The sequence below is a fragment of the Vipera ursinii genome (assembly GCF_947247035.1).
Source record: "Vipera ursinii genome assembly, chromosome: W".
NCBI lineage: Eukaryota > Metazoa > Chordata > Lepidosauria > Squamata > Viperidae > Vipera > Vipera ursinii.
Genome location: NC_139522.1, coordinates 7,057,793 through 7,129,881, shown reverse-complemented (window position 1 = coordinate 7,129,881; position 72,089 = coordinate 7,057,793). Strand labels below are relative to the sequence as shown.

General features: G+C 42.7%; 1 protein-coding gene across 1 annotated transcript; it reads left to right on the top strand.

Annotated features, from left to right (window-relative positions):
• Positions 1–36,611: 36,611 nt before the first annotated feature.
• On the top strand, positions 36,612–64,737 carry LOC310648203 (protein LSM12). The gene is made up of 5 exons (XM_083375953.1): positions 36,612–36,904; positions 39,035–39,168; positions 54,521–54,630; positions 55,744–55,870; positions 64,097–64,737. The coding sequence occupies exons 1-5, from the start codon at positions 36,784–36,786 to the stop codon at positions 64,187–64,189; spliced, it is 585 nt and encodes a 194-aa protein (XP_083232079.1). The 5' UTR covers positions 36,612–36,783; the 3' UTR covers positions 64,190–64,737.
• Positions 64,738–72,089: the final 7,352 nt, after the last annotated feature.

Sequence of the window (72,089 nt, the reverse complement as noted above, 5' to 3'; positions counted from 1 at the left end):
TGTTGCCTAGTGCCTCCATGGCTTACCATGACCACAAGCTCCAACACTGTAGATGCTCCTCTAGTCACCAAATCATTGATTAGCCCACCAGCATTCCTTTGCAGACTACAAAGATTTTTAATTTATCAGTGTGGGCCTTTCCTTTCTACAAGATAATAATAATAATAATAATAATAATAATAATAATAATAATAATAAGAAGAAGAAGAAGAAGAAGAAGAAGAAGAAGAAGAAGAAGAAGAAAAGAAGAAAAAGAAGAAAAAGAAGAAGAAAAAGAAAAAGAAAAAGAAAAAGAAAAAGAAAAAGAAGTTGTTGTTGTTGAAGTTGGAAGGGACCTTGCAGGTCATCTAGTCCAACCCCCTGCTCGGGCAGGAAACCCTATACCATTTCAGGCAAATGGCTGGCCAGTCTCTTCTTAAAAACTTCCAGTGTTGGAGCATTCACCACTTCTGGAGGCAGGTAGTTCCACTGGTTAATTGTTCTAACTGTCAGGAAGTTTCTCCTTAGTTCTAGGTTGCTTCTCTCCTTGACTAGTTTCCATCCATTGCTTCTTGTCCTGCTTTCAGGTGCTTTGGAGAATAGCTTGACTCCCTCTTCTTTGTGGCAGCCCCTGAGATATTGGAACACTGCTATCATGTCACCCCTCACCCTTCTCTTCATTAAACTACACATACCCAATTCCAGCAACCGTTCCCTATATGTTTTAGCCTCCAGTCCCCCAATCATCTTTGTTGCTCTTTTCTGTACTCTTTCTAGAGTTTCGACATCTTTTTTACATTGTGGTGACCAAAACTGGATGCAGTATTCCAGGTGTGGCCTTACCAAGGCATTGTAAAGTGGTATTAGTACTTCATGTGATCTTGATTCTATCCCTCTGTTAATGCAGCTTAGCACTGTGTTGGCTTTTTTGGCAGCTGCAGCACACTGCTGGCTCATATTGAAGTGATTGTCTACTAGGACTCTGAGATCTCTCTCACAGTTACTACTATTGAGCAAGGTACCACCTATACTATACCTGTGCATTTGATTTTCCCTGCCTAAATATAGAACCTTACTTTTTCACAATTGAATTTCATTTTGTTAGATAGTGCCCAGTGTTCGAGTCTGTCCAGATCCTCCTGTATCTTAAGCCTATCTTCTGGAGTATTGGCTATTCCTGCCAGCTTGGTGTTGTCTGCAAATTTGATGAGTTCCCCATCTATCCCCTCATCCAAATCGTTGATGAAGATGTTGTAGAGCTGCACAGACCTCTTCTAGATTGTCCTCTTGCCTTTCTGAGTTAACTCCTTGGTCTGTCATTGAGCAAGAATTGACTTTGTAGGGCAGCATATTATCATTTGATGTACATTTAACATATGTTCTACCTTTATTTACCAATTATATAATATTTGTATGCAATCTACATGGCAAGGTTTGGGGAAACTTACAATAGTAAATATATATTTTTAAAATCATAAGATTAAAACATCGCCTGGCCCGCACCACCTCTGCTGCCCGCATTGCGCAGCCCCGCCATATAGAGTGGGCTCTGCTGCTCCCACAGCACCAGCTGCACCAGCTCCGGCCCCAGGGAGGGGAGCCCACCGCCAACATCCTTCGCACCTGTGACTGCAGCAGCGCCGCCCCGCCACCCCCCCGCCCGCCAAGATGACAGTTCCGGCACCTTTTTTTTTTTTTTAGAAAAAAAAGCACTGCATGTAATATTCTAATTTTCTGAGATTGTGGATTTGGGGTTTTCATGAGCTGTACGCCATAATCATCACAATTATGACAAATCACGACTTGAACTATCTTGCTTTGCATGTAATGAGTCTATCTCATATATTAGTTTCCCCTTTTAAGTTGCATTACTGAAATAAATGAACTTTTGCAGGATATTCTAATTTTTCGAGTTTCACCTGTAGGAATTATTTTTCTGTACCTTTTGGTTCCTAGTACCAAGACCAGATCTCTTTGTTCTGGAAAGGTATAAAAGGTGGAAGACATCTTTCCTGGTTGTTGCCTTCATCTCTCTACCAGCCATGAAGAGAGATATGGCCACCCAACTCTATTTTGATCAAAATACAAGTTGTTTGCTTGCTGAAACCTCGGCTCAGGAGTTTATTTTGGCTCTTTTAAATTCCTGAGTAATGCAGGGACAATTGTGAGGCTAAGTGTAAAACCTTACAATTTAATATATTCTCCCAAATGTTATTTGTCCAAAATAGCGATTCAGTTTTCAGAGAAAATGTCAATTATCCATATTTTTACAAATTCTATATATGCTTTGTATACAATGATTTTTCTAACTTGTTTAGGACTGCAGTTAAAGTAGCACCCTATTTTATCCATATGTATTCAGGATGAAATCTATTGAATTACAGTTGATCCTTTAAAATAAATGCCTGTCACAATTTAAAAAGAAATATTTTTGAAACTAAGCAGTGTAGGAGGAAAATGCCCATACACCACCCCTGTCACCCACCTCATCTCTTGACATCCACTCCACTGCCAGGCCTGGATCTCTCCTGACCCTTCAGTGAACCCACAAACAATAAAACAAAAGACCACTTAAGCCTTTCTTTCACTGATATTGACACATAGGCGGAAATGAACTAAGTGTGTCTCCTATTAGGAAATTGGCAAATACCAACAACATAATCCTAACTAAAGAAAATCCCCTCAAGATATGGGAATCCTTTACCCAGACAATGCTGCTCCCCCAACACCAGACACACCACTCAAGAATCCCATACCTAGGCACACAAAAGGGATAAAGATGCATTTCCTCCCCTCTGAAGCCCACACCTTTCCCGGGGCAAACACATCAGCAGGCATGTCTGCAGAGCTCATGAACAAGGAATGAATTTCTGTATAAATATCTCTGCCTCTGTCTTTAATTTGTAGCCACCTTCGACCTGCTGTCCGTTTCACTGTCTGGCTGCCAAATAAACAGTACCTCTACTTTGAGCAATTGTCCTGTGTCTTTCATTGGGTGACTCAGCTTGGAAACAGACAGCAAATTCTTCTAACAGGAAGACTACCTGAAAGTTTGATCAGACTCACGGTTGAGTTTTGCAAAAATAAATACGTTCTATTGAAGTAGGCCATGGAAAAATACAAAGAATACATATGAATGTTGCATGTCATAACTGTGAGGTCGGACATAGAAGCGAGAATACCCCTGTATAAGGTAGAAGAACAACAAGGAAATGGAAAATGTCAAGCCACAAGGTAAACCGGGGGTCATACTCAGTCAGGCAGCATAAACTTTGTTATAGCTAACCACATAGGTCTCGCTTGTAGCTAACCACAAGCATAGCACAGGAAACATAGATGCTCGCAAGACACCTGCAGCCTTCCTGGAAACAAGGATGCACGATATTTAGCTAAAAGGGCATAAAGCAAAGGGGGGCTTAAAAGTTCATGTAACCAATCAGAGTTTATAAACTGCATCTACGTGTTTGGCTGTTTGTGAAGACTATATATGTGCATGCTTTCCCTTGAAACAGGGTTCAGATTGTTCAGTACAAACTGGGTCTGAACCTGCGCAATAAATCTTTTCTACTTGTCCTGGAATGCTGACTCAGTCTGCCTTATTTCCTACCACATTTTTATGGCGACCGCGGCAGGACTGAAACAGTAGGGGCCATTGTCCCGCCTGACGGCTGTCCCATTACAGAACAGTGCCTCTCCAGAGAAGACTCCACACGCCGGCAGCCAAGGACCCATTGAGTCCCTAGGAGAATTCGGTGAGGAGGTGCCGCCTACCCTTTGGCGAAAACAGACCAGTCAAGGATCTGCAAGGATGACTAGAAAGGTGACCTTTGGTACCAGAGAAAGAAGAAGGAGCCTGCAGGCAAGTATTAATGCATTAGTGGGGGTTAGAGTCCCTCACAGGAATAACTGGGGGTTAGAGTCCCTCACAGGAATAACCGGGGGTTAGAGTCCCTCAGAGGACGGGGGTGAGAGTCCCCTAGAGGAGCCTGATCACCTCCTAGGAAACAGGGCGGTGTCCCAAAGTTTCCAAGAGTTAGGTTTGTTGTGTGGGTGGTTAAGCCATTGCAGTTCCTTTTGGTGACCGTTGGAACGTCCGGCACCGGAGGTCAGTGGCAGTGTTTTAGACAATGGGTGGTGACAGTAGTGTCCAGCGGACACCTCTGCAATGCATGTTAGACAACTTCAAGAGTGCATTTAATAGAGATTATGGAGATCCCCCGTGTAGAAAAGATACCTTGAGAAAATTTTGTAAAAATGAATGGCCTACCTTCGGCGTAGGGTGGCCAGAAGAAGGATCATTGAATCCTATAGTGATTTCCAAGGTACATCAGATTGTGATGGGAGATGGCCATTGGGATCAGTATCCCTACATTGATCAATGGCAGGCAGTACAAAAGAAAAATCCTTCCTGGTTGAGGAAGTGTCAGGCAGAATGTGGTAGGATCTGTCTAACCAAAGAAAAGAATACACATAATAAAAAGAAAATTTTAAGTCAGGAAGTAGAAGAGATTAGGAGACCTCCACCTTATGTACCGAGACAAGCCCAGAATATTTCACCAGCGATGCCTGTCGTACCATTTGATGTGGGCATACATCAAATGCAACCAGATTTAGGGACTCGGAGAAAAGAGAGACTAAGCCCAAAGGTGGAAGAAAATGAAGAAATTTCAGACAAAGAGACTGAACCAATTAGTGCCAGAACTCGGAGCAAGTCTTCATTGTCTAAAGAAGAAATTATTGCACCACTAAGACAAGTAGTTGAAATGGCACCAGATGCAAATGGCCAAGATGTAATCAGATCCATGTTTCAGTATGTGCCTTTCACTACGACGGACTTGTTAAATTGGAAACAACATTATAGTCCGTTTAGTAAAAAACCAGCAGAAATCATAGACTTGTTTAATACTATTTTTCAAACTCATAATCCAACTTGGAGAGATATTCAGCAACTTTTTAATACTCTCCTGAATATGGAAGACAAAGAAAAAATTAAAATGGCCAAAAATAAGATTTTGAGACAAAGATTTCCCAATGACAACCAGAATCAAGATAGAGAGGGAGCGGCAGTAGAACAGGAGCCTAACTGGGACCCAAATAATGCTGCTCATATGACTTTGTTAAACCAATATAGACAACTGTGTCTAGAAGTATTGAGAGAAGCAGCAAAAGGTCCAGTAAACTTTACCAAACCTTCAACTGTCTTGCAAGAAAAAGAAGAAACCCCAGAAAGCTTCCTAGCCCGTTTAATTGAATCATACAAAGTTAACACTGGAATAGATATGGAGGAAGCAATAAATAGACCAATTTTGAATGAAAGATTTATAACACAAAGTGCTCCTGATATTAGAAGAAAACTACAAAAGGCTCGACTTGTTAGAACCCAAGTGAATTATTTGGCCTATGTCATTAGCAAAGGTCAAAGAAATCTGGGAAATGAAAGGAAAATGACAATCCAACAGTTAACCCCACCGACGAATTGGAGAGACTTGAGGGGCATTTTAGGCATTATGGGATTTTGTAGACTTTGGATTCCCAATTTTGCCTTGATGGCCAAACCCCTTTATGCTTCAACCCGAGGAGGAGAACAAGAGCCTTTTGAGTGGGGAAAGGAGCAACAAAATGCTTTTGTTTTTTTTAAATAAATGAATCTTTATTTACATTTCGTGTTAAAAACACACCATACACCAACACAGACAAAAAAAAACATTTACAATATACAAAAAACGAAGAAATCAAAAAATTGAAAACCATTTCAAAAATTTCACATTATATCTACTTCTAAACTAACAATTATATTCCACTCATTAAGTCTCTTATAACTATTCAACTCCCAAGCTTATTCATTAACAAAGACTATATCACTTCATTTTTGACCAACCTCCAAGCCACCCTCATTTCTTTAATCTTTTATCCATCCAAATATACAATTTATTCCAGGATAGAAATGCTGGTGTCTCTTCTTTACCCTTCAACTTCTTGGTCAATGTGTCTGCTTCTGCACAATCAAGTATTCTCCTAATTATAACTTCATCCGGCGGGGTATGATTTGCCTTCCAAAATTGAGCATACCCCATCCTTGCCGCCGTTAAGATATGTAAAACCAAATACCATATTTCCTTCTTAATATTTCCAGGCCTGGAGCCAAGCAGATACGTCTCTGGTTTAAGATCAACTAAACACCCTGTGATTTCCTCTATCCATTTTTGGATCCTCATCCAATATCTAACCACTTCCGGACATGTCCACCATAAGTGATAGTATGTGCCAATCCCTTTACCACACTTCCAACAATCGGCCGACAATCCGGGGAACATTTTGGAAAGTCTAGCCGGAGGGAGATGCCATCTATAAAGCATTTTGCATATGTTATCCTTATATGACATGGAAACCACCAGCCTCATATTAGTCCACCAAATCTCTTCCCATTTCTCAAGTGGAAGTGCATAACCAAAATTCTTCCCCCAGGCAATCATCGCATCTTTTACCACCTCCTCCCCTACTACCCTAGTTAGCAACAATTTATAGCACTTAGATATCATCCCTTTCTCCGGACCCAGCAGAATCTTATCTAATTCCTGCAGATTCAGATAAATACCCCTTCCTTCCTTATCCTTCTTATACCTTGACTGGATCTGCAGGTAGGCCCACCACTCCAATTGAAACCCTTGCTGAGCCAGATCTTGTCGTGTTTTGAGTTCTCCCCTGCTATCTAAAAGTTCTTTATAAGTTGGTCTTCTTCCCTTCTTGAGTAGGGTCGGATGGGTCAAGGCTTCTAAAGTTGATAACCAACACGGAATTTGCGCATAGTACGTAGCCCTTATCTTATCCCAATTCCGAATCAGTATATCCCTTATGTAGTGGCGAGTAAACTGTTTGCTTGGAGGAGTACCTTCCCACCAAAGAGATGCGTGCCATCCCTGCAGCAAATCAAATCCTTCCAAACTCAACAATCGATTATTCCTTAGACTTATCCATTCCTTGCCCCAAAGTAAGAGGGCAGCCTGATAGTAAAGTTCCCAGTTCGGTAGGCCAAGGCCCCCTCTTTCCTTAATTTCTTGCATCATTTTTTTCCCAATCCTGGGCCGTTTCCCCTGCCAAACAAATCTAGAAACTACCCCCTCTAACTCTTTTAAAAATTTCAGCGAAAGTTTAACTGGTGCTGTCTGAAAAAGAAAATTTCATTTTGGCAAAACATAAGATTTCACCGTGGCTACCCTTCCTAATAATGACAACTGTATCCTACCCCATTTTCCCAGGTCCATTTTTGTTTGTATCAGTAATTTAGAATAATTATCCTCCCTAATACTTGAACATCTTCCGGTCAACCAGATTCCTAAATATTTCACCTTCTTCACGATTTTAAACCCTGTAGTGTCCTCTAACATCTGTTTACTTCTATTTGAAAGATTTTTCGTCAATATATTTGTCTTATCTTTATTTACTTTCAGACCAGCCATGTTTCCAAATTCCTCAATCCTTTTTAGTAATGCCGTGCTAGATTCCAGAGGGTTTTCCAAAACGAAGACCATATCATCTGCAAACGCCTGCAGTTTATAAATTTGGTCTCTTATCTGAAGCCCAGTAATCTCCTCATCTTTCCTTATTATTCTCAGTAGGGGTTCTAAGGTTAAGATAAATAAAAGTGGGGAGAGTGGACAACCCTGCCTAGTGCCCTTACAGATATCAAATTTGTCAGTTAAATTCCCATTTATCAACAATCTTGCTTCTTGCTTAGTATAGATTGCTTTAATCATATTACAGAATTTAGCCCCAAACTCCATATGTTCCAACTGGTCGGCTTTCATAATACTCCAGAACATTTAATATAATTCTGAGATTAACTTTTATTTGTCTAGTGGGAAGGAACCCATTCTGGTCTGTATGTATGAATTGGTTTAAGTAAATTTTTAATCTATCTGCAATTATTGTTGCAAATATTTTATAATCTGAATTAAGAAGGGATATTGGCCTATAATTTTTAATATGCTTCGAAGGGAAGTCATCCTTAGGAATCAAACTAATATTTGCCTCCAACCAAGTTTGCGGGACTATAGCCTCATCCAAAATTTCATTAAATAGATCTTTCATATGTTTTCCCAACGATTCCACTAATACCTTATACTATTCTGCAGGAATTCCGTCAGTGCCTGGGGTTTTCTGACATTTCTGTTGTCTGACTGCTTTTTCAATTTCTGCTATTGTTATCTCCTGATCTAAGGCCTCTTTCTCATTAGGAAATAACTTAGGAAGGTCTGACTCCGTCAGGTATTGTTTAATCCTCTCCTCAGGAACCTTTTCTTCCTGATATAATTCTGTAAAAAACTCAGTCGCTATCTTTTCTATCCCTTCTTTATCCCCTATCAGTGTCCCCCTCTTATCCTCTAACTGCTCAATTCTTCTACTTTCCTTCTCTTTCCTTATTCTATAGCTAAGTCATCTCCCTGGTTTATTGGCATATTCAAAATAGTTCTGCCTCGCCACCCTAATTTGACGTGCTATTTTCTCTTGGTCCACAAGGTTGAGTTTATGCCTCCAAAAATCCACCTGCTCCTTCCCGTAAACTTTCTGTGGGTTTACCTGGAGAGCCTTCTCTGCCTTAGTAAGTTGCTCAACAATTTCCCTCCTCCTTTCCTCCTCCTTCCTACGTTTAACTGCCATCTGTTTTATTATCAAGCCTCTCAAATAAGCTTTAGCCGTATCCCAAACTATTCGTAGGGGCAACCCTTCCGTCCTATTTTCTAAAAAAAACAGACTCATCTCTTGTTTAATTTTTTGTACAAAAACCGTATCCTTCAGGATCTCCAGGCTCATCATCCATCTACTCCTCACTCTACTCCCCCTTATCTTTTGCATAAGGTATCAGCCCATCCGACAACCATACCATATCCAACCTAGACCATGAGTTATGCCTGGGGGAGTAGTAGGTATAACGTTGAGAGGCTGGGTTAATCACACGCCATATATGCCTAAGGCCAAATTCTTCACACATATCCCTAAATACTTTGGGTAAGACCCTCCTATCTTTCCCTTTTTTCTTCTTCAAATCAACCCTCCCTGTTTTGTAATCCTTAGCCCTATCTACCACCGCATTAAAGTCCCCCAAGAGACACATCTGCTCATACTCCAGATCTAATATTTTCCAATATATTTTCTGGAAAAAGTCTCCCTGATTATTATTAGGTGCATATATGCCTACCAGTAACACTTTGCTTCCCACCATTTCTATCTCCAGCATCAGGCTTCTCCCCTCCGGGTCCGCCCATAATTCTTTAGGACACAAGTACTCCTTAACATACATTGCTACACCTTTCTTTTTCTCCTCAGCAGATGCTACAAATAATTTCCCTAGTTTAGAGTAACAACAAATTAATTTAGCTTTTCTTAATATGAGTTTCCTGAAGGCATAATACATCAGCTCCACATTTCCTTAATCTAGTTAAGATATTTTTTCTCTTAACAGGAGCACTGAGACCATTAACATTGAGTGTCAAAAAATTCACCCCTTGACACATCCTTACTTACGTGGGGCCTTAGATTTGGTAGTCTGTCTAGTTACCCTCTTATATTCTTCTCCCTTTCCCTCTCCATCCCCCTCCCCCCCTCCCCCCTCCGCTCCCCCCAGATTCCTCTCCTCCCTCTGACTTCTACTCTCCACTTCTCCATCACTCTCCTGATCACTAGTCCCACAAAATTTTTTATAGAAATCTTGTGCGTCGTGTAGACTCTCAATCTTTATCTTTTGGTCTTCCCACATCACCAGGAGCCCCTCTGGAAGCAGCCATTTATATGTCACACCTTTTTTCCTCAATTGCGAAGTAACAAATTGATAGCGTTGACGTTGCTCTCGGACCCTTCTTGGCAGTTGCTTAAGAATTGTAACCGGACGGCCTTTATACTGTATTGGTTGATCTCTAGCTCTATGAAGCACTTCATCTCTAAGCGCCTTTTTGGTAAACCTAACATGCACTTCCCTAGGGAGGCTGTATCGCCTGGCATAATTGGTATAAACTCAAAAAGCCTCATCAATATCGCACCGAACCTCTTTTTTCTCTTTCCCCACCAGGTCTGCAATCATTTCTCCTACCACTTCTTCCAGCTGTTCTTCTCTGTCTTCCATAACATTTTGGAAGCGCATAAAAAAGGCCGCTTTCTCCATCTCCAGGTACACCATATCATCTTCCAGCTTCTTGAAAGCTGGAGTCCGAGATGGCGCTGCCTTGGGAGGAGAGGCGATAGACGGCCGAGCCTCTTGTTGTTTTTCAGGCCTCCTGTGGCGATATTCTGCCGTTTCCAGCCCTGGAGAGGCTGGGAGAAGCGGAGGGGGCATCTTTGGAGGCGAGGTGTGATGCAATCACCTCGCTGGAAAAAGGAAAACACCCTGAGGATCCGGAGGCTTGAAAGAGGGCCGCAGTTTGGCAGCCCCGAAGCCAATGACTCGGCAGTTTGAGAAAAAGCAGGGAAGTGAGAAAGAGTGGAAGTGAGTTTAAAGACTTTCTGAGCGAGCGCGCCGGCGAGGTGCTAAGCAGAAGTGAAAGGAGCGGCAGCCAGTTATCGGGGGTGGTTTTGGCAACAATTTTTTTTTCCTTTCCTTTCCTTTTCTTTTTGCTTTTTTTTTTTTACCCCTTTTGTCTTTTGCTGCTGTGAATGCTGATTAGAGGCTTAAATGGACTTGTCTACAAATATGACATGATTGGTGGAAGCTTTCTCTTCCCTGAAAAAGTTAGTGTATTGCTTTGCGGACTTATAGAAACTGACGGATATGGATGTGACTCCTTCTTTCTTTTTTTTTTCTTCTACCTAAAGAGCGGAAGTGAAATTATTAGAAGGAAGTACGGGGTTTGTGATAAAGTTTCTGGGAAGGAGTCAACCTGTGGTGTACAGTAGTGTGGAGAAACCTCCTGGGACAAACTGAAATGTCTTTAACGACAACATCAACTAAAACCTTAAGGAAGGCCCCTACCTTGACAGCAGCGGCCTCTCCGGTTACGACGCCACCAGGGGTTAGGAAGTTGATGGAGAACCTACCAGCGACAGAAAAATCTGCTACAATTCAAGGGATTTATACGATGTTACAAAATATGCAGGACATAACGGAGAGGAATTTTGACAGCTTGAAGGCTGAGTTGGGGGACATGAGAGAGGAGATGAAGGAAATTAAAGGAAAATTGGGTGCAGTCCAGGTGACTCTGGATACGCATGAAGAGCGAATTAAAACAGTAGAAAAGGACTCTGAGAATATGGAGAAGCGGATGGAGAAATGGGAGCACAGGTGCACGCAACAAAATGCTTTTGAACAATTAAAAGAAGCCCTAATAAAATCGCCAGCATTAGGATTACCAGATCTAACAAAAGTGTTTAGACTTTATGTGGATGTGAGAAAGAATGTGGCTTTGGGAGTATTGACACAATTACATGGTTCATGGCAGAGACCTGTGGCATATTTCTCTAAACAATTAGACAATATTTCCCAAGGATGGCCACAGTGTATGAAACTGTTGGCAGCTGTCTCAATACTTCTTAAAGAAGCCAATAAATTAACTTTTACTGCAGATATAGAGATCCACACCACATATGCTTTACAAACAATTTTGGAGAAAAAAGGACATTTGTGGATCAGCAATCAGAGACTATATAAATATCAAGCTTTGTTAATGGAAAATCTGCAAGTTACTTTACACCAAAGTACAACTTTGAATCCCGCAACTTTGCTACTTGTACCCACTGCAGAAAAACCTTTACATGACTGTATGTATGTATTAGAACATCAATATTCATGTAGACCCCTTCATGGATTACTGCCTTGTCGTGGCGAAGGGGCTTGCGTAATTCAATGAAGCTATGAGCTATGCCGTGCAGGGCCACCCAAGACGGACAGGTCATAGCAGAGAGTTCTGACAAAACGTGATCCACTGGAGAAAGAAATGGCAACCCACTCCAGTATCTTTGCCATGAAAACCCTATGGACAGTACCAAAAGGCAAAACGATATGACGCTGGAAGATGAGCCCCTCAGGTCGGAAGGCGTCCAATATGCTACTGGGAAAGAGCAGAGGGCTAGTACTAGTAGCGCCAGAAAGAATGAAGCGACTGGGCCAAAGCCGAAAGGACACTCAGCTGTGGATATGTCTGGTGGCGAAAGGAAAGTCCGATGCTGTAAAGATTTTTTCTCCATAGGAACCTGGAATGTAAGATCCATGAATCAAGGCAAGCTGGACATGGTCAAACAAGAGATGACAAGACTGAACATCGACATCTTAGGTATCAGCAAACTAAAATGGACAGGAATGGGTAAATTTAATTCAGATGACCATCAGGTATACTACTGCGGGCAAGAATCCCTCAGAAGAAATGGAGTAGCCTTCATAGTCAATAAAAGAGTAGGAAAAGCAATATTGGGATACAATCCTCAAAATGACAGAATGATCTCAGTTCGAATCCAAGGCAAACCATTCAATATCACAGTAGTCCAAGTCTATGCCCCAACCACCGGTGCTGAAGAGGATGAAATTGACCGGTTCTATGAAGCCCTACAGCACCTTATAGAACTAACACCAAAAAATGATGTCCTTATCATCATGGGGGATTGGAATACTAAAGTAGGAAGCCAAAAGATAACCGGAATAACAGGCAAGTTTGGCCTTGGAGTACAAAATGAAGCAGGGCACAGGGTGATAGAATTTTGTCAAGAGAATACGATGGTCATAGCAAACACTCTTTTCCAAGAACCCAAGAGACGGCTCTACACATGGACATCACCAGACGGTCAACACAGAAATCAGATTGACTATATGCTCTGCAGCCAAAGATGGAGAAGCTCTATACAGTCAGTAAAAACAAGACCAGGAGCTGACTGTGGCTCAGACTATGAGCTTCTCGTTGCAAAGTTTAGGCTTAAACTGAAGAAAGTAGGGGAAAGCGCTAGGCCAGTCAGGTATGAATTAAATCATATCCCTGTTGAATATACAGTAGAGGTGACAAATAGATTTAAGGAATTAGATCTGATAGACAGGGTGCCTGAAGAACTATGGACAGAGGTACGCAACATTGTACAAGAGGTAGCAACCAAAACCATCCCAAAGAAAAAGAAATGCAAGAAAGCAAAATGGCTGTCTGAGGAAGCTTTGCAAATAGCTGAGGAAAGGAGGGAAGCGAAAGGCAATGGAGAAAAAGAAAGATACGCCCAATTGAATGCAGAATTCCAGAGAATAGCTAGAAGAGATAAGAATGCCTTCTTAAATGAACAGTGCAAAGAAATAGAAGAAAACAATAGAATAGGGAGGACCAGAGATCTTTTCAAGAAAATTGGAGAGATGAAGGGAACGTTCAATGCAAAAATGGGCATGATAAAGGACCAAAATGGCAGGGACCTAACAGAGGCAGAAGAGATTAAGAAGAGATGGCAAAATTACACAGAAGAACTATACAAGAATGAGCTTAATGTCCCTGATAATCACAATGAGGTGGTCACTGACCTCGAGCCAGACATCCTAGAATGTGAAGTGAAGTGGGCCTTAGAAAAGCTGAGCAACAACAAAGCTAGTGGAGGTGACAGTATTCCAGCTGAGCTATTCAAAATTTTAAAAGACGATGCAGTAAAAGTGCTACACTCAATTTGCCAGCAAATTTGGAAAACTCAACAGTGGCCACAGGATTGGAAAAGATCAGTTTACATTCCAATTCCAAAAAAAGACAGTGCCAAAGAATGTTCAAACTATCGCACCATTGCACTTATTTCTCATGCTAGTAAAGTTATGCTTAAAATCCTACAAGCTAGACTTCAGCAGTATGTGGATCGAGAACTACCAGAAGTACAGGCAGGATTTTGAAGAGGCAGAGGAACTAGAGATCAAATTGCCAACATACGCTGGATCATGGAGAAAGCTAGAGAGTTCCAGAAGAACATCTACTTTTGCTTCATTGACTATGCTAAACCCTTTGATTGTGTGGATCATAACAAACTGTGGCAAGTCCTTAAAGAGATGGGTGTACCAGATCATCTTATTTGTCTCTTGAGAAACCTATATGCGGGTCAAGAAGCAACAGTGAGAACTGGACACGGAACCACTGATTGGTTCAAAATTGGGAAAGGAGTCCGGCAAGGCTGTATACTGTCGCCTTGCCTATTTAACTTATATGCAGAGCACATCATGAGAAAGGCAGGGCTAGATGAATCAAAAGTTGGAATTAAGATTGCCGGAAGAAATATCAACAACCTAAGATATGCAGATGACACCACTCTAATGGCAGAAAGTGAAGAGGAACTGAAGAGTCTCTTATTGCGGGTGAAGGAGAGTGCAAAAGTTGGGTTGAAACTAAACATTAAGAAAACCAAGATCATGGCATCCGGCCCTCTCAATTCCTGGCAAATAGATGGGGAAGAAATGGAGGTAGTGACAGATTTTATTTTCCTGGGCTCCAAGATCACTGCAGATGGAGACTGTAGCCAAGAAATTAAAAGACGCTTGCTCCTCGGGAGGAAAGCCATGGCAAATCTAGACAGCACACTAAAAAGCAGAGACATCACCCTGTCAACAAAAGTGCGTATAGTCAAGGCTATGGTCTTCCCAGTTGCAATGTATGGCAGTGAAAGCTGGACCATAAAAAAGGCTGAGCGCCAAAGAATTGAGGCCTTTGAACTCTGGTGCTGGAGAAGACTCCTGCGAGTCCCTTGGACTGCAAGGCGATCAAACCGGTCAGTCCTAGAGGAGATCAACCCTGACTGCTCTTTAGAAGGAATTAAGGAATGTTAAGGAACTCCCTGTTCATTGCAGCTTTCCATGATGCCTGTTCCTTTTCAGGATACATCCTGATCTCATCATAGTTTGAAGGTACTGAACTAACTTGACATATTACACTTGCTTCATAGCGATCAGGTGGACGTCTGATGCGCGTTGAACGCCAAGGAATTACAGGGCTTTGAATTTCTGACTCCTTTTCTTCCTCTGATTCCTCTTTTATCTCCCCTATCTCTTCTTCATCTTTTATATTTACAGGAGATGTATTATCATTACTAGTTACATTATCAGAGGAGTCCTCAAACACTAGAGGATCAGTATTAACAGTTTCTTGCTCTAACCTATCCCAACCAACGTGCTCAAGGAATTTTGCACTCGCACTGTTATATACATTAGTTGTGCCTCGTTCCCAGAAACGATATGATCTGTGGTTAGCTTCGTAACCTACGAAGTATAATTGCCTAGCCCTATGTTGGCCTTTACTCCTGAGTTGTGCAGGAATGTGGACCCAAGCTGGGGTGCCAAATGTGTGCAGGTAATCAAGGTTTGGTCTTCTACCATGCCATATAGTGTATGGTATTTTACCAGTAGAAGTATTAACAACTATATTCAAAACATGGTTTGCACATTTTGCTGCCTCCCCCCACAGTCTATCTGTTAAGCCAGAATCTTTTAACATGGTTCTCATCATGGCTTGTAACGTTTGCCCACGTCTCTCAACAAATGCATTATGTTGAGGCCTATAAGGGGCTGAACGTTTATGCTCAATGCCAGCTGATTCTAACATATCAACAAAACGCTTATTTGTAAATTCAGTACCATTATCAGTAATTATGCACTGAACCTTTCTCTTTGTTTTCCTTTCCACAAACTTCAGCCAGTTTGCAAATTGTTGGAAAGTGTCTGCCTTTGACTTAAGCAGATAACAAAATCCATATCGAGAGTAGTGGTCCAATATACTTAAAATATAACATGACCCTCCTAAACTTGGTTTCATGGGTCCAATTAAATCAGCAAACACAACTTCCAAAGGTACAGTTGTTTTGAAGCTGTTTAACCTGTTTGCAGGAGTTGCCTTACTCTTTTCCTGATTACAGGCATTGCAATTCAAATACTTACTACATGGCTTCAGTTTAATCCCTTGTACTAACTCAACTGTTTTACGTAGTGAGTTAAAGTTTACATGACCTAACCGCCTATGCAATAAATGTATACACTCATCATGTGGCTTCTTGTTCTCACATATTGAGTTAGCTTTAACTGTACTAACCTGGTTACTTGTGAGAACAAATAAACCATTTTTCAAATTAGCAGTTACACAGGTTCCATTCCTCTCAATAGTGCATTGCTCCCCTCTGAATGTTACCACAAACCCAACCTTAACCAATTCCCTTACAGATAACAGGTTGAATCTTAGCTTAGGTATATATAACATAGGTAACTGTTCATCAATGCATGGACAATAGGAATTACCTTCACCAGAGGCCTTCATCCTCCAACCGTTGGCTAGTGAAACATATTGGTTGCTGTTTTTCATATTAACAAACCTCTTTTTCTCTTTAGTAATGCATTGTGAAGCCCCACTATCAACAACCCACAATTCATTGTTTCTGGATGTTGATTCACCAGAAATAGCCAAACCAATGCTCTTCTTAGCCTTCCCACTGCTATTCACATTCTGTTTTCTACCCTTCCTACAGAATTTGGCTATATGCCCTCTAGCCCCACATGAATAACATTTCTTGACGCTGTAAGCAGTGGAGAATGGCTGCTCCTCTTGTAGCTGTGTCTCTCTCAGCTGGTCTCTGTCACGCCTCCTTCTGGACTCTTCCAGCAGTCTCCCAGTAATGTTAGTCAATGTCAGTTCCTCTCTGGTCAGGACTTCCAAAGAAGAAACATACCCATCATAACCCTCATCCAAAGATGACAGAATAATGTAGACCTGATGCAACTCTGAAAAAATCAGCTCCTTTTCATGAAGCTCTTGAAAAGTTGCCTTCATGTAATTTAAATGGGTCAGCATATCTCCATTCTTCTGCAGACGAGCCCTAAACAGCTTACGTGTAAGGTGTATATGTGCACCCACACTGTCTCGAACATAAAGCCTTCGCAAAATGCCCCAACACCTAGCAGCAGACTCCTCACCACGAATATGGACAAGCTGCTGGTCATTCAGTGTTAGCCCAATAATGCAAAGAGCTTTCTCATTGCTACGTTTAAAGTTGTCTATCTTCCTTGCATCCTCTTCATCATCTGGATCCCAAGCAGTAGTATCTGGTGGGTTATTTACAACAGTCCATAGTCCTTCCTTGCGCAAAAGCAAGCAGCATTTCGTGGACCAGGAAACGTAGTTTGTCCCATCCAACCGGGTTATCCAGGAGATGCCTGACAACAGTTCTTGTGCCATTTTACACCAAAATAGGTAACACAAACTCAGCTAGGAATACTGTGTGAACTAACTCTCAGTACAGGCCTGGGCCCATAACCAGTGTTAAGGAATTTGTTGTGCAGGGTCTCCTTGTGCTACCAAAGAGTTGCGCAGACAAGGAAAGGTACTGAGAGTAGTAAAAGTCACACACAGGAGTACACTGAGTTCTAAAAACAAAAAGTATTTTACTTTGAGGTGGTGTAAGAACAAAAATGCACAGTCAAAAATAAACAGTCCAGGTCATAAACAATAGCAACAGTCCAAGGAGTAATCCAAACACAAAGTCTTCTTACCGGTCCAGAGGTCAATACACAGTTCAGGTTTACAACAGTAGTAAACCAACAGCAGAGCAAAAACAGTAACAGTAGAGATCAGTGAATTCAGAGAGAGAGAGAAGCTATGTTCCTAGCTTCCTCTTATGGCCATGAGAACACTTACACACCCATTGGCCAATTAGCATCTTAAAGACATAGCATTATGGTTAATATATTTTCAACCCAACATTGTAGGCTAACACCATATGCCTAACAGACCATAAAAAAGGCTGAGCGCAAAAGAATTGAGGCCTTTGAACTCTGGTGCTGGAGAAGACTCCTGCGAGTCCCTTGGACTGCAAGGCGATCAAACCGGTCAGTCCTAGAGGAGATCAACCCTGACTGCTCTTTAGAAGGCCAGATCTTGAAGCTAAAACTCAAATACTTTGGCCACCTAATGAGAAGGAAGGACTCACTGGAGAAGAGCCTAATGCTGGGAAAGATTGAGGGCAATAGAAGAAGGGGACGACAGAGAATGAGGTGGCTGGATGGAGTTACTGAAGCAGTAGGCGTGAGCTTAAATGGACTCCAGAAGATGGTAGAGGACAGGAAGGCCTGGAGGAACGTTGTCCATAGGGTCGCGATGGGTCGGACACGACTTCGCAACTAACAACAGCAACATTCATGTAGACCAGATTTGACAGATCAGCCCATTCCCAATGCACATTTTACATGGTACACAGATGGGTCAAGTTTTGTAATAAATGGCATTAGATATGCAGGCTATGCCATAGTGGACCAGGAAAGTACCATTGAAAGTGCTGCATTGCCAAAAGGGTCGAGTACACAGTTAGCAGAATTATGGGCACTGACCAGGGCGTTGGAATTGGCAAAAGACAAAAGGCTCAATGTGTATACAGATAGCAAATATGCCTTTTTAACAATTCAAGCTCATGCTGCAATATACAAAGAAAGAGGATTCACAGATGCATCAGGAAAAGTTATCCAATATGCACCAATGTTTAAAAGATTAATTAGAGCAGCGAGACTACCCAGAGCATTGGCAGTAATACATTGTCCAGGACATCAGAAAGGAGACTCAGCAACAGCCAAAGGGAATAGAAGGGCAGATGAAGCTGCAAAAGCGGCAGCTATGATGTCACCTAAAGAACCAGAAATGACTGTATATTTAGCCAAGGAATTACAGTCTTATGTTGAAAAGTTTGATCCAACTTATACACCAGAAGGATGTATGAAGGCAGAGAAAGATCTTCATGCTGAACGTAAACAAGGATGGTATGTGTTATCAGATGGAACATTGGTACTGCCAAGATCATTGGCATGGCCATTAGTACAAGAGTTACACCAACAAACTCATGTGGGCAAAACAGCCTTAGAGCCCAGAAAATAGAATCCAGTTTTTATGTACCTAATGTACATGCTTATGCTGCTAAAGTTACACTACAGTGTTCAATATGTGCACAAGTCAATGCAAGGCAAGGACCTTCTTTGCCCCAAGGAAGACAACCAAGTTCTTATTTGCCCATGGATTATTTAATGGTTGATTTTACAGACATGCCTAGGTCAAATACCTATAGGGCAATGTTAGTTTTTATTGATACCTATTCTGGATGGATAGAGGCTTTTCCAACACGCAATAAGCAAGCTATTCAAGTGGCACGCATTTTAATTAAAGAACTGATTCCTAGATTTGGATGTCCGTCTACCTTGTCTTCAGACAATGGTCCAGAGTTTATTCATAGGGTGAATAAACATTTGAGTGAAGCTGCAGGAATCAAGTGGAGATATCATTGTGCATTCCATCCTGAATCGGGAGGAAAAATTGAAAGGGCAAACAGGTCAATTAAGCAATGTATAACCAAGTTATGTTTAGAAACACACTTACCATGGACCCAAGTGTTGCCTATGGCTTTATATATTTTGAGAACAACACCCCGAACCAGGTTTAAGTTGTCTCCTTTTGAACTACTATATGGGCGACCACCCTCTCTTTTTAAACATTCATTTGAGGGCTGGCCACATTTAGCCCATAAGGGGGGGAGTAGAGGCTAGGAAATTGCTTCAACAATTACAACAACATGGACTTCTGGGTGGCAAGGCTCCGTCGATGGCGGCCGTTTCGGCCGTCAGCCCCGTTGCTTTCTGTGAAGCTGCTAAAAACAGTGACGATCAGCTGTTTGGTGGCTCAGAAACCCTCTCCTCGGGAGAAAGGGGGGTGAGCGTTTAGGTAGGGGTAGCGCTCCCCTAGATCACCAGAGCTTAAATTCTGGTGGTTGAAGGGTGTGAGCCCCCCCGAAGCCTGAATTTGCTCTGGACTCCGGGACTTCTCTGTTCCAAGGCTTTGGAGCAGAGCAGGACGCTGCAACCATCCCTGCTTTCAATAATTAATTGTGGATTACCTGGATGCAGGCAGAGCTGTGCAGGAGAATACTGTAATAGCAAGTATTTGAACTTTAACTCTGAATACTTTGAGAGAAAAAGCTGCAAGCGGTGTGGAAAGTGAAAGTGCGTAATAGAAATTAACTGGGAGTTAAGATGGCTTCTAAACTAACTAAAGTTCCTAGAAGTGCTGGTGCTTCACCAGTTCAGCATTCTTTGTTACAGGCTTTGATGCCTCCTCCTGTGGCACCCGCACCAGCATTAACAATAAAAGATTCACAAGATGCTTTACAAGATGCTTTAAAAACACAATCCAAACAAATAGCTGAACTTACTGAGGAGAAGAATACTGAAATAAGAGCAGACATTTTGGCTGCATTTCAAGAGCTTGCAGTTTGTATTGAGCGTCTGGATGATCGCGTGGAAGAGCTCAGTCAAAACAATATGAGATTAGATGCTAAAATGTTGGATGCTGAAAATGTGATGGAAAAGGTTGATGATGATGTAGTTATGATACAATATAGAGATATGGAGTTTGCTGTGAGGATCAGAGGTTTGAAAGAGGATCCTAAGGAAGATTTGAAAGAATTATTGGCACAAGCCCTTGAACCGGTTTTGGAGCATTCAGCAGAAGATACTATGGGGGATATAGACAAAATATTTCGTGTTAATTCTTGGATTGCAAGACAAAGAAAGTTACCTAGAGATGTGGTGGTTTATTTTACAAAGAGATCAATTAGAAATAATAATAATAATAATAATAATAATAATAATAATAATAATAATAATAATAATAATAATAATAATAAAGTTGGAAGGGACCTTGGAGGTCATCTAGTCCAACCCCCTGCTCAGGCAGGAAACCTTATACCATTTCAGGCAAATGGCTGTCCAGTCTCTTCTTAAAAACCTCCAGTGTTGGAGCATTCACCACCTCTGGAGGCAGGTTGTTCCACTGGTTAATTGTTCTAACTGTCAGGAAGTTTCTCCTTAGTTCTAGGTTGCTTCTCTCCTTGACTAGTTTCCATCCGTTGCTTCTTGTCCTGCTTTCAGGTGCTTTGGAGAATAGCTTGACTCCCTCTTCTTTGTGGTAGCCCCTGAGATATTGGAACACTGCTATCATGTCACCCCCCAAATGTGGTCATCCAAGCCTTCTATAACAACAGGTTTACAGTTGCTGAGCAAGAAGTTTTAATTCTGAAAGAGATTCCTCCAAGAATTTTAATGAAAAGAAAAGAATTTGCTTTCTTGGCAGATGAATTAAAGAAACAGCAGCTTCAGTTTAGATGGGAGATTCCAGCAGGCATGGCGGTGATGTATGCAGGCACGAGATATCGTCTTAATACAGTTTTGCAGGCACGAGATTTTTATTCTAATATTTTGAAGGCAGGTTCTCCGCCATCTTCAGAATTTAAAGGAAGGAATGGTGAAGGAGAGCGTCAGTCGCGGATGGAGAGTAAACAAGGAGCTGAAGGAGCTACTCTGCAGAAGGATAAAGAATCCCAGCAAATTACAGAAGTGGATCAGTCCCAGGTGCCAACAGAAGAGGTTAGAGAACAAAGAATGACACGGGCTGCAATTAGACGAATGAGACAAGAACAAGAACAACAGAAAGCTACAATCATATCTCAAAAACCTACTTACAGTGAAGCAGTGGGAGGAGCGAAACCGAAGAGAGTGCAGGTGGTCTTGAAAGAGGCGCTCCAAAAGCTTCAGGTTGCAAAAGATGGTGACAAAGTTTCTAACTTGGAATGTTAACGGATTAAATTCCCCGCACAAGAGAAAGAATGTATTTCAGTATTTAAAACAATTTAGAAATGGTGTTATTTGTCTACAGGAAATGCATATTCAAGCAGCTGATCAAAAATATTTGATAAATTTTAGGCTGGGTACACAGTTTATTGCGTCTGCTCCAGACAAGAAAAATGGAGTAGTTATTTATGTTAAGAATAACTTAACAGCTAATTTAATTGAAACACATAAACAAGGAAGATATGTTATAATTGAACTATTAATAGAAGGCAAGAAAATACTTTTGGTTGGATTATATGCTCCTAATCAACAGCAAGGAGAATTTTATAAACTATTACATAGCAAGATAACTCAATGGGATCATAAATCCTGTATTTTTATGGGAGACTGGAATGGTGTTTTGGATGTACAAAAGGACAAAAAAGGTCTTTTTAGAAGTATACCAAGTCATGCTAGATTGCCTAAATCTTTTTTTGAGATGAAAGACAATTTGGAACTGAGAGATGTTTGGAGAGAAAGAAATTTGCAAGAAAAAGACTTTACCTTTTTTTCCGATAGGCATCAATCTTTTTCCAGGATTGATTTTGTATTAATTACTAATGATTTTTTTTCTAGAATTAAGAAGATTAAGATATGTCCAAGAACTATATCAGTCCAGTATGGTTGGAAATAGAAAAAGACAATGGAGACAAGCAGTCTTGGAGACTAAATGAAAATTTGTTTATATATCAAGAAAATGTGGAAGTGTGTAAAAAACAGATGAAAGAATTTTTTAATATGAATATGTACAAGGGTACTTCTATTGAAATGGTTTGGGATGCAAGCAAAGCTTATATGAGAGGAGTGTTAATATATTTGAATAATAAACATAGATGTAAACTGGAACATAAGCGAAAAGAGGAAATTAAGAGGAAAGAGAAGGCTTTAATTTTGAATCCATCTGATAGGAAGATTAAAGAGGTAATTACTTTATTAAGAGGTCAGTTTGATATGTTGATGGCAGATCAAGTGGCAACCAATTTACGGTATGTTAAACACAATACTTTTTGTAATGCTAATAAGCCGGGTAGGTGGTTAGCTTACTTGTTAAGGAAGAAACAAAGGTCACGTAATATAGATAGAATAGAGTACAAGGGTAAAGTGGTGTTTCAGCAGAATCTTATTAAAAAGGCTTTTGTTGAGTTTTATTCTAAGTTATATGTTAGGGATAAGATTCAAGATGTAGATATAGATAGATATTTACGAGAAGTTAATATCCCTGTTCTTACACAAGAGCAAAGGGAAGGGATGAATCAATTGATAAATGATGAAAAAATTATTTTGGCAATTAAACAATTAAAGGTGGGGAAAGCACCAGGAACAGATGGTTTGACTGCCGTCTATTATAAAGATTTACAGTTAGAAATGGTGGAACCTTTAAGAGAATTATTTAGAACAATTCAATTGGGAGGAGAAGTGCCTCCATCGTGGAAAACAGCCTTTATATCGCTGATTCCAAAGGAAGATCAAGATATTACCCAAACCAAAAATTATACGCCAATATCGCTTTTAAATACTGATTATAAGATATTTGCAAAAATTTTAGCAAATAGATTAATGAAAGTAATGCAGCAAATGATTCATAGTGATCAAACAGGATTTATAAGTGGTAGACAAATGAAGAATAATGTGAGACATATTGTAGATTTATTGGAATTTTTGGAAAGAAATAACCAGGTCTCTGCAGCGCTGATCATTTTGGATGCTGAAAAAGCTTTTGATCAATTGGACTGGAAATTTTTATTTAAGGTATTGGAGAAAATGGAGTTTGGGGATAATTTTTTACAACCTATTAGGGCAATATATCAGAAGCAAACAGCTCAAATAATAGTCAATGGTAGTTTGACAGGAACATGTAATATTGAAAAGGGTACAAGACGGGTGTCCGTTGTCACCTTTGTTGTTGGTTTTAACATTGGAAACATTATTAAGATACGAGATTCAAATAAAATTAAGGCAATTAAAATAAGAGATCAAGACTATAAATTGAGAGCGTTTGCGGATGACTTGGTTATTACATTAAGTCAACCGACTTACTCAGTTGTAGAATTGATGGAGATAATAACGTCATATGGAAAAGTTTTTGGATTTAAGATAAACACGCAAAAAACTAAAATATTGTCTAAAAATATGACCATAGAACAGAAGGTTGTTTTAGAAGAGCTACCGGGATTTGAAATAGTTAAAAAGATTAAATATTTGGGGGTATATCTCTCAGCTTCAAATGTAAAATTATACAAAAATAATTATGAATTGTTATGGTTAAAAATACAAAAAGAGTTAGATAGTTGGAAAAAATTACAATTATCCTTATTGGGAAGAAAAATGTAAAGCAGTAAAAATGAATGTTTTGCCAACATTTTTATTTTTGTTTCAAATGATACCTATACTTAAAAAAGATTCAAATTTGGAGGAATGGCAGAAAGGTATTAATAAATTTGGGCAGGGAAAAGGCCAAGAGTCAAATTTAAGATAATGCAAGATGTACGTGAAAGAGGTGGTCTTAAAATGCCCAATTTTAAATTATATTATGAGGCTGCTGCTTTATCATCAATTAGTGATTGGTTTAATTTAACACAAGGGAGATTATTGAATATTGAGGGTCATGATTTGTTATTTGGTTGGCATGCATATTTATTGTATGATAAGAAGGTGGATAATGTTTTTAAGATACATATATTAAGGTATGCTCTGTTGCGAGTTTGGAAAAAATGTCGACATAAGTTAAATTATAAAATACCAATTTGGGCAATACCTAAACATGCAATAGAAAATATAAATGTTGGATTTAAACATGATGTGATTACATACAAAGAAATTTTAAGGATAGAAAGGAATGTATGGCAACTAAAGCCATATAATATTTTAAAAGAAGAAAAGATAGTACAAACTTGGTTCCAGTATGGGCAGTTACAAGCAAGATGGAAAGAAGATCAGAAAGTTGGTTTCTCGATAACTGATGGAAATTTGGTAAAACAAATTAGAGATCAAGGTCAAGCACATATAAGAAGGATATATAATGCATTTATAGAAATTGACTCAGAAACGGAACTTGTTAAAGACTGTATGATAAAGTGGGCCCAGAACTTTCAGGAGGTTATAACAATGGATACATGGGAAAAGATTTGGGTCAGAAATGTAAAATTTACACAGGCTCAAAATTTAAGAGAGAATTTTTATAAAATGTTTTATAGATGGCATTTAGATCCTAAAAAATTAGCAAGTATGTATCCGAACTGCCAGCCTAAATGTTGGAGGTGTGGTTGTGAGGATGCAATGTATTATCATATATGGTGGACTTGTAAAAAAGTTAAAGCTCTTTGGATTAAAATTTGGTGGAACATGCAGAAGATATTTAAGAAAAAGATAAGGTTTTTTCCAGTTATTTCTGTTGGGTATCATCACAGATTGTACTGTCATAGATACTAAATTGATGTTGAATTTAATTACAGCAGCAAGACTTTTAGTAGCGCAATATTGGAAGAAGGAGGAACTGCCTACTATAGAAGAGTGGACTTTGAAAGTTTCAAACCTGGCGGAAATGGCAAAGATTTCAGCATATTTGAAAGAACAGTCGCAACAGAGATACATTGTGGAATGGAGAAGATGGATCGAATATATTCAGAATAAATATGGGACTAAAAAGTTTCATTTAGCATTTGAATAAGTATTAGTTTTATATGATGTATTATTAGTTATTCATTATTTGTTAGTAATTTAGTTATGTTTAAGGGGAGTTAAAGTGCGATGGAATTTAATGTGTCTTTTTTAGTTAGTTAGCATATTTTAGCTTAAGTTTGTAAGTTTATACACTGTATTCAGCTCTGGGAAGTTGGGGGGGAGGGTAAGGGAGGGGAGGGGGAGGGGAGGGGGAGGGAGGGAGTTTATGTTTTTAAAAATGTATCTTAAAACTCTTCAATAAAAAAAACAATTACAACAACATAATGCTTATGTGAACAAATTGAGAACGTATATGAAGGAAAGTAACCCCCCATTGATTACAACGGAAACACACAAGTTTAAGCCTGGAGATGGGGTGTGGGTGAAACATTGGAAGGATGAACCTTTGAAACCTAGTTGGAAGGGCCCGTATACTGTGGTCATGTGTTCTCCCCTAGCAGTAAAAATATTGGAATCCAAGTCTTGGATTCATTGGACTCGAGTTAAACCTGCAGTTGATGAATATTGGGAGGCAAAGAGGGACGAAGGCCGCCCCTTGGTGTTACGCTTGAAAAAGCGCTCCCTATAACTGCCCTACCGGCAACGGGCAGGCAACATATGGAGCCGAAGAGAAGCCCTACTGGTGTCACACCGGATGCTGACCCTCTACGTACGGCTGAAGAAAGGGATTAGGAAAATGAATATGAATGTCTAGGGAGGACTGATTCCAAGAAATGATAGTTAAAGAATACATAGCCATAGGGGCAGTAGGTCTGGCATTAGTAATTTTAATCCTGTTATTTGGGACCTGCTGTTTGGTAAGACTTTTCTTCTGGAATCAGCCTCCACCCAAAGAAAGGAGTGAAGTGCCCAAAATTCCTGATTATAACCCAGAAAAGTGTGAATTTCCTATGACTACTTAGGTTTGAAATACCCTAGGCGTGAGTTATCTGGAGTCTGTTAGGAGCCTGGGATTGTGGATAATATATTTAGCAAATTAGAGTAGGCTTTGTGGTACACCTCGGATTGATACTATCTTTTCCCCAATCTCACTTTATTTTATTTTTTATTTTAATCCCATTTATATCCCGCCCTTCTCCGAAGACTCAGGGCGGCTTACAAGCTTAGCAGTAGATCCCCTCTATCTTCCAAAACCTTGTAATTGTGGTTGTTCCCCTGAGTGTGACTGTGAGAGTGGAAGAGGAATCATAGAAAGTGGACAGTGACTTGTTTCAGGTTGTTAAACATGAATCTCCTATGGATTTGGATGCTATTGGCGAGTGGTCTGTTGGGGAAAAGGGTCATGAATGCTAATCCCGCATGTTGTGAGGAGAGTCAGCCAGGTCCTCAAAGGTCAGAGGAAGGTTCTGGGAATGGTGTGAGGCCCCCAAGAAACGGTGGAGTCCAGGGTTTGAGATCCTTAGAGATTGTGGACAAAGAAGAAATGAAGCAAACCCCCTCCCGCCGACGGCTCATTTCTAGGTGGGGACGCCGGCCCAGGCCCACAGCCACTTCTGAACCCAAACGAACTTACCCCAAGTTAAAAACTGGACTGGGTCAGAGGAAGGACATCATAAAAACAAAAGGAGGTCCTCTGAAACAATTGAGGGATGGGAAATATATACTGAAAATACTAGAGTTAGCTCAGGATTTGGTAAATCAATCGAATCCCATCTTAGGCCAAAGATGTTGGTTGTGTTTGTCTGCATCCCCATCAGCGTATTATGCAATCCCTGTGGCACCAGACCTCTAGGTAAAGACCAATGCCACCTTGGCTTTTGAGAGAGGTGCCAGATGGGGAATTGTCACAGCAGAGGCCAAATTACACGATGATCTCTATAGTGCCATAGAAAAGTTGGGAGTCAGTCACCATCCCATTGTTGGTCCGGTGGCTGTAGGGGTGGACCTCATAGGGACACCTCCCTTATGTGTAAAACGAAGCCAAGACCCTCAGATGGGTACTCCTGTGGGATCAGACACAAAGAAAAACTGGCAGGAGTGTCAAATGGAATTAGACATGAGCCCCCGACGGGGACATATGAACCTCAAGGTAACATGCAGTATTTCTCCTTCTGCACACCACCTCTTTAAAAAGAAGGTTACGTTTTCCCCTCCACCTCAATTGACCCTTAGAAAGAAGGAAGGAAATGTTACCTGGGTAAGGTGACCAAGCAAAATGGAGGCACCCCGATTCCCATTGTGGCTACACAGCAGGACACTGCAAGGATCGTGTGTTCCATTTCCCCGTGGTAATAGGAGCTCCTAGTATTCATTTGACCCTCCCTACTTCAGGGATGCACTAAGAGATCACCGTCAGAAACCTAACCTACAACCATTGATTGGCATGTTCACAGCAGGGACATTGGGAGTGTGGAGCAATGAGTATAATCATAGATTTCATGTATTTTCCATGAATATGGCAGTATGTTTGGAAGAAAATGGAGTCTTTTTCTTTTTTTATTAAAGAGTTTTACAAAAACAAAATTTTACAATATATCCCCAAATCCCTCCCACCCCAAACCCACCCACTTCCCCCCCACTTCCCAGAGCTAAATACAGGATTATAGTTACAATAATCATATTCTAAATAAAAATTATGCATAATATACAATTAACCAAATTCATAATGCGCTTTAACTCTCTTTTAACATAACAACAAACAACGTACCAATAACAATATCCCACTAAAATCTACTCATAAGCTAAATGGAACTTTTTAGTCCCATATTTGTTTTAAATATAATTTATCCATCTCCTCCAAACTGAAATATATCTTTCCTGTGAATGATCCTTCAAATAAGCAGAAATCTTAGACATTTCTGCAAGATTCAAAACTTTAAACACCCATTCTTCTACAGTGGGCAAACTATCCTTCTTCCAATATTGTCCCACCAGTAACCGTGCTGCCGTTATCATGTTCAACATCAAGTTAGTTTCTTTAACATCACAATCTACAATAATACCCAATAAAAACAATTGCGGGGAAAACTTTATCTTTCTCTTAAAAATCTTTTGAATGTTCCACCAAATTTTAATCCAAAAAGCTTTTATATTTCTACAAGTCCACATGTGAAAATAAGTAGCTTCTAAACTACCACACCTCCAACATTTAGACTGTAAATTAGGATACATGTTGGACAACTTCTTGGGATCCAGATGCCATCTATAAAACATTTTATAAAAATTTTCTCTTAAATTTTGAGCCTGGGTAAATTTAACATTTCTGACGCAAATTATCTCCCAGGTGTCCAACGAAATTGGTTCCTGAATATTTTGTGCCCACTTTATCATGCAGTCTTTAACCAGTTCCGTTTCCGAATCCAATTCAATTAAAGCATTATATATCCTCTTTATATGTGCACAATTTGAGTCTCTAATTTGCTTTACTAAATTTTGATCTGTAATTGTGATGCCAACCTTTTGATCTGACTTCCACCTAGCTTTCAATTGGGTATATTGAAACCAAGAGTAACTTATGTTTTCTTGTCTTAACTCCTCTACTGGTTTAAGTTGCCAATCATTCCCTTGCAATCTAAGTAGTTCCTTATAAGAAACCATATCCATACTCACTCCCATAGATACGCCCTCTATCGCGTGTCCAGGAATTCCCCAAATCGTTATTTTATAATTTAACTTATAATAATACTTTTTCCAGACACGCAATAAAGCACTTCTAAGAATATGGGATTTAAAAGCCCTGTCTACCTTCTTATCATAAAGCAAATATGCATGCCATCCATATACCAAATCCCATCCCTCAAGATGAAGTATTCTCTTATTAGTTAAATTAAGCCAATCACTAACCCAGGTCAAGGCAACCGCATCATAGTACAATTTCAAATTCGGCGCCTTGAGTCCCCCTCTTTCCCTGGCATCTTGTAAAATCTTAAATTTAACTCTTGGTTTTTTCCCTGCCCAGATAAATTTGTTAATACCCTTCTGCCATTGATCAAGGTTGGCATGCTTTTTCAATTTAGGTATCATCTGACACAAAAAGAGAAACATTGGTAGAACATTCATTTTAACAACCGCAATTCTTCCCAGTAATGATAATTGTAATTTTTTCCAATTATTTAAGTCCCTTTGTACCTTCAACCATAGTGTTTCATAATTATTCTTATACAATTTTACATTTGAGGCTGCAATATATACTCCTAGATATTTAACCTTCTTCACTATTTCAAAACCTGTTAATTTAGATAACATATCCCTTTCACTCATAGATAAATTCTTGGATAATATCTTCATTCAGCCTCCAGGATCTCCTACTAGCGTCTTCAGCAAAGAACTCCAACCAAACATGACTATGGTCAGACATTGTCCTAGGAAAAATCTTAACGTTCTTAACCGAAGAGGAAAGATCAGTAGTAATCAAAATGAAGTCAATCCTGGAAAAAGATTTATGTCTATCCGAAAAAAAAGTAAAATCTCTGTCTCTCATATTCCTTTCCCGCCATACATCTCTTAATTCCATATCTTCCTTCAAATCAAAAAAAGCTTTAGGCAATTTTGAATTAAAAAAGTTTTTAGAAGATCCCTTCTTGTCTTCAGATGGCACCAAAACCCCATTCCAGTCCCCCATCATAATAACAGATTTGTAATCCAGTTCAATTAGTCTCTGATGTAAAAATTTAAAAATTTTTTGCTGTTGTTGATTTGGAGCATATAATCCAATAAGAAGAACTTTCTTTCCTTGTAATGTTAATTCAATACTAACATATCTCCCTTGTTTATCCGATTCAATCAATCTTGCCGAAAAGTCTTTTCTTAAGTAAATAACCACTCCAGCCTTCTTGTCCGGAGCAAAAGATGCAAAATGTGTTCCCAATCGGGAATTAATCAAATATTTTTGATCTTTTAATGCAATATGTGTCTCTTGTAAGCAAACAATGTCATTTTTATGTTGTTTCAGATGAAAAAATACTTTCTTTCTTTTCTGTGGTGAATTTAACCCATTAACATTCCATGTCAGGAACTTCACCATCTCTGGTGACCATGAGCCTTTGGAACATGGCCTGAAGATCAGCTGTTGCTCTCTTAGGACGTGCTCCTCCCACGGGCTCTAAAACGGCCGCATCTTGCGTAGCTGGACCAGTTACAGGCTTTTGTTTTTGCTCTTTTTCCATACGCTTATATGCAGCTCTTGTCATCCTCTGTTCTTTTGGATCTTCCTTTAATGCAAAACTCTGCTCCATGGCCTCCGGCTTCTGCATCTCCTCAAGGGGCAGTGACATTGCCCCTTCACTCAATTGTTTATCATCTTGTCTAGCTTCTGTTCTTTTAATTCGGGGAGATGGTGGTAAACCTGCTTTCAGGACCTTAGTGTAGAAATCTTTTGCTTTTAAGATTGTATCCAATCTGTATCTGGTCCCTGCATAATTTACCACAATTCCAATAGGTATTTCCCATCTGAACTGGATTTGTCGCTTCTTAAGCTCATCAGACAAAAATGCAAAGTCTTTCCTCTTTCTAAGAATTTTTGAAGGTATCTCCTTTAAAATCATAATATCTTGGCCTGCAATTTGAAATTTTTCCCGATAAAAAGCCTGGATAATAGAATTTCTGGTTGATCTCCTGGAAAAATAAATCACTATATCTCTAGGTAGACTTTTTTGCCTAGCAATCCAGGAGTTAACCCTAAATATCTTATCCATTTCCTTAAGTAGTTCTTCAGGTTCCCATTTCAAAACAGGAGCCACTGCTTGTACTATTTCCCATTCCAGATTTTCTTTAGGATTCTCTTTGAGGCCTCTGATACGCAAAGCAAACTCCATGTTCTTATATTCTGATATAGTAACCTCGTCTTCTGTTCTGTCAATCTTGGCCTCTGCTCTATCAATCTTCTGTTCAGCATCAATAATTTTATTTTCCAAATTCTCCACATACTCCATAACTGAGTCCACACGAACATCCAGGCGTTCTATATGTGCAGCTAAGCCCTGGAGTGCAAGCGCTATATCTTCCCTCATCTGGTTGTTTTGATTCTTTATTTCTTGTTGCAAAACTTGCGTTGACTGCATCACAACTTGCTGAATGTCTGTCAGTGTAAATGCAGGAGGTGGGGGAGAGGGTGGTTGTACTGTAGGTTTCATCGAAGTCTGCCCTGCAGCTTGTGGTATAGGTGAGGAGATAAAATTCTTAGAAAGCGGGGGCCCTCCCCCACGTCTCGCAGCCATCTCTTAGGTTTCGATTTCCTCTTTCACCCAGCAGAATCAAAGTTCAGGGGGAAAAAAGGAAGAAAAGGGAAAAAAAATAATTCTCCCAAAGTTCTTAACCTTCAATAAGAAGAAAAGGGAACAGGCTTTCAAATACACAAAATCCGATACTGGATAAAGTCAGTTGCAAATTGTATCTCTTGCTTTGTAGCAAAATATAACAATTTTCAAACACAGTCACTTCACACAGGAGAGAAACATTCCAGCACCATTTTTACTCCATTTCAAACTTGAAACTTGAAGAAGATAATGAAACTGAGTTAAAGTTAAAATCCAATTTGAAAATTCAGATCTTCCTGCTTTGCTCTGCCTGCTTTCCAAAGGAACAAAATACTCACAGTCCCCTCTAAGCAGCAGGTGTAGTTGTCGCGTCTTGTTCCACTCCTTTTGGAGCGAAGACGTCCTGAGAGCGGAGAAAGCCTGGGCTCCGAGGGGGCTCACCCTGTTATCACCCAAACTACTTGGGAGAATCGCAGGGGAGCTCTACCTCTACCCAGGCAGGCTCGCCTCTCCCTCTTCTCCTGAGGGAGAAGCTCCGGCGCCGCGGAACAGCTGATTTTCGCTGCCTCCGGGCGTTTTGACGCTTCCCAGGATCGGGCGGCTTCAGAACGCCGCCATTCGGCGCGGCAGCGCTACCGGAAGTCAATGGAGTCTTTTTCTTGTGTGGAGAAAATGCGTATGTATGTTTGCCTACAAATAGGACTGAACTTGTACTCTAGTACACCTTTTTCCAAAGATGGGAGTTGTTAATGGGGAACAAGCCCTCCCTGTTCCTCTCATAGGACATCTGCAAAAAAGAGTACCTCTAGTGATACCATTGTTAGCCATCCTAGAAATAGGTACTGCAGTAGGGACAGGTGTGGGAGGTTTAGCTCATTCTACAACCTAGTTTAAGCAGCTTTCTGAGGAATTTCAACAGAATCTGACTCAGATTGCTGGGACCTTGGTTGAAGTACAGGACCAAATCAATTCATTGGCAGCAGTAGTCCTGCAAAACAGGCGAGCCCTAGACCTCCTGACAGCTGAGAAAGGGGGTTTATGTTTATTCGTAGGAGAAGAATGTTGTTTTTATATGAATAAATCAGGCTTGGTCAGGGAGGTAGCAAGGGACCTACAAGATAAAGCATCCAAAATTGGCCAGAGAATCCAAGGAACTGACCAATGGTTCTCATGGTTACCAGGCACAGCGTGGGTAAAGCAGGTGCTGTTTTTGTTGTTATGTGGAATAGCCGGATGGGTCTTTGTACCGTGTGTAATACCTATACTCAGACAAGTGACTAAGAGGACAGTAAAGGAGATGGAAATTGAAAAGGAGTTGGCCATATTGGAAGAATCTCGGGGATATAAATACACCCCAGGCATGGGAAGGAGGAGCCAGAATATAGACAGTGGGGTCTATGTGCGCTTTGGACCTGGGGGTTTAGAGAAAGTGCCTGAGGAAGATGAAGTCTAACTCATGAAGTTGTTCTCTCTCTCTGCCTGTTGCTATTTGCCTGTTTCAAACTGTCAATAGGATATAGGAACATAAGTATCAGTTCAAAGTTTTGTTCTGCTACATAGTTTGCCTATTTTAATATATACTGAGGTTATGTTAACTTTGCTTCCTGGACATGAAACAGTACCTCTAGAAGGGTGAGGCTCAATGGTAATAGAGCCTCAAACGGGGGAGTGAAGTAGGCCATGGAAAAATACAAAGAATACATATGAATGTTGCATGTCATAACTGTGAGGTCGGACTGAAGCGAGAATACCCGTGTATTAGGTAGAAGAACAACAAGGAAATGGAAAATGTCAAGCCACAAGGTAAACCGGGGGTCATACTCAGTCAGGTAGCATAAACTTTGTTATAGCTAACCACATAGGTCTCGCTTGTAGCTAACCACAAGCATAGCACAGGAAACATAGACGCTCGCAAGACACCTGCAACCTTCCTGGAAACAAGGATGCACGATATTTAGCTAAAAGGGCATAAAGCAAAGTGGGGCTTAAAGGTTCATGTAACCAATCAGAGTTTATAAACTGCATCTACGTGTTTGGCTGTTTGTGAAGACTATATATGTGTATGCTTTTCCTTGAAACGGGGTTCAGATTGTTCAGTACAAACTGGGTCTGAACCTGCGCAATAAATCTTTTCTACTTGTCCTGGAATGCTGACTCAGTCTGCCTTATTTCCTACCACACTATCACCATCTATGGAGATTGTCAGTCATCCAGGTCATGGTTGTCTCAAAGATGCTTTTTCAAGAGGCAACTGAACTTTGTTTTTCCTTGAAGACATTTTGCTTCTTATCCAAGAAGCTTCTTGGAACTGAAGAAGCTTCTTGGATGAGAAGTGAAACGTCTTCAAGGAAAAACAAAGTCGGGTTGCCTCTTGAAAAAGCACCTTTGGGACATTTTATCAATAGATTTTTCTATTATGCCATTCATAATGGGATATTTTAAACATGGAACTCTTAATTTGAAGTAGTTTAAACCCTTTATGGAAGTCAATGAAGGGAGGCCTGAACATAAATACAATTACAGGTAGTCCTCGCCTTACAACCATAACTGAGCCCAACATTTCCATTGCTAAGCAAAGCAGTTGTTAAGTGAGTTTTACCCCATTTTGCAACCTTTTTTGCCACAGTTAAGGAAATCACTGCAGTTGTTAAGTGAATCATGCAGTCATTAAGCGACTCTGGCTTCCCCCACTGACTGCTTGTTAGAAGCCAGCTGGGAAGGTTACAAATGGTGAACACATGACCCTGGGATAGTGCAACTGTCATAAATACATGCCAGTCATCAAGCACCTGAAGTTTGAACACGTAGATTAGGGGTGTCAAACTGGCAGCCAATGGGCCAGATGCATCACGCACAGGCCACGCCTACCCCAGCTACACAAAGGCAAAAAAGTCACATCACATGACGTGATCAAGTTTGACACCTGTAACGTAGACCATGGGGATGCTGCAACAGTTGTGTGAAAACTGGTCATAAGTCACTTTTTTCAGTGTCATTGTAACTGGCCACTTGTTCTGTACCAGCCTGCTACCGGCCTTGCAGAAAAGGCAACCCCTTTATAAACGGCAAGAGGCTGGAATACGTCTGCCAAATTTATTACAAAAACAAACAAAACACATACCAAGATACAGGAGCTTTGAAACACTATCGGAGCGGTTGCTTTCAGCAAACCAGCCCTCCCCAAACATTCCCTTTATAAAGAGTTCAGGGCGTGGCCTCTCTTTGCCTCCTTCCGAGAAGCCCCACAGCCTTCCTCTGCTTGCTCCTACTTGACTGCCTCCTGCGTCGGGCGTCCTTGAACAGGGCCAGCTGTGGGTCATCTTCATCCACACTGTCAGGCTCACACAGCTGGGTCTCCACCAGGTAGGAGGGGCCTGGCTGGGGGCTCTGCGGAGCCTCAAAGCCATCATCAGCAAGTTCTTCAACACCCCCCTCCTCCCCCTCATCTGAGTCATCCGACCCAACTGCCGAACCCACAGGCTGACCCTGAATCACAACACCACTAAACAAATGGTTGTAAGTCAAGGACTACCTGTAACAGTTTTGCAAGTATGGGAATTTCCAGAGAATAGCCATGTTGGCTTTGTAACAAAAACATCTGAGTTGATTACACCTTAAAGACCAACAGGTTTTATGACATAAATGTTCATGAATTGCATTCTGATTCTTTGGATATTTGTAAGCTGTCCAGAAACCTTGGTATAATAAATTACTGTACTCTTTAAAATGCCACAGGAATCTTGTTATGTGAATATATAAATGTATATCTGAAAGGGGACAGATGGAAAATCACAGGTGTTGAGGTAACACATTGAAAGCTACAGTAGTGTAGAGCTTAAAGGGATTGGAGGTTCAAGTCCACTTTTAGGAACCGGATAATGGGGTTGGGCATTATTTCACAACCCAACACAACTGTAGTGGGGAAATGCTTGAAGAGGAGCATGCTGTGGTCACCATCTTAATCTCATGGAGGAAAGACAGGCTATTAAATTGATGAATAAACAATCCTAACTTTATCTGAACTAAATGCAGTTCTCCTCAAAACAGCATTTACCATTGCATATTAATGGCAGTGCATTTTTGACTGTGAGATACTAGTCCCTGCAAACTTTCTGTGAGTTCGTCCACCACTTCAGACTTCACAGTCCATTGTAGGCAATGAGAGAAGTTTTATATCCAAATATATTTTATTCTTTACTGTTTCCATTTTCCCTTAAAACATTAACAGAATCCACAATGGTCTGAGAATCAGTGTCTCCACTAGATAATTGACAGTCAAGCTGAAACTAAATTAATCAACTAAAATTAGCAATCTTCCTCAAAACCCCAAATAAGTTACCCTGACCTAATCCACATATCAAAGGATAAGGTCTGCGGAGTTAATTAAATTAGGTCTCCCAGCGGAACTGCTGTTCACAATAAACATACCTACACACAAACACACGCCCAAGTGTCACCCTAGAATCAGCACGTAGACACTTCCACACACCGAACAAGCTCCCCCTATAAAAGTCTGCCGCTGTACCCTATTTCTCGGCAGCTGCCCCTAAAGGCAAGTTGTTTTGCTTTTAGGAATAAATATTCTTTCCTCACAGCTGTCTGGATCTCATTTTTATTTATTCTTGCACAGCCCCGGCTCGAGTTGGAACCCCAAATTATTCTGACAGCAGTTTTATTGCGGGTTAAATTTACTCTCGAAGAGGTAGCCTGCAATCTTACAACTGAAATGTAAGCGTGCTTGCTCAGAAGCAGCCTTTACTACACAAACTGTATGTAGAATTATATCCGCGACGCATCCCCTCGTAGTAAGGGTGAAGTTCTATGCCCATTTATTGAGAACCAATTCAAGCAAACCTTACCCGGGTTCATTTCAAGGAAAACCTGCATAAAGTCCCAGCCCAAACGTCTGTTACTCCCCTCCCCCCGAGCAGGACATTCGCCGGCTCACGGCCACCCTGTTGTCCTTCCAGCGTTTCCCAGCGCTCTTTTAATCGGCCTCTGCGTCCCATCACGTTCTTTCTAAACGTTGGAAGGGCATCCTCGCCCCTCCCTAAGAAGGAACTGTCGAACAGCTAACCAACCGCTTCTCGCTTTGCGAGGTGACATCACGTACGTGCGTGAGCGGCTGACGTACAGGCCCGTCGCCTTGGCCACTCGTCCTTTTTTTTGCCGCCTAGGCTGAAGGAACTTGGCGGCTAAATAGAGTCCAGTGCACCGGGATCCGTTTCGGCGCTCCCTTTCTTCGCGCATTCCCTTCTGCCACCTCGGCAAAGGTTGCAGAGGCGCAGCTGGGGAACGAAGGGGGCCTGGACCTGAAACAAAATGGCGGCTCCGGGCGAGTACTTCAGTGTGGGAAGTCAGGTGTCGTGCCGGACTTGCCAGGAGCAGCGGCTGCAAGGCGAGGTGGTGGCTTTTGATTACCCCAGCAAGATGTTGGCACTCAGTATCCTGACTGGAAGAAGAATAGGGCGAGGGGAGGCCGGCGCCGGGCCTACGAGAGGGCTGTATGGGAAGGGGGCACGTGAGCCTGCTCCTTCTTCGACAGCTAGAGGCAGCTTGAGGAGCTGTGACAGATTTGGAAAGGTTGGGGCTGTAGCTGGAGTGAGCTCTACGTCAAAGACTTAGGAAACCTATGACCGTGATTTTAGGGGAGGGGGGGGCTAATTTTGAAAGAGAAGACTTCAGTGAAGTGCTGTCTGGGTATCATTTGAGCCAGGCAATTACTGTTTCAATATGGAATGGGGAATCTGGAGCAAGAGGTGAACCTGTACAGGTGTGTCCAACCTGCAGCCCATGGGACCCTTGCAGCCTTGGACAGCGAGTAATGCGGCCCCACAAGATAGCGTTAGGTTTTAATGTATATGTATGTCTAGTCATGCCGGCCACATGACCACGGAGACGTCCTCGGACAAGCGCTGGCTCTTCGGCTTTGAAACGGAGATGAGCACCGGCCCCTAGAGTCGGAAACGACTAGCACACATGTGCGGGGGAACCTTTACCTTATATAATAAATTATATATTTTATATGCCAAAAGTTTGGACATGCCTGCTGTACAGGAAGGACAGTGAGGAAGAGCCATTCAGTTAGTTAAGGAAGGGAAAGTTGTGGGGAAATGGAGTGCTAATGGATGGATAAGATGTGAAAACTGAAGTCCAGAAAGTGCTTTCTGGCATTGTAATAAAAATGGGAGAAAAATTGGAGGATATGTTAAGAATAATATGTGGAGTAGGAGGAATGGAGACTGGTGCAGGGTTTTATTGAGAGTGAAGATTTAAGTTAAACCTGAGGAAGTTGGAGGCAGCCTTGATTGGTAGAAAAGCATCTGCGCTTGATATAACTCACAGAAAATGTGTAATACTTCTCAGCATTTGATGGATAGTAATCCAAATGTATGAATAATTGTCTTTGGAAAGCATTTTATGCAAGTCAATAAATTGTAAGTCTTCATTTGCTGTTTATGTAATTGCTTTTGATGTAGCTATTGAGTGTGTGTATGTGTAAATCCTTCCTGAGAGTATTTGGTTTGGGATTTACTGTTATGTGAACTGGAATGCAATTTGAATTGGAAGAAGATTTGTGGCAAAAGAAAGGTGCTTTTAGTCTTCAATAGTTTTCTCTTATAACTGCTATGGATCTTCACTGAGCACATTCAGGCACTCATGGCCTGGGCCATAGTTCTTGAATTGGGGAAGAACGAGAGGTTGACTTTATGAGTGATAGGGAGAGGTTTTAATACACTATTTCAGTGTGATGTACAGTACGTTTATAGCAATTGAAAGGGAAGAAGCTAGGCTTGGGATAACATGTCCTAGCAATGCAGTGGTCTATCTGGCATCTTTCTTCACCTAAGGCACGGGTGTCAAACGTGCTATGTCATGTGATGTGTTGTGATGTATTGTGACTTTTTTTGCATAGCTGGGGTGGGCATGGCCTCCGTATGATGCAACCAGCCCACGGACCGGCAGTTTGACACCCCTGAAGGCAGGAAACATTTTTCTTGTTTATTAGAATGCCATAGTGTAATATCTACGGGTTTAGGGAGACATGAAAGGATAATTCCACACTTCCTCTGCCTTCCAAGTGCAGTTCATTTCAACCTGTATGGCTTTGGAAGGGTGAACTACTGTAAATAAATTCACGGAGGAAAAGGACTATCCATGGTGTTGCAGACTAGCAGCACAAGACACTGTTGCATTGGTGTGGTAGGAGGCCGAAGAAGTAAATCTTTGATCTGATCCAGAAAGCTTGTTTATTTGATTACAATGAAATTAGTGTTGGGGTGATTTGACAGCAAAGTCCACAGAGATTTTGTGTGCTGTTACAGCAGTTTTACAGTGGAACTGATAGTTACTAAGAAAATGGTGGGGTGGGGGATTTGGTTTAGTTAGCACCTGTTGCTCAATATTTTAAGTGAACAAATCCTGTCCTGTTGACTTTGTTTACAACTATTCTCAGGAGGCAATCCTGATTATATTGAATGTACCATAAATATAAATTCTTCCTTCATAGAAGTGTATCATTTTCTGAGCTGCTATACAACCTTTGTATGTTTCCTTAATGTTTTTTCCCCAGAATGCCCTTCCTCAAGTGGTAAACCTAACCATGCAGATATCTTACTTATAAATTTACAGTATGTATCAGAAGTTAACATAATCAATGACCGTACAGAAACACCCCCACCTTTAGCTTCACTCAATGTTAGCAAGGTAAGAATCTTGTGAAGATGTTTTTTCAAGTCATTGAATATATTGAACCTACATTCAGAAGCTATTCACAGCATAAACTGTTTATTTCCATTTGGCTTTTAAATTGCATCTTGATGTTCTTAATCATGTAGTTTGAGTAGCAACACTAAATAGTTTTCAAGTTAATATTTTTTCTGGTAATTTACTTGTTGAATATTGCTTAATCCAGGAATTCTCAAATTCTAGTACTGCAGTTTTATAAAAGTATGAATAAAGTTGTGCATTCCTTCTCATGAATGGTTCAAATTATTTCATTTGGGTTGGCCAAGAAATAAATATGTTTCATATTTTCTTGACTTATCAGCAGTACTAGTCGACTTTGACTTTTCTCTTGCCACCCAACAAAAATATTTTCATTTTGAAAGGCTGGAAGTTTAAAATAACAGATAAAAATACTGAACTTTGCTCATGCGAGAATCACCCTAAAGGTTATGAATATGCTACTACATTGGAACTTATAAGCCAGCAGAAGATCACTTGCCAGTCACAGTAGTGAGGAATAGTTTAACCATCTTTCAAAATTCAAGGCAGGGTTGGCTGCCCATTCTTACTGTGCAAGCCAGCTGCAGGCTTAGCCAGGCAAATTGGGAGCAACGTTTGACAAAGCACATGTTTTGTGTTCACATGTCTAATCATCTTAAATTTAAATGTCTAGCTCTTGTCCTTTAAATTTCTCATTATCCTCAATTTGAAAATATAACCCATAATTTTCAAGCAACATAAATTATCATGTTGTTAGTTGCGAAGTCGTGTCCGACCCATCGCGACCCTATGGACAATGTTCCTCCAGGCTTTCCTGTCCTCTACCATCTTCTGGAGTCCATTTAAGCTCACGCCTACTGCTTCAGTAACTCCATCCAGCCACCTCATTCGCAGTCGTCCCGTTCTTCTATTGCCCTCAATCTTTCCCAGCATTAGGCTCTTCTCCAGTGAGTCCTTCCTCCTCATTAGGTGGCCAAAGTATTTGAGTTTTAGCTTCAGGATCTGGCCTTCTAAAGAGCAGTCAGGGTTGATCTCTAGGACTGACCGGTTTGATCGCCTTGCAGTCCAAGGGACTCGCAGGAGTCTTCTCCAGCACCAGAGTTCAAAGGCCTCAATTCTTTTGCGCTCAGCCTTTCTTATGGTCCAAATTTCACTGCCATACATTGCAACTGGGAAGACCATAGCCTTGACTATACGGATTTTTGTTGACAGGGTGATGTCTCTGCTTTTTAGTGTGCTGTCTAGATTTGCCATGGATTTCCTCCCGAGGAGCAAGCGTCTTTTAATTTCTTGACTACAGTCCCCATCTGCAGTGATCTTGGAGCCCAGGAAAATAAAATCTGTCACTACCTCCATTTCTTCCCCATCTATTTGCCAGGAATTGAGAGGGCCGGATGCCATGATCTTGGTTTTCTTAATGTTTAGTTTCAACCCAACTTTTGCACACTCCTTCTTCACTCGCAACAAGAGACTCTTCAGTTCCTCTTCACTTTCTGCCATTAGAGTGGTATCATCTGCATATCTTAGGTTGTTGATATTTCTTCCAGCAATCTTAATTCCAACTTTTGATTCATCTAGCCCTGCCTTTCTCATAATGTGCTCTGCATATAAGTTAAATAGGCAAGGCGACAGTATACAGCCTTGCCGGACTCCTTTCCCAATTTTGAACCAATCAGTGGTTCCATGTCCAGTTCTCACTGTTGCTTCTTGGCCCGCATATAGGTTTCTCAAGAGACAAATAAGATGTTCTGGTACTCCCATCTCTTTAAGGACTTGCCACAGTTTGTTATGATCCACACAATCAAAGGCTTTAGCATAGTCAATGAAGCAGAAGTAGATGTTTTTCTGGAACTCTCTAGCTTTCTCCATGATCCAGCGTATGTTGGCAATTTGATCTCTAGTTCCTCTGCCTCTTCAAAATCCTGCCTGTACTTCTGGTAGTTCTTGATCCACATACTGCTGGAGTCTAGCTTGTAGGATTTTAAGCATAACTTTACTAGCATGAGAAATGAGTGCAATGGTGCGATAGTTTGAACATTCTTTGGCACTGGCTTTCTTTGGAATTGGAATGTAAACTGATCTTTTCCAATCCTGTGGCCACTGTTGAGTTTTCCAAATTTGCTGGCAAATTGAGTGTAGCACTTTTACTGCATCGTCATTTAAGATTTTGAATAGCTCAGCTGGAATACTGTCACCTCCACTAGCTTTGTTGTTGCTCAGCTTTTCTAAGGCCCACTTCACTTCACATTCTAGGATGTCTGGCGTGAGGTCAGTGACCACCTCATTGTGATTATCAGGGACGTTAAGCTCATTCTTGTATAGTTCTTCTGTGTAATTTTGCCATCTTTTCTTAATCTCTTCTGCCTCTGTTAGGTCCCTGCCATTTTGGTCCTTTATCATGCCCATTTTTGCATTGAACGTTCCCTTCATCTCTCCAATTTTCTTGAAAAGATCTCTGGTCCTCCCTATTGTATTGTTTTCTTCTATTTCTTTGCACTGTTCATTTAAGAAGGCATTCTTATCTCTTCTAGCTATTCTCTGGAATTCTGCATTCAATTGGGCGTATCTTTCTTTTTCTCCCTTGCCTTTCGCTTCCCTCCTTTTTTCAGCTATTTGCAAAGCTTCCTCAGACAGCCATTTTGCTTTCTTGCATTTCTTTTTCTTTGGGATGGTTTTGGTTGCTACCTGTTGTACAATGTTGCGAACCTCTGTCCATAGTTCCTCAGGCACCCTGTCTATCAGATCTAATTCCTTAAATCTATTTGTCACCTCTACTGTATATTCAACAGGGATATGATTTAATTCATACCTGAGTGGCCTAGTGCTTTTCCCTACTTTCTTCAGTTTAAGCCTAAACTTTGCAACAAGAAGCTCATGGTCTGAGCCACAGTCAGCTCCTTGTCTTGTTTTTACTGACTGTATAGAGCTTCTCCATCTTTGGCTGCAGAGCATATAGTCAATCTGATTTCTGTGTTGACCGTCTGGTGATGTCCATGTGTAGAGCCGTCTCTTGGGTTGTTGGAAAAGACTGTTTGCTATAACCATCGTATTCTCTTGACAAAATTCTATCAGCCTGTGCCCTGCTTCATTTTGTACTCCAAGGCCAAACTTGCCTGTTATTCCGGTTATCTTTTGGCTTCCTACTTTAGCATTCCAATCCCCCATGATGATAAGGACATCATTTTTTGGTGTTAGTTCTATAAGGCGCTGTAGGGCTTCATAGAACCGGTCAATTTCATCCTCTTCAGCACCAGTGGTTAGGGCATAGACTTGGACTACTGTGATATTGAATGGTTTGCCTTGGATTCGAACTGAGATCATTCTGTCATTTTGAGGATTGTATCCCAGTATTGCTTTTCCTACTCTTTTATTGACTATGAAGGCTACTCCATTTCTTCTGAGGGATTCTTGCCCGCAGTAGTATACCTGATGGTCATCTGAATTAAATTCACCCATTCCTGTCCATTTTAGTTCGCTGATACCTAAGATGTCGATGTTCAGTCTTGTCATCTCTTGTTTGACCACGTCCAGCTTTCCTTGATTCATGGATCTTACATTCCAGGTTCCTATGGAGAAAAAAACTTTACAGCATCGGACTTTCCTTTCACCACCAGACACATCCACAGCTGAGCGTCCTTTCGGCTTTGGCCCAGTCGCTTCATTCTTTCTGGCGCTACTAGTACTAGCCCTCTGCTCTTCCTCAGTAGCATATTGGACGCCTTCCGACCTGAGGGGCTCATCTTCCAGCGTCATATCGTTTTGCCTTTTGGTACTGTCCATAGGGTTTTCATGGCAAAGATACTATCATGGCAAAGATACTATCATAGCCATTGCTTTAATGTATTCATAATCTTGAGAGTAGTTTATTGTTCAACTATATCTCATTTCCCTGATGTATTTTAATTGGACAAAGCAGCTTTCCCTCAGTGTTATATATGATTATAGACTATAGTGGACAGGATGGGAGAATGCTAGATTCAAGAAAGCTGGCTTACCCTCTTGTTTATCACTGGAATGAGGTTGTCCCTATTAAGGCAGTGGGTCAGCTGTTTATAAGTTTTTTCCCCCTTTTTACCTAAAAGCCTGTCTCCAGGTTACTGATTTTAAGGCTCTTACTTTAGGCATAGAGAGTCTAACTTTTGCTTGCTTGGATTTGGGATTTATTACATAGATGTACGCATTTTGTAGGAATAATGAGTGTGAGAAATCAAATGTTCAGAAGTTCCTCATTTTCTACATGTTACATGTGAGATTTGGAAAACTGAATAATACACATTTCAATGTACAGTACTGAGTTGGCAATAAATTCACAGCTTTTCTGGAGGAATATTTAAACTAAACAACAGGGACAGTGAGTTAATTGATACAGAACATCACTGTCCCCGGCAATCTAAGAAAATAGGGGAAGTCAGGCACCACACAAGTTATGTAGCAAGTAAACAAAGGACTCAAATGTCTGTACACCAATGCGCAGAGTATGAACAGTAAGCAGGGTGAACTAGAAATTCAGGTAAATGAGGGCGGATATGGTATTGTTGCCATTATGGAAACATGGTGGGAAGAAACCCACAAATGGAACACACAGCTAGAGGGATTTAAACTATTTAAAAGAAACAGACTAAACAAAAGAGGAGGTGGAGTTGCTCTATATATAAGAAATAACTTTATCTCTACAGAAATAGAGCACAATAATGATGAAAACTGTAAACTTCAAAGCATTTGGGTCAATATAAAAGGGGGGGGGAAATGACATTGCCATAGGTGTATACTATAGGCCGCCCAACCAAGCAGAGGAAATAGATGAACTTTTTGCTAGTCAGCTAACTAAGGTATGTAGGAAGCACATCACAATAGTAATGGGGGACCTTACCCTGATACCAACTGGGAGACAAGCTCTGCACCAAGTGGAAGATCAAACAGATTCCTGACAAACCTAGCAGACAACTTTCTCTCCCAAAAAGTAGAGAAGGGAACTAGGGGATTGGCCATATTGGATTTAATTCTCACTAACAGAGATGAAATGATAGAAAGTGTCAAAGCCACAGGAACCTTGGGAGGAAGTGATCATGCAATATTGGAATTCAACATTCTGGAAGCACAAGCAATAGAACACAGCCAAACTAGAGTCTTGGACTTTAAAAGAGCTAATTTCAATAAATTTAGAGAGACCTTGGGAAGAATTCCATGGATGAGAATCCTAAAGGGGGAAAAAACTCAAGAAGCTTGGGGATTTTTGAAAAGTGAGATAATAAAGGCTCAGTCTAGCACAATACCAACAAAGAAGAAAAATAACAGCTCTCAAAAGAAACCAGCATGGCTGCATAAAGAACTCTCTGATAAATTGAAAGATAAAAAGGACAAGTATAAGAAGTGGAAAGAGGGGCACATAACTAAGTCAGAATATCAGCAAATAGCCCGTGCCTGCAAACATGAAGTGAGGGAAGCTAAGGCTCAAAATGAACTAAGGCTTGCGACCAAAGTAAAAAATAACAAAAAAGCTTCTTTCAACATGTAAAAAACAAGAAAAAGGTTAAGGAAATGATTGGTCCATTAGTGGGGGAAAGTGGCAAAAAGGTGACAAGCAACAGGGAGAAAGCAGAACTATTTAACTCGTTTTTTGCATCTGTCTTTACACAAAGGGAAAAAACAGTCCAACCTACCAAAACCAGTGCCATAAAAAACAGAATAGAAAAGCAAGTTAAGATAGGCAACAAAATGGTAAGTGAGCACCTGTCCAGCCTAGACGAGTTCAAATCATCAGGACCAGATGGATTACACCCCAAAGTACTCAAGGAACTAGCAGACATGATCTCAGAACCACTGAACTATATTTTTCAAAGATCCTGGAGCACTGGGCAACTACCAGAGGACTGGAAGAGAGTTGATGTAGTTCCCATCTTCAAAAAAGGGGAAAAATTGATCCAGGAAACTACAGACCTATCAGCCTGACCTCAATACCTGGGAAGATTCTGGAAAAGATAATCAAACAGCAAATCGGCGACACTTTGATGCAAACAAAGTCATCACTAAAAGTCAACATGGGTTTGTCAAAAATAGATCAAGCCAGACAAATCTTATTGCATTCTTTGACCAAGTGACAAAATTAGTGGATCAGAGGAATGCTGTAGCTCTACGCCATAATCATCACAATTATGAGAAATCACGGCTTGAACGATCTTGCTTTGCATGTAATGAGTCTATCTCATATATTAGTTTCCCCTTTTAAGTTGCATTACTGAAATAAATGAACTTTTGCACGATATTCTGATTTTTCGAGTTTCACCTGTAATTTACTTGGACTTCAGTAAGGCATTTGATAAAGTAGATCACAACCTACTACTTGATAAGATAGAAAAATGTGGGTTAGATAGCATCACCACCAGATGGATTTGTAGCTGGCTGAGAGGCTGTACTCGGCGTGTGGTCTTCAATGGAACTGCATCTACATGGAAGGAAGTGTGTAGTGGGGGTTCCCCAGGGCTCTGTTCTGGTACCAGTGCTCTTCAACATCTTCAACGATTTGGATGAGGGGATAGATGGGGAACTGATCAAATTTGCAGATGACAGCAAGCTGGCAGGAATAGCCAATACTCTAGAAGATAGACTTAAAATACAGGAGGATCTGGACAGACTCGAACACTGAGCGCTATCTAACAAAATGAAATTCAATGGTGAAAAAAGTACGGTTCTACATTTAGGCAGGCAAAATCAAATGCACAGGTATAGTATGGGTGGTACCTTGCTCAGTAGTAGTAACTGAGAGGGATCTCGGAGTCCTAGTAGACAATCACTTCAATATGAACCAGCAGTGTGCTGCAGCTGCCAAAAAAGCCAACATAGTGCTAGGCTGCATTATCAGAGGGATAGAATCAAGATCACATGAAGTACTAATACCACTTTACAATGCCTTGGTAAGGCCACACTTGGAATACTGCATCCAGTTTTGGTCACCACGATGTAAAAAAGATGTTGAGACTCTAGAAAGGGTACAGAGAAGAGCAACAAAGATGATTGAGGGACTGGAGGCTAAAACATATAGGTAATGGTTGCTGGAATTGGGTATGTGTAGTTTAACGAAGAGAAGGGTGAGGGGTGACATGATAGCATTGTTCCAATATCTCAGGGGCTGCCACAAAGAAGAGGGAGTCAAGCTATTCTCAAAAGCACCTGAAAGCAGGACAAGAAGCAATGGATGGAAACTAGTCAAGGAGAGAAGCAACCTAGAACTAAGGAGAAACTTCCTGACAGTTAGAACAATTAACCAGTGGAACAACCTGCCTCCAGAAGTGGTGAATGCTCCAACACTGGAAGTTTTTAAGAAGAGACTGGACAGCCATTTGCCTGAAATGGTATAGGGTTTCCTGCCCGAGCAGGGGGTTGGACTAGATGACCTCCAAGGTCCTTTCCAACTACTACTACTACCACCTCCTCTTCTTCTTCTTCTTCTTCTTCTTCTTCTTCTTCTTCTTCTTCTTCTTCTTCTTCTTCTTCTTCTTCTTCTTATTCTTATTATTATTATTATTCTTATTCTTATTCTTATTATTATTATTATTATTATTATTATTATTATTATTATTCAAGTAATCTGGTTTTGCATTGGACATGCAATGAATGGGTTGCAAGTGTACAGCTGTAGTTACAAACATACCAAGTGAGTGTTGCATCTTGCAGAAATATTTACCTCTACAGTATAAGGTCAATGTCTGGTACCACTATACGGTACCACTGCCTTTCAGAGTTTCGGTTATGGTAGTGCAATTTTGCTAAATGGGTTTGTCTATAGAAATATAGATGTGAATGCTGCAAACATTGACATGTTTTTGCACTGACAATATAAGAGGCAGCCATTTATTTATTTATTTATTTATTTATTTATTTATTTATTATATATATTTTTTTATTAAAAAGTTTTAACATACATTTTATCTTTAACAATCCCCCCTCCCCCTCCCATACCCATCCCTCCCTCCCCCTCCCCCCCCTCCCCCCCCTGACTTCCCAGAGCTAAGTACAGGGTATAAAAACAAAAAAAAACAATCATGAACATCCAAATGCTAACAACCATAAACTCTAAAATCTATCACTCTCTAGCTCATATAGGATAACTACAAACACTATTACTATTAAATATAAAAAAAAAGAAAAACAAAAAGAAAGGAAGACTTATTCAAATGCTACATGAAACTTTTTAGTCCCATATTTGTTCTGGATATACTCAATCCATTTTCTCCACTCCATAATGTAACGTTCTTGCGAGTGATCTTTCAAATAAGCCGAAATCTTTGCCATCTCTGCCAGGTCAGAAACCTTTAAAGTCCATTCTTCTGTAGTCGGCAGTTCCTCCTTCTTCCAATATTGACCTATTAAGAGTCTTGCTGCCGTAATTAAATTCAACATCAACTTAGTGTCCACAACCGCAGCATCTGTAATTATACCTAACAAAAAAAGTTGCGGGCAAAACTTTATCCTTTGCTTGAGAATCTTCTGCATGTTCCACCAAATTTTTATCCAAAAGGCCTTAACCTTTTTACAAGTCCACCATATGTGAAAATATGTTGCATCTTCATCGCCACACCTCCAGCACTTGGGCTGATAATTCGGATACATACTTGCAAGCTTTTTAGGATCTAGATGCCATCTATAAAACATTTTATAAAAGTTCTCTCTTAAGTTTTGAGCTTGTGTAAATTTTACGTTCCTCACCCAAATCTTTTCCCACGTATCCATTGTAATAACTTCTTGAATGTTTTGGGCCCATTTTATCATACAATCTTTAACAAGTTCTGTTTCTGAGTCAATTTCTATCAGTGCAAGATATATCCGTTTGATATGTGCTGGACCCTGCTTTCTAATTTGCTTTATCAGATTTTCATCAGTCATTGTAAAACCAGTTTTCTGATCTTCTTTCCACCTGGCCCGTAGCTGAATATATTGGAACCAAGTTTGAACAATCTTCTAAGCGTTTTTTTGCCTTCTAGCAGCAAATCTATCATAACATATCTTCCATGCTTATCTGCTTCAATTAATTCCGCTGATAAAGCGCTTTTAACATAAACAACCACTCCATTTTTCTTATTCATCGCAGAGGCAACAAATTGCGTGCCCAATCTTGAGTTCGATAAATACTTTTGGTCCATAGCCCTAATATGCGTTTCTTGCAAACATATAACATCAATCTTGAATTGTTTTAAATATTGAAAGACTTTCTTTCTCTTCTGTGGTGAATTTAGTCCATTAACATTCCAGGTTAGAAATTTAGTCGCCATGCGTGGCATCCCGAAGCTGTTGGAGCACGTCTTTAATAGCCCCTCTGTCTTCTTTGGGCCGCGCTCCTCCCACTGCTTCACTGTAAGTACGCTTTGAAAGTTCCATAAACTTCTGTTGGTCTTGCTCTTTTATTTGTTTTGCTCGTTTTAAAGCGGCACGTGTCACCCTCTGCTCTCCAGCAACAGCCGACGAGGCTATAATTTGATCCCCTCCAGCACCATTCTCCTCTTTCTGTCCACCTTCAGCCTCTTGGGATTTCCCTTCTCCAAATCCCTTTGCAGCTTCCAGAAGTGATAGTGGGGTCGCTTTTAAAACATTATTGTAGAAGTCACGCGCCTGTGTCACAGTAACCAGATGGTATCTTTTACCTTCATGCATCACCACCAATCCGACAGGAATCTCCCATCTAAACTTTATTTCACGTTGCTTAAGTTCTTGCACGAGAAATGCAAAATCCTTCCTTCTCCTTAAAATCTTTGGAGGAATTTCTTTTAAAACCAAAACTTCTTGGTCAGCAATCACAACTTTAGTATCATAAGCGGCTTGAATAACTTCATCTCTGGTTTCTCTCTTTGTAAAATAAACCACCACATCTCTAGGTAGCTTTCTCTGTCTAGCAATCCATGAGTTTACACGAAAAACTTTATCCATGCATCCCTTTATTTCAGATGCTGGCTGACCCAATACTTCTTCCAAAGCCTCAGAAATCAGCTGCTTTAGGTCTTCTTTAGGATTCTCTTTTAAGCCCCTGATTCTAATAGCATGCTGCATCTGGTGATACTGGACAAGACTCAATTCTCCGTCCATTCTATCCCTTAAATCTTCATTCTCCAGTACCTTTACTTCTAATATAGCATTCTTTTGACTCAGATCCTCCACTTTTTCGTCCAAACTTTGCACACATTCAGCCACACTTTGCACTGTAGACAAAATGTCTACCCTCATCGCACTAAACTTCTCTTCTATCCTCTCCTCCAATTTCTCCAGTTTCTCCTCCACCTTTGCCAACTTGTCACCCAGCATTTCTGATATTACCTGGGATTGTTTTTCCAAAGCATCTTCTAAATCCTTCGATGTCAATGCAGCAGGAGGAAGCAAAGCTTGCAACGATGTCTGTTGCACCGGGGAAGTTCCCGCACTCCGAAGAGTTTTTGAGGGAGGTTTAGCCGCCATCTTTTCACTTTCACTTGTTGCGCACTTTCACTTTAAGTTTATAAAGTCCATTAAGCTAGAGAGTAAAAATAAAAGTCCTCTTCACCTTGACCTCCTGTACCGCTCTGCCTGCTCCTTTTTATTCCAAGGTCTTTCCTTCTGGCAGGGGTGGTCGCAAACGCCTGGCTCTGCTCCAAAAATCCCAGAGCAGAGACGCTGAACAGCTGGGAGCAACCCAGGCTACGGGGGAGTTCAATCCTTCAGCCGCCCAAGCTTTAAGCTCAGGCGGCCCCGGAGAACTCAACCCCTACCTGGGGCCTCACCCCCTCCTCTTCTCCCGAGGAGGGGGCTTCAAATCCACCCGAACAGCTGATCGGCGCTGTTTCGGGTGAAAACAACTCAGCTGAGCAGCGGGCAGCCCGAAACGGCTGTCTCCGGCGCCGCGCCGCCACCGGAAGTCTTATTTATTATTTTTTTATACCGCCCTTCTCCCAAAGGACTCAGGGCGGTGTACAGGGCAATAAATATAAAAAAGCGGAATACAAAAGTTAAAAAAACGATTAAATATTTAGCCCAGTTTAAAACAGTATTAAAACATATTAAAACCCCTACCCTAACCCATCAGACCAGGTCAGACTGCTCGAATAGATATGTTTTTAAGTCGCGCCGGAAGGAGCGAAGGTCGGGGGCCGTCCGGAGCTCAACCGGCAAGCGGTTCCATAGGTCTGGCGCGCCCACAGAGAACGCTCTCCCCCTGGGGGCCACCAATCGGCATTCTTTGATCGGAGGCACCCTGAGGAGGCCCTCTCTGTGGGAGCGCACTGGACGGAGGGAGGTTGACGCCGGCCGCAGGTGTTGCCGTAGGTAATCCGGACCCATGCCATGTAGGGCTTTGTAAGTCATTACTAACACGTTGAATCTCACCCGGAGGGCAACCAGCAGCCAATGCAGCTCGCGGAGCAAAGGTGTAGCATGGGAGTATCGGGAAACCCCCAGCACAACTCGCGCGGCTGCATTTTGCACCAGTTGGAGCCTCCGAGTGGACTTCAATGGCAGCCCCATGTAGAGAGCATTACAGTAGTCTAGATGAGAAGTCACGAGCGCATGAGTGACTGTACGCAAGGCATCCCGGTCTAGATAGGGTCGCAACTGGCGCACCAGGCGAACCTGGGCAAAGGCCCCCCTAGTCACAGCTCCGATATGCTCTTCTAAAGAGAGCTGTGAATCTAGAAGGACCCTCAAGTTGCGCGCCCTATCTACGGGGGGTAATAGCTCACCCCCCATGGCCAAAGATGGAATAATCGGAATTTCCCGGGGTGCCGGCACGAACAACCACTCAGTCTTGTCAGGGTTGAGTCGAAGCCTGTTCCTCCCCATCCAGACCCGGACCGCCTCCAGGCAGCGGGACATCACGTCAAGGGCATCACTGGGGTTGTTTGGGGTCGAAATAAAAAGCTGGGTATCATCAGCATATTTATGTTACCCAACTCCAAAACCACGAATGATCTCACCCAGCGGCTTCATATAGATGTTGAACAGGAGAGGCGAGAGAACCGATCCCTGAGGAAGTCCACAAATGAGAGGTCTCAAGGTCGATGTCTGCCCTCCTGCCAACACCGACTGCGAGCGTCCCAGAAGGTAGGAGGAGAACCACTGGAGAACTGTGCCTCCCACTCCTAACCCCCTGAGACGTTGCAGCAGGATACCATGGTCGATGGTATCAAAAGCCGCTGAGAGGTCTAAAAGGACTAGGACAGAGGAGTAGCCCCTGTCCCGAACCCGCCAGAGATCATTCACCAGCGCGACCAATGCCGTCTCCGTGCTGTACCCGGGCCTGAAACCCGATTGGTACGGGTCTAGATAATCAGCTTCATCCAAAAACAAAGGGAGCTGTTGCGCCACCACGCTCTCAACAACCTTCGCCAGAAAGCGAAGGTTGGAGACCGGAGGAAAGTTGTTCAATATTGCTGGGTCCAAGGCAGGCTTCTTGAGGAGGGGTCTCACCACCGCCTCCTTCAAGGCGGCGGGAAAGCTACCCTTACTCAAAGAGGCAGTAATCACTGCCTGGAGCCAGCCTCGTGTCCCATCCCGGGCCGCATAAGTTAGCCAGGAGGGACACGGGTCCAACAAACACGTGGTGGAGCTCAGCTTCCCCATGATCTTGTCCACTTCTTCAGGAGTCACAGGGTAGAACTCTTCCCAGATTACATCGACAAGGCTGCCCGTATCCTCATCGTCAGACTCTGCCCAGTCGGAGTCCAGACCGGTCCGGATCCGAGCAAGGTGCCTTTTGAAGTATGGATACTTCAAAAACTCCCCGCAAATTGTCCCCAAAGCAAGTGTGATGGGCACAGTACTTTAACCTTTTTAATTTTACTCTAAAGTACATACCAGGAAGAAAAAATTTCCTAGCTGATGCGCTATCCCGATTGCCACAGTACAAAAGTGAATGCAAAGAGGTCTACGAGGCAATTATCCCCAGTTCACAACCTACGGCACAACTCACACCTCGCAAAAACCCAAATCCTGATGACCTGGGAGCGAAGAAGATAAAATGAGAGCTCCTCACCGATCAATGGCTCAAAGATAATCAAACCTCCCTAACATGCAGGGATGGTTTGGCATACAAAGGGGGGAAATTGTATCTACCTGAAGCCCTCCGTCTCAATGCTCTCAAACACAGCCATGATGTAAAACAGGCTGGACACTTCGGATATTTAAAAACTCTACACCTCATCCCCCGGCAATTTTGGTGGCCAGGGCTAAAACAAGATGTAAAAAACTATGTCATGAGTTGTACCGTATGTGCCACCATGAAAAGAATTCCAGGGAAAACCCCTGGGTTACTGCAGTCGGTGGCAGACCCTTCTCTACCTTGGGAAGAAATAGCTATGGACTTTATTGTAGACCTACCCAAAAGTAGAGGAAATATTGTCATCTGGACTGTGATAGATCTGTTTTCAAAACAGGTTCATTTTATCGCCTGTAAAGGACTCCCATCTGCACGACTGAGTAAATTGTTTCTGAAACATATCTACCGACTGCATGGCACCCCTAAGCGAATAATTTCAGATAGAGGAGTGCAGTTCACAGCAAAAGTTTGGAGGAATTTCCTTAAATTAATTGGATCATCCCAAGGCTTATCATCTGCTTTTCATCCAGCTACCAATGGGGCTGGAGAATCCACTAACAAAATGGTGGAGCAATACCTCAGATGCTATGTTTCCTACCAACAGACAAACTGGACTGACCACCTCCCTTTTGCCGAGGTGGCCTACAATAATTCTGTTCACAGCAGCACTGGCTACACACCTTTCAGAGTAGCCACAGGGAAAGAGTTCAGCCCGTTGCCTGACTACCCTCAGGTGCCCTCCGCTTTCCAGACACTTGATCAATGGATGAGAGGGTGGGAAGAGGTTTGGAAAAACACAAAAATGGCGTTAAAAAAGACTTCTGAGACTTATAAAAAACAGGCTGATAAAAAGAGGGCTCCCCAAAGAACATTCCAAGTTGGGGAAAAGGTTTATCTGTCAACTAAATATTTACGCCTCAAATTACCCAGCAAGAAATTAGGACCGGAATTCTTGGGGCCTTTCCCCATTGTGAGAATTATCAACCCGGTCACAGAATTGAAACTCCCCAGACTTTGGGGAAAAATTCACCTGATTTTCCATTGTAGCTTACTGAAACCTTTTCGGGCCTCCACTTTAAGACCTTCCCCTAAGAAGGCACCCAGACCCCTCATAGTAGCGGGTCAGACCCACTATGAAGTGAAACGTATTCTTGATTCTAGAATCTTTAAGGGAAAATTGCAGTACTTAGTACAATGGAAGGGATACCCATTGTCTGAAGCCATTTGGGTGAAATCTAGTGATGTGAAAGCTGACAGACTTATCAAAAAGTTTTATGAGAAACACTCCCAACAAACCAAAAGCCAGCTCCTAACTTGTGTTTGTTTACATTACAGGATCTGTTCTTTTTGTAAGGGGGGGGCGGATGTCAATGCTGCAAACATTGACATGTTTTTGCATTGACAATATAAGAGACAGCCTGTTACTTTAACTGCTTCGCTTTGAATCCCTGGGGGGGGGACATCAACCGGATGTTTTGAGAAGATAAGGAATAGCGCACTCTACAGAAAGGAAGTGAAACTTCATATGTAAAACTAATTGGATAATGTGATTTATGATGTGTAATTAAGGTTGGGAATTGTGTATGATACGATGGGCTTAGGAGAGGAGATTTCAGATTCTGGCATCCATCCATGAGTGCTGATGTTTCGTTTCATGATTATAGACTTTAAGATAAAACAATGCTTGAATGTTGTTTGAACTGTCTCATTAATCGGAACCATGACATCAGCTCTCTTGTATGCCTGTTGGGACTATATTCCCAATTAAGTGGCTTCTTCATCTGTCAGTCTTTATTAGCACTTGTTAATTGAGTGAAAAAACATGGATGCTTGTTGGTGTTGTTCAGTAGCCACAGTTTAGTTATTGCCAAAGAAATAAATGGATTTATTTATGGAAAACTGCAGTCCCAAATCTGTTTCCTACAAATAAAGCTGTATGTGGAGCATTTTCTACATTTCTTCTAGACTCAAACATGGCAACTTTATGATGGGTGGAGTTCGACTCCCAAAATTCCTGGCTTTGGCTATTAGGTTGGGTTATGTCACCTGTTCTTTGTTGTCCCTCACCTTTCCCCCTCCTCCCCTTTAAAAAGTACCTAATTGCTTCCATATTTTAAAATTTCCTTTGTTTTACATTGTTTGGAAAGTTTTTCATCTAGTTAAAGAGCTTAACTTCATGAGATGGGATTTGTCTCATCTATATCATCCAGACTTTGTCTTCCTGCAAATCAAATTCCATTTGAAGATTAAGGTTACTGCATCTCTTATGCATCTTTATAGCTTGCAAACAAAGCACGGATGGAGAAGGAAGAAAAGCTGAGCCAGGCGTATGCAATTAGTGCTGGGGTCTCTTTGGAAGGACAGCAACTATTCCAGACTATACACAAGACGTAAGTAGCAGGAATTTTTACAGATATAATATACTAGGAGATAACTTTTGAGCAAAAATTGCTATGGAGTATGTTTATCCCTCCCAAACACTTTGATCCCAGCAAATGCAAGCAGATGTTAATTGGGTTTTTCTTTCAATTTGCTTGAAAACCAAGAGCTTGGAAGTAAATCTGCATTTTTTGCCCACTTTTTGTGATTGAAGTTGAATATGCTAGGTGGATTATTCTAAACCCAGATAATTTGAATTTTTATGGTGGCTATTTGGTAGAAAATAATATATGATTATTTGCTGGTGAACTTACGTTGGTGTGAATTTTGCTTCATGAAGACTTTACTTATTTTTATCACACAAACTTACTTTACACAAGTCCCCCCCCCCAAAATCCCAGTGTATATTCCAATTATTTTTTGAGATGGAACAGTACTTCCAAAGGGTTTAAATTTATTCAATAATAAAAAACAATTATATTGAATCTAATACATTGTGAAAGTTGCAGAGCTGCTCATTAAAAGAATCAGCTTATAGCTAAAATACCTGTTACACTCTTTTTCATTTATTACATGATTCTGATGTTAAATCTGTTTTTTACAAGTCTAAACTGTGCAACAACATTTAAATATCATGCTAAGCCATTATGTGGTTTGTTTGATTTTGATTTAGCACTATGTGTGAAGTAAGTCCTTTTTTATGATTTAGGTCTGCAAATACATTATGTACAAATTTAATCAAATTTCATTGACAAAACCATAATTTAACATGATATGTGAACCTAAGCTGTATATATCTACAATTAATAAAGTTCAGCATCTACAGATGCTTAGTTGATTAAAAAGATGTTAATCTTAATTGAAGGTTGTACACTGATAAAAATAAAAATTAACAGTGGCTTTTTTGTAAGATTATATATTTCAGAACACTCAGAGCAAATTCACAGTCATGAGAAACTAATATGGGAATGTTCAGGAGTAGGCATTACTACTTGGGCTAAAAAGGAAGTCATTGGACAGATGATCACAAGAACAAACAGCACTTTCCTGTTCCCTTTTTCCATTACAAATGGCCATGAATTTTCATTAGTGAAGCCAATCAAATTTCTCTGTCCTTCCTCCAGTATTAAAGATTGTAAATGGCAAGAGAAGAATATAGTCGTGATGGAAGAAGTTGTCATTGCCCCTCCATACCAAGTGGAAAACTGTAAAGGCAAAGAGGGGAGTGCCCTAAGTCATGTACGCAAAATAGTAAGTACTGTATACAATGGTCAGAGGGTTGTCAGGGAAAAGAGAAAATGGGGTTCAAAAAACAGCCACACAAGCAAGCTTGACCTTGATCATACAGATTCAAAAGTGAATTTGAACTGAATTCACATATCTTGCTCAGCCATTATATGGTTTTGATTTTGGCATGTGTGTGAGCCCAGTCACCATAATTCATAAATACTGGCTTATACTTATTATATTCTGTGAACTCAAACAATTGTGGTTGATTCAGTAATAGTGCTTTAACAGACTATGATGATACAATGTATAATTGTAGCCTTCATATTGTCAAGCTCAGGCCCAGAGGCAAGACAGTGAGATCCAATCAAGTCCAATCCTTTATTTGCTTACACCTAATAGATTTTTGCCAAACTAAAGGTATAACTTTCTAAGCTACTAGATACATCTTGAGAGATTCTAGGTCCAGGATGTGATTCCCCTAAACCTCTTCCCCTCCCCACTTTTGCTCGCGACTGTGCAATTTCTTTATCTTGGTCTCCTTCTGGGAATGGTCTGAATTGGCAAATCCTCCTCCTCTTCTGATGCAGATGCACATTCCATCACACATGTGCCTCAAGCAGTAAAAATAGTCCTTGACTTATGATTGGTTGTTTAACAACAGTTTAGAGCAGGGGTGTCAAACTGCTGGCCCACAGACCGGACGCATCACAAGGAAACCGCGGCCACCCCATTGCCGGCAATGGAGAAAAAGCTCTGATACGTCGCGTGACATCATGTGATGTCGCGAGTTTGACATGTCTGGTTTCGAGTTACAGTAGCGGTGGAAAGGGTGCTTTATAGCTTATAAAGCACTTCAGCTGTTGTAAATTGTCTCTCACACATCCTGGTGGTTACATGACTGCATTTTGGGCACTTAGCAACTGGCTCACATTTACAAATGGTTTTTTGCCACTTTCCGGCAAAAAACACCTATTCAGGAGAATGGATTCCAACTTATGATTACATGATTCGCTTAACAGCTGTACAATCACAAAGTCAGTTCTGGTCATGTGGGTGCCTAGACTTGTGACTGTTGCAACTTACGACTGAAAATCCAGTCCCAATTCTGGTCATAAGTTGAAGACTATCCCAAAGGTGCTTTTTCACAAGGCAACTGAACTTGTTTTTCTTTGAAGACCTTTCGCTTCTCATCCAAGAATGACATACATTGCAGGAATATCAGAAAAGCTCAAGAGGATCTTCAGCCAACACAACATATGGGAGCAACTATGGGAGCAACTATGGGAGCAACTGGAGTCACCAGCCGTTACTAGACAGCGATTCACCATCTTGGCCTGGCTAGCCCCTCTGCCCTGGTTACATATCTACCCGCTTACCAACTTTCTGCCTGCCTCCCTTTCCCCTTTGGACTTGGACGGACCTGGGTACAAGCCACAGTGGGAGAGTGGCTTGGGTTTACATCTGCAGCCCATAGAGGTGGGAGCTCTATGGGGTATGCCCTACCCAGGGTGCATATCTTGGACCACCCCCGGGAACAGAGTTGCAACCCGTCGTGAGAGGACAGGGGGTTGCCTGTTTCTGGGGGCACCCAACTGAGTGGCAGTGAAGTTGGGTGATGGTCCAGATACTCACTTCCTATGTCTCGATCCTCCTATCGAACTTATCAATTATGGGACCGCCTTTCCTGGACTCTCCTGGACTTGTATGTATCGATACACTAGCACGGACTTGTTTGCCCTCAGGGGTGCCCCCCTCTCCTGGGTGCGACCCGCCTTTTTTACCACCTCCAATCTCGATGAAGGGCCCGATTACTGGGACCCTGAGAGATGGCCGGGCAGGGGCAGGAGCCTTCAATATAAATTTAATAGGAGGCCCCTGGTTAACTTTTTAGTAAAATTTTTTATGGGGTTAGGGAGAGGGGCGGGAGTGGGTGGTGGTTGTTTGGCTATGGGGGGTGGTCAATCAACCTGTGGCTCAGGCCAGGCCTGGGTCTGATCGCGTGGGGGGAGAGCGGGGTGTGGTTGCCTCCGGGGCTCGGGAGCGGGTCGTGGGACTACCGATTCCCACGACGTTGGGGAATGGCAGCAGGTGCATGAACAGAGGGCCGTATCGTTACCGGGGGGGTCGTCTCCGCTACTTACAAGCAGTGAGGCGCTCCGACCCTCTGTTTCTTCCCTGAGGTCCCGGGAGCAAGGATGTGCAGCCTCCTGAGCTCCGGCTGGTGTACCTGAATGCCAGGTCCGTGGTTAATAAAGCTCCCCTTGTTGGGGATTTAGTTGAGGGTGAGCATGCAGACCTGGCTTGCATCATGGAGACTTGGTTGGGCCCAGAGGGTGGGGTCCCTTTGGTCGATCTCTGCCCACCAGGTTTCCGGGTGCTACACCGGCCCCGGGCTCAAGGTAGGGGCGGGGGAGTGGCGGTAGCTATCAGGGAGACCTTATGTCCGCGGGAGACCACCGTTCCTCAGATAGTCGGGTGTGAGTCTCTCTTTTTGAGATTTGGTCTGGGGGCGCAGTTGGGCTTGCTGCTGGTGTACTTTTCGCCTAGTCGCGCAGCGGCAGCCCTGCCTGAGCTACTCGATGTCCTCTCTGGGTTGGTGATTGAGTTCCCCAAACTCATAGTTTTGGGTGACTTCAATCTACCATCCCTAGGAGGTTCATCTGAGTTAGCTCGGGAGTTCATGGCTTCCATGACGGCCATGGACCTGACGCAAGTAATTTCTGAACCAACTCATGAGGGAGGCCACACCCTTGACCTGGTTTTCTTATCTGGACGGTGGTTTGATGATCTTGGTGGGGGCTCTCCATTTATTATGCCCCTGTCATGGACCGATCATTACCTCCTGCGGCTGGTCTTCCGTCTTGCCACCCCCCGCCGTGGAGGTACGGAGCCAACTAGATGGTACTGCCCCAGGCGCTCACAACTCGGCGGATGCCCTAGTGGAAGCCTGGGAAAGGGCGGCCACTGAGGCACTTGACCGAGTTGTACCCTTGCGGCCCCTGACCCGGTGCAGATCCCAACGAGCTCCATGGTTCTCTGCGGAGCTCCGGGAGATGAAGTGTCGGAAACGGGGCCTAGAGAGCTGTTGGAGGTCCAGCCGATCCGAATCCGACCGGTTGAGACTAAGAACCTATATTAGGTCTTATCTCGCAGCGATGAGGGTGGCGAGGTGTAATTACTTCTCTGCCCTCATCGCGTCCACAGATAATCGCCCGGCCGCCCTGTTTAGGGTGACTCGCTCCCTCCTTAATCAGGAGGTGAGGGAGGAACCCTTGCAGGGTCGTGCCGAGGAGTTTGGTCAACATCTGTTGGATAAAATCGCTCGGATTCGGACCGGTCTGGACTCCAACTGGGCAGAGTCCGACGATCAGGACACGGGCGGTCTTGTCGATGTTATCTGGGAGGAGTTTGATTCTGTGACCCCTGAGGAAGTGGACAGGATTATGGGGAGGTTGAGCTCCACCACATGTTTATTGGACCCGTGCCCTTCTTGGCTGGCTTATGCAGCTCGGGAGAGGACACGAGGCTGGTTCCAGGCACTTATATCTGCTTCTTTGAGTGAGGGTAATTTCCCCGCCGTCTTGAAGGAGGCGGTGGTGAGACCTCTCCTCAAGAAGCCTGCCCTGGACCCAGCTGTGTTGAATAACTTTCGTCCGGTCTCCAACCTTCGCTTTCTTGCGAAGGTTGTTGAGAGTGTGGTGGCGCATCAGCTCCCCCTGGTTCTGGATGAAGCGGATTATCTAGACCCATCCCAATCGGGCTTCAGGCCTGGGTACAGCACGGAGACGGCATTGGTCGCTCTGGTGAATGATCTCTGGAGGGCCCGGGACAGAGGACATTCCTCTGTCCTAGTCCTATTAGACCTCTCAGCGGCTTTCGATACCATCGACCATGGTATCCTGCTGCGGCGTCTCAGGGGATTGGGAGTGGGAGGCACAGTTCTTCAGTGGTTCTCCTCCTATCTCCTGGGACGCTCGCAGTCGGTGTTGGCAGGAGGGCAGAGGTCGACCCCAAGGGCTCTCGTTTGTGGAGTTCCTCAGGGGTCGGTCCTCTCGCCTCTCCTGTTCAACATCTACATGAAACCGCTGGGTGAGATCATTCGTGGTTTTGGAGTTGGGTATCATCAGTACGCTGATGATACCCAGCTTTTCATTTCGACCCCAAACCACCCCAGTGATGCCCTCGATGTGATGTCCCGTTGCCTGGAGGCGGTCCGGGTCTGGATGGGGAGGAACAGACTTCAGCTCAACCCTGACAAAACTGAGTGGCTGTGCATTCCGGCATCCCGGGACATTCAAAATATTCCACCTCTTTCTATGGGGGGTGAGTTTTTACCCCCCGTTGATAGGGCTCGCAACTTGGGAGTCCTCCTAGATTCACGGCTTACCCTGGAAGACCATATAGTAGCCGTGACTAGGGGGGCTTTCGCCCAGGTTCGCCTGGTGTGCCAGTTGCGGCCCTATCTGGACCGCGATGCCCTGTGTACGGTCACTCATGCGCTCGTGACCTCTCGCCTGGACTACTGCAATGCTCTTTACATGGGGCTCCCCTTGAAGACCACTCGGAGGCTCCAACTGGTACAGAATGCGGCCGCGAGAGTTGTCTTGGGAGTTTCCCGGTACTCCCATGTTACACCTTTGCTCCGCGAGCTGCATTGGTTACCAGTTGTCTTCCGGGTGAGATTCAAGGTTTTGGTTATGGTCTTTAAGTCCTTACATGGCATGGGTCCGGAGTACCTCGGGGACCACCTGCTGCCGGCGTCAACTTCCCTCCGCCCTGTGCGTTCCCACAGAGAGGGCCTCCTCAGGGTGCCTCCGGTCAGAGAATGTCGGCTGGTGGACCCCAGGGGGAGGGCCTTCTCTGTGGGCACTCCGGCTTTATGGAACCAACTGCCGGTTGAGCTCCGGACGGCACTGGACCTTCGCTCCTTCTGGCGCGGTCTGAAGACCCATTTATTTGAACAAGCTGGCCTGGCCTGATGGGGGAATGTTAGGGTTTTTAATGGGTTTTTATACTGTTACTGTTTTATCTGGGCAATTATTTAATTCTCTTTTAATTTTTGTATTTTCTATTTATATATGCCCTGTTCACCGCCCTGAGTCCTTCGGGAGAAGGGCGGTATATAAATTTAATAAATGAAAATGAAATAAATGAAATATGTGCACACTTCAAACCCACAAATACACTAAGGCAGAAGCTTGTCCACCCCAAGGATAAAACACCCAGACACAAACTGAGCAACGTGGTATATGCAGTACAATGCAGTGAGCCATCTGTACATTGGGGAAACAAAACAACCTCTTCATAAATGCATAGGAGAACAAACCCATCAGGACAAGCTTCAGCAGTCCATCTGCACTTAAAAGACAAAGGCCACTCTTTTGAAGACACCAAAGTCCACATTCTGGACAGAGAGGACCGCTGGTTTGAAAGAGGGGTCAAAGAGGCCATCTATGTCAAAACTGAACAGCCCTCTCAACAGAGGGGGAGGAGTATGACATCTATCTCCAGTCTACAACAGAGTCCTTTCAACAGTTCCAAGAAGGCTACACACCCATTTGCATTACTCAGGTGACCCTGATGACACAGATACAGGTGAAACTCGTAAAATTAGAATATCGTGCAAAAGTTCATTTATTTCAGTAATGCAACTTAAAAGGGGAAACTAATATATGAGATAGACTCATTACATGAAAGGCAAGATAGTTCAAGCCGTAATTTGTCATAATTGTGATGATTATGGCGTACAGCTCATGAAAACCCCAAATCCACAATCTCAGAAAATTAGAATATTGTGAAAAGGTGCAATATTCTAGGCTCAAAGTGTCCCACTCTAATCAGCTAATGAAGCCATAACACCTGCAAAGGGTTCCTGAGCCTTTAAATGGTCTCTCAGTCTGGTTCAGTAGGAATCACAATCATGGGGAAGACTGCTCACCTGACAGTTGTGCAGAAAACCATCATTGTCACCCTCCATAAGGAGGGAAAGCCTCAAAAGGTAATTGCAAAAGAGGTTGGATGTTCCCAAAGTGCTGTATCAAAGCACATTAATAGAAAGTTATGTGGAAGGGAAAGGTGTGGAAGAAAAAGGTGCACAAGCAGCAGGGATGACCGCAGCCTGGAGAGGATTGTCAGGAAAAGGCCATTCAAAAGTGTTGGGGACTTTCACAAGGAGTGCACTGAGGCTGGAGTTAGTGCATCAGGAGCCACCACACACAGATGGATCCTGGACATGGGCTTCAAATGTCATATTCCTCTTGTCAAGCCGCTCCTAAACAACAAACAACGCCAGAAGCGTCTTACCTGGGCTAAAGAAAAACAGACCTGGTCTGTTGCTCAGTGGTCCAAAGTCCTGTTTTCTGATGAGAGCAACTTTTGCATCTCATTTGGAAACCAAGGACCCAGAGTCTGGAGGAAGAATGGAGAGGCACACACTGCAAGATGCTTGAAGTCCAGTGTGAAGTTTCCACAGTTTGTGTTGATTTGGGGAGCCATGTCATCTTCTGGTGTTGGTCCACTGTGCTTCATTAAGTCCAGGGTCAACACAGCCGTCTACCAGGAGATTTTGGAGCACTTCATGCTTCCTTCCACAGACGAGCTTTATGGGGATGCTGACTTCATTTTCAAGCAGGACTTGGCACCTGCCCACACTGCCAAAAGCACCAAAACCTGGTTCAGTGACCTTGGGATTACTGTGCTTGATTGGCCAGCAAACCCGCCTGACCTGAACCCCATAGAGAATCTATGGGGCATTGCCAAGAGAAAGATGAGAGACATGAGACCGAACAATGCAGAAGAGCTGAAGGCCGTTATTGAAGCATCCTGGTCTTCCATAACACCTCAGCAGTGCCACAGGCTGATAGCTTCCATGCCAGGCCGCATTGAGGCAGTAATTGCTGCAAAAGGGGCCCAAACCAAGTACTGAGTACATATGCATGCTTATACTTTTCAGAGGTCTGATATTGTTCTATGTGCACTCCTTGTTTTATTGATTGCATGTAATATTCTAATTTTCTGAGATTGTGGATTTGAGGTTTTCATGAGCTGTACGCCATAATCATCACAATTATGACAAATCACGGCTTGAACTATCTTGCTTTGCATGTAATGAGTCTATCTCATATATCAGTTTCCCCTTTTAAGTTGCATTACTGAAATAAATGAACTTTTGCACGATATTCTAATTTTTCAAGTTTCACCTGTAAACCTCCAGGTGGCCTCAACAACTCTCTAAAAGAATACAAATGACCAGCTGTCTGCAAGGAGTATAAATCCTTCCATTCCCCACCATCCAGTCAGAACTGAAGAAGCTTCTTGGATGAGAAGTGAAACGTCTTCAAAGAAAAAGTCCAGTTGCCTTTTGAAAAAGGACCTTGGCATAACTATGACCTGGATGACTGAGAATCTCCATAGACAAGTTGAGGACAACTGTAACTTTTTTTTTAAAGTAAATGTCTTCTCAAACAAGAGGCAAGTTTAAATACAGATGATTAAAGTGGTAGTTGTATTTGTAGTATAGAATGGAACTTCACAATTCTACAGTAGCAGAACTGTGAGAAATATCTGTGTGTTCTATTTAAAGTTTTATATAGAGATGTGTTTTGTATGTCAGATACAAAATCTTTTGGTATAATTTCAATATTTTTTAATATTTGTAGCGGAACACAAACGTTCTTATTAATTAAGGCAAATGCCTTATTTTTTCCTTTAGGTATTGTGTTTTCTTCCTTTAAAGCAGGGGTCCCCAACCCCTGAGCTGCAGCCCACTACTGGACCGTGGCCTATTTGGAACTCGGCTGTGGGAGTGGTGGGCTGGTGTGCATGTACGTGTAGGTCGACTTGTGTGAGTAGCGGGCTGGTGCGTGCACACAAACGTCTGCAGCTCAATTTGTGCAAGTTCAGCTGCATGCGTGTGTGTGCCAACCCACCAGTCACAAGTTGAGCTACACCCGCTGTTCATGCAAGTTGAGCTGTGTGTATGTGTATGTCAGACTGCTGCTCGTGTGGCCCAGTTCTTTCCCCCCACAGCTGTGCCACCAAGCCACAAAGGTTAGGGACAGCTGCTTTAAAGAAGAAAAAAATCTTGACTCCCTTTTACAGTTCATCAGTGACCCTCAATTTCAAACTGTGCTCTAAATCGTCATCTTGCATTCAATATTTCCAACCTCATCAACCACTACTTTTCATGAGCATAGCAACAGTCCCACTAAGACAAGTGCTAACTTCTTTGCCTCCTTCTTCAACCAGGTCGAGAAACATTTTAGAGATGTCGAAAGCCAAAAGGTGATGCAGCGTTCACAAGTCCAGCCAACACAGAAGGAAAGCGCCCTCTCATCCTGAGTTCCACCTGCCCTTCCTGTTTGCGACAGATTGCTCCTGTGGGGGTGGGAGGGTGAACATTCAGCAGCAGAGGAGACTTCCTCAAAAGTGGGCAGGGAGGTTCCACTTCTGTGTTGTGGCTACCTTGTAATGATGGGACCCACATTTTCTGAATTTTAGACTTCAAAGACAAAAACAAAATAATAATGTAAAAACTCATTCATTACTTGACTAATGGGCTCTTTTTGCCCTCCAGGTTTCCCCCGAGATCAGTCAGCTGTCTTGTATTTGAGGTTTTTTCCCCTCCCAGATTTTTCCCCCTGCTTTACTGAAATAAATTCCATGCCACCCCTTTTTCTGCTGTATGCTAGGAGAATTCAGCTCCTTAGTTGTCCTATTAAAAAGAAAAAATAGAGAAAACAGAAAATAACGAACTGACTGTGGTGATGTAATTAGGCCTTGTCTATGACTGGCGATCTCATTTGGTTTTTGTTTGCACCGGGCGAGGCTTGAATTAGCCTTATTTTTCTTATCTTGAAATACATATATAATAAATATCTATCTCTATATTTATATCTCTATGTGTGTGTGTGTGTGTGTGTGTGTGTGTGTGTGTACTTTAAATATTTTTCTTTTTGCAGTACTCAAAATTGGGATCATGGCAGAAAAATATGCTTGTTAACAAGCCTTCTGCAGTTGGCATTTTTAGTTTGGGCTTCAGTGGGTCAGAACCTATTGAAAATGTATACGTATGGTACAAGCTTCTCCCATTTGGTCTTTGCACTAAGTTTTACCTTGCACATTATGTTATATTGCCACAAATCTGTGTTCTACTAATACCACTGGATTAGAACTGCTAACCAACATTACAGATGTAGTGGATAATGAGTCTGTTGGAATCATTCTGTCCTAAAAGACATGAACAATAGATCTCATAACTTCCTCCCAGGTCATGTTCTGTTCTGACCACAGTGAAGAACCCCAGGATTTTCTGTAGGTAAAGGTTGCTTGAGTGAAATGTAAAAAGCATCTGAATTGGCAGGATAATAGAACAGCCTCAGTGGAATTTTTCCCTGTAGCATAGAAAAAACATCTTTCCAGTGTTGTGTAGCTGTGTCCATGGCATCTGCAGAGGGACAAAGAAGTAAATAACGTGTTCTGGTGCAAATGTACATGTACCTGCGTAAGACATCACGATGCAAGTATATCATCTGTATGTCACATGACACATGTTTTGATGTCATGGCTTATTGTGGATAGTGCTGGCTGCTTCACTGTTAAAAGGACAGGTTCAGTTTTTTGTTTAAAGACGGAGATCTGGAGATCCAAATATGATTTATGCAATAATCTCTGTTATGCAATAATCTCTGTCCAGGCTTGGAAACACTGTCCAAAAGCTATAGCTTTCAGCTAAATTGTTGAAATATTCAGCATTTACAGGTGAAACTCGAAAAATTAGAATATTGTGCAAAAGTTCATTTATTTCAGTAATGCAACTTAAAAGCGGAAACTAATATATGAGATAGACTCATTACATGCAAAGCAAGATAGTTCAAGCCGTGATTTGTCATAATTGTGATGATTATGGCTTACAGCTCATGAAAACCCCAAATCCACAATCTCAGAAAAGTAGAATATTGTGAAAAGGTGCAATATTCTAGGTTCAAAGTGTCCCACTCTAATCAGCTAATTAAGCCATAACACCTGCAAAGGGTTCCTGAGCCTTTAAATGGTCTCTCAGTCTGGTTCAGTAGGAATCGCAATCATGGGGAAGACTGCTGACCTGACCGTTGTGCAGAAAACCATCATTGTCACCCTCCATAAGGAGGGAAAGCCTCAAAAGGTAATTGCAAAAGAAGCTGGATGTTCCCAAAGTGCTGTATCAAAGCACATTAATAGAAAGTTATGTGGAAGGGAAAAGTGTGGAAGAAAAAGGTGCACAAGCAGCAGGGATGACCACAGCCTGGAGAGGATTGTCAGGAAAAGGCCATTCAAAAGTGTTGGGGACTTTCACAAGGAGTGCACTGAGGCTGGAGTCAGTGCATCAAGAGCCACCACACACAGACGGATCCTGGACATGGGCTTCAAATGTCGTATTCCTCTTGTCAAGCCGCTCCTGAACAACAAACAACGCCAGAAGCGTCTTACCTGGGCTAAAGAAAAACAGACCTGGTCTGTTGCTCAGTGGTCCAAAGTCCTGTTTTCTGATGAGAGCAACTTTTGCATCTCATTTGGAAACCAAGGGCCCAGAGTCTGGAGGAAGAATGGAGAGGCACACACTGCAAGATGATTGAAGTCCAGTGTGAAATTTCCACAGTCTGTGTTGATTTGGGGAGCCATGTCATCTGCTGGTGTTGGTCCACTGTGCTTCATTAAGTCCAGGGTCAACGCAGCTGTCTACCAGGAGATTTTGGAGCACTTCATGCTTCCTTCCGCAGACGAGCTTTATGGGGATGCTGACTTCATTTTCAAGCAGGACTTGGCACCTGCCCACACTGCCAAAAGCACCAAAACCTGGTTCAATGACTGTGGGATTACTGTGCTTGATTGGCCAGCAAACCCGCCTGACCTGAACCCCATAGAGAATCTATCGGGCATTGCCAAGAGAAAGATGAGAGACATGAGACCGAACAATGCAGAAGAGCTGAAGGCCGCTATTGAAGCATCCTGGTCTTCCATAACACCTCAGCAGTGCCACAGGCTGATAGCTTCCATGCCAGGCCGCATTGAGGCAGTAATTGCTGCAAAAGGGACCCAAACCAAGTACTGAGTACATATGCATGCTTATACTTTTCAGAGGTCCGATATTGTTCTATGTACACTCCTTGTTTTATTGATTGCATGTAATATTCTAATTTTCTGAGATTGTGGATTTGGGGTTTTCATGAGCTGTACGCCATAATCATCACAATTATGAGAAATCACGGCTTGAACTATCTTGCTTTGCATGTAATGAGTCTATCTCATATATCAGTTTCCCCTTTTAAGTTGCATTACTGAAATAAATGAACTTTTGCACAATATTCTAATTTTTCGAGTTTCACCTGTATATGATTTGCTTCTCCTGGACTTGCTCTCAGGGTCCTTCAAAGGTATCCTTGGTTTGGAAATACATTTTTGGAAGATACGTGGGATACAGAGATAACAGATGATGGAGGGTAGCTGTTGGGTTGGGAGATGATGGATAGATGGAGAGAGAGAGAGAGAGAGTTTAAACAAAAGGGTGAAATTTTAAATAATTCAAGCCCTGCTTTGCAGTATGGAGGGATGTTTTTAGCATTGTCTAGCATAACCAATAAAAACCCAGAATATTTTTAACCATCAAACAAGCATTTGTGTTGGTGGGGTGTCTTTAATGGTCCAGGTAGAGGATTTTGGGGGGTGGGTGGGAGGAAGGATTCTACAGAGAATGAAAGCAACAGACCATACTGCTTGTTGAATTGGGAGGATACATTCTGTGCAAACTGGCATGCTAACTTGTGGACTCTCATGTTCTGTTGGGTGTGCCTATTTTACATATTTCTCCCATCAGTTCTATATTTCTATGAATGAGGTATGTTGCTGGATATTTTTGTAAAATGTGTGTTAATGTTTTTGATGGTTGCAAGACAGTGCAACTTTAATATGGATGAAAAGCACAAAAGAAAAGCTTTCTGAAACAAAAACCCTATGCATTTGTTCTCTACAACAGGGCTTTTCAACTGGTGGGTGGTACACGTACCACCAGTGGCACATTGGCACCTGGCAGGTGGTACGCGACCATCACAGAGAAGTGGTAGCGGGGGAGGGGAATGAGCTGAATTGGCAGCACCACCGCACAAGCCTGACTGAGAGATGGCTGGAGCTGCAGGGCTGTCAGGTGTGATGACCCAGGGCCCCAAACGGAGGCAAAGCAGTCCGCTGGCAAGAGAAACTGTCCTTTAATTGTTGCCCATGTTCCCCAAAAGCTCCCACATATGATGGCAAGAGTTCAACCAATGTACTCAGAAACGTTCCTTTCAGCTGCCTCTGGCTAAAGGCAATTTCAATATAGCCGGAGAAGTTTACAATGTTCTCCAGGCAAGACAGATAACACAAAAACAAAACAAAAACGTAAAGAGTCCTTTTAACTCTCAGCTTACCTGCAGTCTGCAAGGAGAGACTCAGAAATGTCGTCTGTCGTGAAGCAGGAAACCAACCGGTCCAGAATTCAAAGTGTCCAGGTTAGACAAGAGCACAATTCACTATATCAAGATAACACATTTCTTCCCGGCAAATGCCTGACCCCACAGTGTCTCCTTAAATCTTAATCCCCAGGTGTGGCTTGTGGAGTGGGGCCTCCATTGTTCTCTCCTCCTCTCTGCTCTCCTTGCTCTAGAATCAGGTGGGGGGTGGGTTTGCTCCTCGCCTGCACTCTGCCTTCCCTGTTCCAAACCTGAAGGGCCCTGGCCTGCCTCAGGCTGCTTTTCCCTACAGTCCTCCGAAGCCACAGACACCCACTCCTGGGCCTCAACAAAGCACTCCATGTCGTCCTCGGAGTCAGGCTCGGACGGAGGCATGACACTAACCCCCTCCCCGCAGGACCCCTTCCCCCGGGACCATTAGGACTTGGATGGTGCGGGAATCAGGCATGACAGTCACAGACAAGACGGGCATGAACGTTGGTGGCATCGACCCACGTGAAGTCCTCAGGTCCATAGCCTTTCCATGCCATGAGGTACTGAAACCAGCCCTGCAACCAACGGGAATCCCCAATACTGTTCACTTCATACTCCACAGCTCCATGAGGTATTGCTGAACCTGGCGGTGGTGGAGCCGGCTGATATGTATCATCTGCCGCTACAGGAACCAGCAACGACCTGTGGAAAACCGGGTGAATCTGCATGGTCCAGGGCAATGACAAGCGAAACGCCACAGGATTGATCACCGCTTCAACCTGAAAGGGCCCCAAGTAATGGTGATCGAGTTTTTTTGACAGCCGTGCTGTGGGCAGGTGCCACGTAGAAAGCCAAACCCAATTGCCCACAGATAACGGAGGGACACCTCGATGATGACGGTTGGCGAATCATTTGTAATCCTCCTTGGCTTTCTCCAGCTGGTGTCGAACTACTTGATGCACTGCCTTCAGCTCCTGGAGGAACTGGTCCACAGCCAGAATTGGGGAGTGAGATGCAGCCAACGGAAAGAGCCGTGGATGAAATCCGTAACTGGCAAAGAATGGCGACACACAGGTGGATGCATGCTGGGCGTTGTTATAGGCGAACTCCGCCACAGCCAGCAGCTATGCCCAATTGTCCTGTTGCGTGTTGCTGAAACAGCGGAGATACTGTTCCAAGATGGCATTCACCCTCTCTGTGCCCCCATCGGTTTTGGGGTGATGGGCAGAGGACAGACACACCTGTACCTGCAGTTCTGTGAGTAGGGTCTGCCAGAAGCATGCCGTAAATTGCACCCCCTGATCTGACACGACTCGGTCCAGTAACCCATGCAGCCGAAATACATGGGCAATAAACAACTGGACCATCATCCGTCCTGTAGGGAGACCCACAAATGGGATAAAATGAGCCATTTTGGAGAACATATTCATCACCACCAAGACTTTTGTGGCACCCTTGGACGGGGGCAACTCAGTAATGAAGACCCAGATAGTTGGGGGCAATTAAGCTGACTTTGTAATAATGCCGCTTGGGGGGGGGTGAAAGCCCTAATAAGCAGGTATATACATAGAATGAAGGCTACTGCTAAGCTTGTAAGCCGCCCTGAGTCTTCGGAGAAGAGCGGGATATAAATGGAATTTTTTTAAAAAAACAACGAGACCGCCCCCCAGGGTCTTTCTGGCATGGGTAGCAGCTGCAAGAGACCAGGGGGCACACCAGTAGCATGCTTGGCCTGTCAACAAATGCTGCACAATGCCACATAACTAGACACCTCGTGCCAGAGTCGTGGCCACCGAAACATTCTGGAGACAAGGTGCAGTCTTTTGAAGACCCCGAAGTGACCCGCTGATGGAAAATCATGGCATTGTTTCAGAATGATGCCACGGAGGGGTCCCCCAGGAACATAGATGCGGTCTCGGAAACGCAATGGGTCACCCGTGTACATCCAAAGTGTCTTATCTCCCTCATTGCCAGTCAACTCACTATGTTGAGCTGCCACGAACGGATCCTGCCGCGGTGCCTCACGCATTCTGCTCCGTAAGTCCACGGGCTCCTTTGTGGCTGCCAACCTTTCCAAGGGAATAACCATTCTGGGCATGATCTTGTCCTCCTTTTGTGTGAATTTGGGCTTCTGGGACAGCGCGTCCACATGCTGGTTCCACCCGCTAGGGACATAGGTCACCCAAAAGTCGATCCTCATGAAAAACGACCATTGCACCTGTCACTGATTCAGCGTTCTGGCAGTCCATAGGTGCTCTAGGTTCCGATGGTCTGTTCGAACCTCGACTTGGTGACGGGCCCCCTAAGTGGTGCCGCCATGTCTCAAAAGCGACTTTGACCGCCAACAACTCCTTATCCCATATTGTATAATTCTGTTTGGGGGCCGACAGCTTCCGTGAATAATAGGCACATGGGAACAAGGTACCTGTGGGAGCATAGGCTTGCAGAAGCACAGCCCTGACGGCCACATCCAATGCATCCGTCTCCACCACAAACAGCCTTAAGGGATCAGGATGCTTGAGAATAGGCTTGGAGGTGATTGCAGCTTTAATGGCATCCAAGGCCCCCTGCTCCTCAGCGCCCCAGCGGAACTTCACCCCTTTCCTTAACAGATTGGAAAGGGGAGAGGTCAGGGTCGCAAAGTGAGGAATGAATGTGCGGTAATAATTCGCAAACCCCAACAGTCGCTGCATGTCCTTGACCCTCTGCGGAGGCTGCCATTCCTGCAGCGACTTTACTTTCTCCGGATCCATCTCCACACCCTCAGGCGAGATGCCATGGCCCAGAAAATCTATTGTGGTCTGCGCAAACTGGCATTTCTCACGCTTGGCAAAGAGATGGTTATCCCACAATCACTGCAACATGAGCCAAACATGGTTCCAATGCACTTGTGGGGAGGACGAGTAGATCAGGATGTCGTCGAGGTAGATGACCACAAACCTATCCAGCAGGTCCCTGAACACGTCATGAATAAAGTTCATGAACACTCCCGGTGCGTTGGTCAAGCCAAAGGGCATAACCGAGTACTCAAAATGTCCATAATGTGTCCAGAAGGCCGTCTTCCACTCATCTCCCGCTCATACTTAGACTAAGTTGTAAGCTCCCCATAAGTCCAGCTTCGTAAAGATTTTGGCCTGGCGGAGTCTCTTGATGAGTTCGGGGATGAGCGGCAGTGGGTACCAATTATGGATTGTGATGGCACTCAATTTCCTGTAATCACAGCAGTCTAAGCTCCCCTGACGTCTTCACGAAGAGCACTGTCGCAGCCAGCAGGTAGGTGGAAGGCCGTATAAACCGCTTCCGGAGGTTTTTCTCGATGAAGTCCCTCAAGGCTGTTAACTCCGGTTCCAACAGGGAGTAAATCCGGCCAACCAGCAATTTGGCATCGGGCACTAAATCAACCGGGCAGTCATAAGACCGATGCGGGGGCAACTGATCCACCATTTTTTCCCCAAACACATCGTCATAATCCCCCAACTCTGCCAGTAGGTTCAAATCCCCATGTGTCCACCTTTCTTACACAGGCATATAGGTGATGGGTGGCACACGTCTTGCTGGGGAACCGCACTACCCCAGACCAAATAATCTGCAGATCATGAGCCTGTAACCACTCCAATCCCAGTACCACTGGAAAGTGGGAAATGGTAGCCACATAGAACACGGCTTCTTCCACATGTGGCCCAATACGCATGTGAAGGGGTCTGGTCGCAGTAACCACTGGGCTGGAATGACGGGGCCGCCCATCAATCGTCTCCACCAAGACTGGCGGTGACAACTGCTGCTGG

Excerpts from the sequence above, each read along its gene's own strand:
- LOC310648203 (XM_083375953.1), top strand. The coding sequence starts at position 36,784 with ATGGCGGCTCCGGGCGAGTACTTCAGTGTGGGAAGTCAGGTGTCGTGC. Across the intron at positions 54,631-55,743 it reads TTCCAGACTATACACAAGAC|TATTAAAGATTGTAAATGGC; the intron begins GTAAGTAGCAGG and ends TCCTTCCTCCAG. Across the intron at positions 55,871-64,096 it reads TAAGTCATGTACGCAAAATA|GTCGAGAAACATTTTAGAGA; the intron begins GTAAGTACTGTA and ends TTCTTCAACCAG.